This window comes from Dermacentor silvarum, chromosome 4 (assembly GCF_013339745.2).
Source record: "Dermacentor silvarum isolate Dsil-2018 chromosome 4, BIME_Dsil_1.4, whole genome shotgun sequence".
NCBI classification, from domain to species: domain Eukaryota; kingdom Metazoa; phylum Arthropoda; class Arachnida; order Ixodida; family Ixodidae; genus Dermacentor; species Dermacentor silvarum.
The window spans coordinates 68182149-68254237 of NC_051157.2; the positions used below are offsets into that span (position 1 = coordinate 68182149).

The window sequence follows — 72089 nt, forward strand, 5'->3', positions numbered from 1 at the left end:
AGACAGTACTAAGTTATTATTTTTAGTTATTTACAGTAATATTAACTACAAACTCTGCTTTTTAGCTGTCGTGAACACAAAATAATGTTCAGCGTCATCGATCTCTCACATTATTTGTGCCTACGACGTAGAAGTTCAGCTGTCCAGCGATCTGCGACGGCGACGTGCTCACGGCTTCTTTTTTGATGAGCTAAAAGAAGTCTTTCGCACTATGATATCTCGCGTTATTTATCGCATCGTTCTATATTGTTTTCTCGTTTTTTTTTGTTTTTGTTTTTCAATTCGCTTGGGCCGGATTAGCTGGGACACACACTACCTATATAGTGTCAGTTTACATCAACCTGGCCGCCATCTTAGGTCTCTAGCACGCCAAGAACATGCGTTAAGAAAAGGGACAGGCAACAGATACCACTCACTGTCTGAATCGGTGTAAGTGGAGTTTTAAAGGATTACTGCGCAAACAGAGACACTAGTGTAAGAAGCGCGCAGCCGTTTTCGGCGACGAGCACGTCCCGAACTAACTCGCTCGAAATGGTAAAAGCCGCGATGGCGCACAAAGAGCAATGGTAAACAACAAATTGATAACAGTGGTAATGCTGTGAAAAGCGGTTACTGTCAAAAAGCAAACCATGTTGATGGCTAATAAAGTTTTAGAATAGGGGCCCCTAAAGTTTGCGGCTCCAGAGCTTTGCGGGTGTTAGCGTTGGGGCATGCAGGAATGAAGAGTTTTGGAATAGGCGTTTTGCGTTTGCCGGTAGCGTGTTGCGTTTGCAGCGTCACTATGGCGTCAAAGAAAAGCTTTTATAAATATTAAAATAAAATATAGAATTTTATCAAAAGAAAGGTAATTTAGACTTTCGTGTTTTCGCCTTTAATTACAATTTAGAACTTATTCTATTAGCAGCATGCAACTTGTTGCCCTTAGTTTTGAGTAACCAACTTCACGCACGTTCACCCAGCCAAGTCAATCCGTGATAGGCCTACGAGCTATGAAATCGACAATTGAATTCGGAATCAGACAATCTTCATTACACATGTTAGTTGAGAGAAAGCGATAACCGCACTCACTTCTTCTAGCGTAGGAACTTCACGCATTACCACAAATCGAGCCCAGTTTTCCGCTAGGTTAGAGCCGTCGTTTTGATGGGCGCCGCCATGTTTGTTGACGAAAGCTTTTGGGGCAGCTTTTTGGGCTCCCACTAAATCGATGAAATAGCGTGCCCGACGCTTGACCCAAACACAGCTTCCGTCTTGCGCATGCGCAGTGGCTTCGACGTTATTTCTTTGGGGCCCCAATACGTTTGATGCCCCTAATCTAAAACTAATATATTGCGGGGGTTTTACGTGCCAAAACCACGATATGATTGGGAGGCATGACGCAGGGGGGACTCCGGATTAATTTTGGCCACCTTGGTTTCTTTAACGTACACCTAAGTACACGGGTGTTCCTGCATTTCGCCTTGATCGAAATGCGGCCGCCGTGGCCGGGAATCAAACCCGCGTCCTCGAGCCAGCAGCACGACACCTCACAAGCTAAGCTAACACGGTGGGTGAAGTTCATGTGACGTGGTGCGCTGATGTCTTCGCGGCAAACCATTTAGAAGTAAAAGCACCAGAACACACCTTTGGCTCGGGGTCTTGCTCCATTCTTTTTTATACGTTCTCGCATACTTGGCCCATTTCCCCATGTTTGGATTCTCCTCTCTGAGAAGGATCCGATCTTACGTCCAACCTATCGAAACGAATCTCGAATCTAAGCACGAAGAAAAATTCATCTAGCAGGAAAAGGAAAATAGCAGTAAATCTTCGCGCCAGAAACGTGGTCGAAAGCTGTGCCTGGTGCGATACTTCATCCGGAAGACATGGCCATGAACACACTGGAGCGTGTCGTCCGCCAGTGCTTCCGTTCTTTCATGTCGGCGCCACGATCGCCCGACGGCCCCGACCCTATGTTATTGCTCTCCCTTCCTGAGCATAGCCATGTTAGTAGAGTGTACTGTGAAAAACCCACTACTCCCAGGTTCATCCCGATGCCCGAGGATTGGGTCCTTAACAATCAAGCGGGGTGTAAGTTTAAGTGCATCAAAGATGAAAGCCACCGGCTCAGACAACGGCGCAGAGTGGGAAGGAAAGGCGGGGGGGGGGGGGGGGGGAAGGGGGTCATTTCGCGCACTCACACACGCACAGCCACGTGGCCGGCTCAGCTAGCTAAAACACAGCCTTCAAGATTTGCTCCTACCCGATCAGAGCCGCCTCTGGAGCGTGGATTAGGGCGCCACTTATAGCCCAAACACGGCCAAGTCGCAGATTTTCAGTAGCCCAAATGTAGCCACATAGCCAACTCGTCGAATTCGACGCCAAAAAATTTTTCCCATAGCCCAATTTGGCAACACTGCTCATTTATACATACATACAATACATACATACATACATACATACATACATACATACATATACATACATACATACATACATACATACATACATACATACATACATACATACATGTACTTACAGCTCTGTGTGCAGCAATGAAATTTATTGAACAGGAACCGCCCAGAAATGGTCTATCTTCTGCGATTCCAAGGCCGCCCTCCAGAGTTTGCTCTCTGCACTACGCCGTGGACCCCACGAACGCCTTGTCGCGGACACACGCGAAATTTACCATCAGGCAGTTGACAAAGGACATGACATTTTCTTTCAGTGGCTGCCAAGTCACTGTGGTATCTTTGGAAACGAGCAAGCGGACGCAGCCGCTCGATCTTCACATACCAGTACCGATTGCGTCGCTATCCCTATGTCCAGAACAGACGCAGCAAGAAAGCTCCGTGCGCTTGCTCGCGAGCTTACGTTAGCCCACTGGAATTTAACGGACTTTAAAAACCAGCGCCTCTGTTCCCTGGATCCTGATCTGAAGTTCCGCCTTCCACATGGCTTACCACGACGGGAGGTAACTCTCATTTGTCGCCTAAGACTTGGCGTAGCATTCACCAACGCGTACTCCTACCTGATGGGAATGGCCACAAGTCCAGATTGTGAAACTTGCGGGTGCAAAGAGACGATAGCACATCTTCTGTGTGATTGTCGTCGTTTTAGTGCACAAAGGAAAGTCCTCAGAGTCACGCTCGACAAGATAGACAGCCGTCCCCTTACGGAAGCCAGAATTCTTGGTCCATGGTCCCATCCGACGTCGGAACGAACTGCTTTAAAAGCGCTAGTACGCTTTTTGAAAGAAACAGGACTACATGAAAAACTATAGAATTGTGCGGACAGATGTGTTGTTTTTTTTTCTTTTTTTTTTCTTCTTTTTAATCTTCTGTGGTTTTCTCATCTTTTCTGCCCTTACCCCATCCCCCCGTGCAGAGTAGCCAACCGGACACTTAACCTGGTTAACCTCTCTGCCTTTCGCCTCTTATTTTCCTTCCTGCTCATTTATGTTAAATGTGCCGGCCGCTTCTTGATATAAACACCCGTATGTATGCATGTATGTATGTATGTATGTATGTATGTATGATGTGATGTATGTAGTATGTATGTATGTATGTTATGTATGTATGCATGTATGTATGTATGTACGTATGTATGTATGCAGTATGTATGTATGTGTATGTATGTATGCATGTGTGTATGTATGTATGTATGTATGTATGTAGCATGTATGTATGTATGTAGTATTATGTATGTGTATGGTATGTATGTATGTATGTATGTATGTATGTATGTATGTATGTATGGTATGTATGTATGTATGTATGTATGTATGTATGTATGTATGTATGTATGTATGTAATGTATGTATGTATGTATGTATGTATGTATGTATGTATGTATGTATGTATGTGATGTATGTATGTATGTATGTATGTATATGTATGGTATGTATGGTATGTATGTATGTATGTATGTATGTATGTATGTATGTAGTATGTAGTATGTATGTATGTATGTATGTATGTATGTATGTATGTATGTATTGTATGTATGTATGTATGTATGTATGTATGTATGTATGTATGTATGTATGTATGTATGTATGTATGTAGTATGTATGTATGTATGTATGTATGTATGTATGTATGTATGTATGTATGTATGTATGTATGTATGTATGTATGTATGTATGTATGTATGTATGTATGTAGTATGTATGTATGTATGTATGTATGTATGTATGTATGTGTATGTATGTATGTATGTATGTATGTATGTATGTATGTATGTATGTATGTATGTATGTATGTATGTCTGTATGTATGTATGTATGTAGTATGTATGTATGTTTATGTATGTATGTATGTATGATGTATGTATGTATGTATGTATGTATGTATGTATGTATGTATGTATGTATGTATGTATGTATGTATGTATGTATGTATTATGTATGTATGTATGTATGTATGTATGTGTATTGTATGTATGTATGTATGTATGATGTATTGTATGTAGTATGTATGTATGATGTATGTATGTATGTCTGTATGTATGTATGTATGTATGTATGTAGTATGTATGTATGTATGTATGTATGTATGTATGTATGTATGTATGTATGTATGTATGTATGTATGTATGTATGTATGTATGTATGTATGTATGTATGTATGTATGTATTGATGTATGTATGTATGTATGTATGATGAGTATGTATGTATGTATGTATGTATGTATGTATGTATGTATGTATGTATGTACTATCGACCAAAAAAGTTTACGGACCAAGGGATGTGACCAAAAAGCTGAATATCTCCGCAGCCTCAAAACGCAGCCTGGTATTCCCATTTCGAGCTTCTGCTGGTATATGCTAACAACATTTTGATGTATGATTTTCCTGGTTACTTTTAAAAACTGTTGGGTAATTTAGCGTTTTCTTGAGATCCCGTGCTCTGTAAACATTTGTGGTCGATAGTACGTATGTACGTATGTTTCAGTTTTCAGTTTATAATCCATTCAATAAAATGATTAGGTTACAGATAGTATACAGACGAGGGTGCCAAAGTCAAAGACTGTAACGAAACCCTCGATTGAAATTAAAAAAAAATGTATACAAGGCATGGTTTAAAGCAGGAAAATTAACAGCGTAGAAGGAAAACAAAAGAACGCGCGAAATGCAATGGTAAGAGACCATAAACAAAGAAATCCTATATCAAGAGGCGTAATTATACAGAACAACATATTATCGGGCATGAAACTACTTGCAAAAAATAAAACACAATAATTCATGTTTGAATGTATTCAATGATGATGTTTGTTTAAGAGAATGTAATAGGTCAATCTATATTTTAACACTGAAAACGAGGACTTGATTTTTCCATAGTTCGTGTTACATTTAGGTAGCAGAAAGTTGTGATGTATGTTCGTGTGTCAACGCCTAACCTCTTTTCTGCCAACTTGGGTCACTCGGTAGTCCATGGTGATCAAATGTGTAGAGAATGAGGCTGCTGTGCTGAGGCGACCGGGTTAAAAACCAACCAACTTGGGTCACAGGTTGTGTATGTGCAGCTCTTTAATGAACTTCTTTGATGCCAACTTTGACCAGTAGGTACGTGCCATGTGAATGCACCGCTCTTCAATTAGCCTTTTTGATGCCAACTTGGGTCACTGGGCATCTGTTACTCGGTATGTGCCGCCTTTCATAAAAGTATTATATAAAACATATTCTCGCTTCTGCTATAACTATACCGAAATTTTGCTCTTTGTTGCACTTCGTATTTATTTGTTTGGAAAATGGCTGCCCTTATGTAAATAATGCATTCGTTTTATGTCCTGTTCGTTTGGTTATTTATCCCCCCCCCCCTCCTTATGTAATGCCTTGTAAAGGACCCTTAAGGGTAAAATGAATGATAACGATGATACCATCAAGAATTATGCACCAACTTTCAGATCGACTGCTAATAGCATTAAAGTCGCCTATCGTCTCTAAAGGATGGATGCAACGTCAATTTTCTTAACTTGTGTAACTTGTGGAATTACGAACTCTCCAGGTCAGCAATATAATTGCATAGTCCATGCTTGTTCAGTTGTATGCATGGATAATGACAGTACTATGCAATAGAGTTATGGAATTATCAATCGTAAGGACAAACCTCGGCAGGAATAGGTTGAACCTTATGTTGTAACGTGGATGCTGGAAATTCAAAAACGACATGGGGGGTTCCTTGCTTGAGAATTACAGTGGCTTATTATTGTGATCCAAGTAATTATTTATTCTTTGGCCGAGTGAGACTTCCTGAGTTTGAGTTTTATTAAGTTTAGTAGGGGGGGGGGGGTGGAGGAGCGGATCTTACAGCATTAACTTAATCGCTTGAAAGCAGAACAAGAGGATAGCCATGTGTTTGTGAAGAGCTGAAATGTGTCGGTTAGTGTGATGATGAAGCCCTATTCTATAAAAAGGCCTGCTTATTAAGGCATACGTCCGCACACTGCCCGAATTCACCAACATCAATATAATTTCGTGGCGCATGAAGCCAGCCTCAAATTTTCAATGCTTGTAACGCAGAAGTTGCGTATTAGCATCTCCAGTCGATGCTAATACTCCTACAGCAGCTACTGCCACCAATTCTGCTGCTAGAAAGACGAATTTGATAGCCTTCTACCTTGAGTATGATCTTCCGAGGCATCAAAAGGCTCTAAATAAGACGCAAGGATGACATAAAAATGACAAGGATGACAAAAAAAAAATGTGCGTGGAACTCCATTATAAGTACAGACCTAAAATATGTCAAAATAGCATATATAAGAGGGCTAGACAGCACTACGAAATTAAAGATACCCGACAGGCGTACCAAAAATTGAACAATACCTAATTTGCAAGTTAGGTGTATAGGTCATTATCTTCTTCAAGACCAGTTGTATGTGTCGCTGGAATAAAATATATAGTGTATATTTAAGAAGAGCAGTTGTATCTTGAGTTATTTGATAACGTCAGGGAGAAATTTGAGAAAAGCCGCGTGTGACATTTTTTAGAGTGTTTCGTACGCCTAAGATTAAGAACAGCGAGCATTGAAAAGGTTCCACATGTGCCATCACAGAACGATCCCCGCAATATATTGAGATCGAAATGCCGGTCACCAGATGGCTTTGATGAACTTCAAATACCAATGTTTCTGTCTCAGTTTCAGTTCAAAAATATATTCAAAAATATTGTGCGAACAAATAGAGGCACAGAAGCCGTTGCTAGTGATAAAACCGACCTAATTGTTTGCTGCGTCTTAGCACCAGACATACCCAACAAGAACAAAGGAGGTATCTGGACCCGTATATACTTTTCAGACTTTTCTTTCGTGTTGTTATTTGCAGGTATTGTGCTCAAGCGTTTTATTTCAAGATGAAAGTGACAATTTTGCATGATGAGACGCAATAGTTATGTATATTACTTATGCCAGATTTACTTTATCGCTCAGCAGGATATCTAATTAGGCGAAGTGGCACAATACGGATTCAGGATACAGTGCGGTAGGGGACAATCAAGCTAAAGTAAACACTACACGTGAAGCTTTCTTTCTTGTTGCAGAGGCGATTCATGAAGGCAATTTATTTTTTCTCGATCTTGTTCGGTACAATGTGGAGAGCTTACTCTATCTTTTTCTCCCAGAAATCGGCAATGGAATGAATCATCATCACATTATCATGCGTAAATAAATATCTATGATGTACAATGTAATTAACGGCATTAATAAAGAAAAAACTAGTTATTGGAAGGTCTTATGTACAGTATGTTCCAGCTAACGTTGACCAAGCTGTTCAAAGACTGCTTCAATATACGATTATAAAACCTCATTAGTTAGGTCATTAGTCCTTTTCCGCCATCAGGATATTTTTGTCTAATAATTACATGACTAAGCGAGAAAGATAAATACACAGTGCGGTTACGAGCGTGTTACAAGTTGGGAGAGGAAAGAATACCTTGTATGCTTGTCCAGTTGTGTTGCCTTGTAATGGCTGATGGTCTTGTAATCGCTGAAGTGAGTAATTATACAGGTATGGTGGGTGGCGCCCACGGTGTGAAAACTGAACATCGCGGCGTCGCGTGCTCTCTGGCGCACCACCTCTTTCTCTGTCTAAATCTTGCAGCAAATGGTGCCAACAGCGCGAAACTTATTCAATTTTTTTTATTAACCATGGCTTCCGCCAGGGTATACGTGGGGAGCCGACAACCAACTGCAGCGAGTAGAACCGGTCGGCATGGATGCTGCTGTTTCCGGCAGCAGGAGCACCTTCGGGTCGATGTCTCTTCTGGGCGTGAAATCCGATGGGAAATACGTTATGTGACCTAAAACATTTCGTTGAGCCGTTTTAAGAGCACTGTGTCTTGCGTAAATAATTTTTACTGTTTTACCCGTACAGCGCGTAAAATACGAAAAGTGCTGCGAGCTATAGGCGTCCATGCAAAACGAAATGAGCGGTCCCAAAAGGGGTATAAAGGAACCGTGCTTATTGCCTGAATCGGCAGCCACCTAAATGTGGCAAGCAGTTGGTGTTGGTATTGACTTCCTCTGATCGCTATCTGTGTGTTCCACGTGGCAATCAGAGCCTACGCAATCACCAATCATGTTGCTGAGTCTTATAATTATGGAAGTTAGCTCCTTCGAATCACTTTTAGGTGAATTATTTTCTCGGCATGTGAGCTTGCAATTACGCGGCGCTTACCGCATTTCGTGCGTTGCGGTTAAAACGCTGGAAAAAATATTTATACACAATACAAGCCGAATGGGATGAGTTAGGATGCTTCACCATCTTTCCCATCGAAAGTCGCACGCCTAATCTAAATATAAGAACATGTTTAAATAACATTCTCTCATTAGCAAAGTGTTTAGTGCACAGAAATTACCCTTGTTGCCGAAGAAAAGTGAGGACCAAACACTGTCACTCCCATAATAACATATCGTAACAGTTTATTTAACAGTACCCGCCGTGGTTGCTCAGTGGCTATGGTGTTGGGCTGCTGAGCACGAGGTCGCGGGATCGAATCCCGGCCACGGCGGCCGCATTTCGATGGGGGCGAAATGCGAAAACACCCGTGTGCACGTTAAAGAACCCCAGGTGGTCCAAATTTCCGGAGTCCCCCACTACGGCGTGCCTCATAATCAGAACTGGTTTTGGCACGTAAAACCCCATAATTTATTATTATTATTTATTTATTATTTATTTAACAGCTTGGCTAGCTTAGGTGGGACCCCCTGCATAATGCAATTCCTCCTATTAGACGCGAACTCCAATACGTTTATATTTTTCTTATTCTGTTTGTTCATAAATATGTCTTGCACATTCGCAAATATAAATCAGTCTATAACAATTGATGCTGTACAGCATCTTGTCAGGAACTAGTACATGCCGAAAATTGTTACATGTTTTCAAGGTACTTAGTGTCGTAAGTGCCTAACAAAGCGGCATGTTATTGCAACTAGTAGGTTTCGAAGTAATCAAGAATCAGCTCGCATTACGCATAAAAACTTTTTTCATCTTTAAGTTAGTAAATCGTTCATGTTTTTCCATGCTCGTGAGCATTTGGTAATTCTTAACCTGCTATAAATTTATTCTTCAAGGCCACGGGCTTGAATATTGCATTACTACTTAATATAACTGAGTAGGGCAAAAGGATTTGCGCGTGAAATGCTGAACGCAAGATTTAGCTAAATAAACATAGCAACTTCCATGCACAAGTGATTCCAGTCAGCAGATTTCACTACCACAGCAATTTTACCCTTACAGTTATGCATGACCACTCGCGTCGGTGTAAGATGTGTAGCTGTGTAGGGTTAGGCAGGGCAAAATGGGACAGCTAGAAATTTACAAATAGTGAATATTTTTTAAAACTGCATTCAGTTCTATAAAACAACAACTTGGGAACATTCTTTTGGGTACAAGGTTTCAAAAAGTTCAAAAGTTTAAGAAAAAAAAATAAGACATGTCATCAATGTTTCATTTTGCCCCAACCTGCGGGGCAAAATGAAACGCTGCGTGGAGCAACACCAGGCCATCTAAAAAAATATAAGTAGTTCAGTTCTTGCAGGAGAAGCACTTGAAATTAACTACGTGAGCACGCACTCAGTCTTCATGAACCCACTCTTTACAATACACGCTCGGAATCCAAGCAGAGCCAGGCGCTGTGGTGCTCCACAGAGTGCTTGAAGATCAAGCACCGCCAGCATGGAGGAAGGAAACCTTGTTTCCTTCCTCCATGACCGCCAGTCTTTCTTTGTGCTATTGCACTTAATTTCTTGGACATTCGCGCTTTACTGGCTCATTCAACGAATGTAAGCTAAATCTATCCTCACGAGTCTTCTTCGCCTCTTCTTTTCCCCTAGATGTAGAGCTGCGCATGCGTTTGACGGCTTTCATCATGCTCAACTTGGCTTTGAGAAGCAATGAAGTTAGAACTGTGCTAGCTTCCATGCCTTGGTCTTTCCTAATTTTGGCACGGGTGAAATCTCATGCAAAGTAAAGCCTCTCAGAATAATTTTCTCGTTGTTCAGGGTGTTACTCGACGAGGCTATGTCAGTGTTAACGTCTTCATTGTTTTCCACATTCTCTCTTGTTATGCTGGTGGACGGCGGCCCCGTCAAACGCGGGGTCATTAGAACAGCGCGAGAAAATGGCCACACACCTCACTTTCAAAATCCAGATGATATTATTTTGTACGTCCGCACCATCCGAAACATAAAAATATAACATTTATTGTACGTAAATAAATGATTCGCTTAGTAAGAAATTATTTATGCCGATTCAACACCTTTTTGTCGCATTTTGCCTATTTGAAGTGCATGAATTTAAGACATGTCCCCTTTAATTCACGACACTAACAGAACTAAACTTTTGGCAGTATGTAGCTAGTGGTACAAAGCAATAATATAAATACTAACGTTGCTGAACTGACGCGGGAGTACCTTCATGCACGGCTCCGAAAATTTCAGCGAGCAGAATTCCACCCCTTTCTGGCGGGTCACGAGCTCACTGACAACAACTGTGCATTTTTTCCCGCATGAACTCTTCTAACAACCGCGAAGTTTTTTCTCAAAAGGAATGGACAACAAGCAGTACCTATTGGACAAAATAAAGAACCATAAACATTTTTTTGTCTTAGGTACACATGGCAGCAGATTCAGATTGTCGCGTTTGCCCCGTGTCTCATTTTGCCCCGCCTTACTTTACATAGAACAGTAAATACAATTTTTTCAAAGGCAAACGAACATATTATTTTTGTATTTACGATGACGCACAAAATAATGCCGGTCTCTTAATAAAGTAAAAATGGGATTTTTGCTGTTACCTCTTTAGTATCGGTACAGCGGCAGCTACTACAACGAACAACTGTCCCAGAAATTATGAAAGCATAATTTAGAGAACACGATGCCTCTTTCACTTCCTAGATATTTTAGTGAGAAACGCATACGTTCATAATTTTCTCTGCACGCAGCCCTACATCCATTACCTGCTAAATAACTCGAACCGGTTTATTAGGGTGCCGAGAAAGATGCACTAAACTGCTGCTGTGATGTTTCGGTAACCGAAAAAATAAGGCTATCTATATTGCACACGACGTAAACTTATCACCCATACGTATACTTTGAATATTCGTACTACATTAGAATGGCGCAGTTTACTTATTAGCGTGTTTGTGTGGCATGAGGGTTTTGCAAGAAAATACATTGCTTTTGCAGTTTCCCACATTATTAAACATGCGTAGACAGCCTGCCATCAAGATCCTTTTTTTGCTGGTAAGTATGCTTGCATCTGAACGTTGCGGACATGGCTTAAAAACTCTACAAATTTTAGACGTAATGTTTGCAGAAAAAACGAGATTTCAAGATTGTCAAAAAAAAAGGCTTTTGTTTGGGAAAACCTTATTCTTTCTCAGATGGTCCTCCCTCCATGAAAACGAGGGGTGACTACTTCAGGACATCAATAAAGTTTACTACCTACCTACCCACTGTTCCTCCATTATGTTTTAGATGCACGCTTTACAGCAACGCACCTTTGTATTCGAGTTTTGAACACATGTTTTTTCAATAACATATTTGTTAAATATATTTGTGGGAAGGTGTGAGGCGAACTGAGCTCCACGTGCTTATTAAATCGCTGCACGAACGAACGGCGGCGACCACCAGCCGGTGTACTGCTGCCTAGATGCGTAGATCTTCTCACGCGTGCCATACTTTCTCGAGTGTGGGGAGTAGGCAGAGGCGCGAATTCGTCGTGGTAGACCTCGCGGCAAAGGCTCGTCATATTGTCACGTTGTAGCGACGGTGAAGCACGACAGTGACACAACGCAAGTGGCAATATTACCTGTTTATTGAGCGAACCTGTGCCCAACAAAAGCAAGTAACACTGAGCACAATGATAGTGGCCAGCCTATACTTGTAAGTCGTATAAATCTGATATCTTATCTGCTGGCGAGATGCGTCGGCTATTTATACTTGATTAATCGAACTTGCATTGTAATTGCTGGTGCTCGCACAACTTCTAGAATGTAGGGCATTATTTGCGTCGCGCATGTAATCTGATTAGAAACGGTTCGGTGACAATACCGACAACAATAGAATCGGATACAACAATGGATAATCATTCTGATACATTCAGGTGTGTCTCGCGCCGAGTGATAACGTTTACCATTTTTTAGCTGGTGATACCGTTTACCATTTATTAGCTGGTGAAAAGTAGTCATTGGAAGACGATAAAACAAGTACACGTGTCAATATATTAAATGATACAAGTTGAAATACAATCTTTGTCAGAACAATGTCAGTACCGCTGTGGTAAAATATAACTCATTCAACTTGCAAACCAATGGCTCTATATATCTTGTTAAAATTGTCGCCTCGGCTATAAACACGTTGCTGCCACCATTTATAGAGGAAATGAAAAGCAAGTACAGATAGTTTATTAATACATGGTGCCCTTCAGCACATTAGTTACTGCAGATTGGATTGCTACCAGATCTTCATAACGCTTCCTTTCTAGCGGCATTTTCCCACGCGGAAACAAAACGAAATAACACGGTGACAAGTCGGGCGAGTGTGGGGAATGTGGAATAAGGAAAGTTCGGTCATTTATTTTTGGCCTAATATATCACTGTAGGTTCTTAAAGTATTGTGAAGCAAGAACCAATGTGTAGGTGACAAGAAATCAGGGCGGTGTAGCCAAATTACTTGACGAAAACGTTAGAGCACGTCAGTTGTTTGTCCTTCAGACAAATGTTCATAGTACACGAGCCTTTAACAAAAAAGTCCCAGGTGTCCTTAGCTATCGCCTAAGTGACGCGAAGGCTCAAGCCTTGTAAAACCTACTGGAATCCACCTTAATCCTCGTTATTCAACTTTAATCTACCCTAATCGACCTTAATCCACCTGAACCGACCTTAATCCACACTAATCTACTTTAATTCATCTTAATCGACGTTTATCGACCTTAATCCACCTTAACCACTCTAATCAACCTTAATCGACATTAATCCATCTTAATCCGCCGTAATCCTTCTCCACCTTAATCGACCCTAATCCGCCCTAATCCATTAACTAATCAATCATTAATTAACCTTGGTAATCATTAACAATTTCTCATTCACGGCTGGAGATGCTTCGGTTCGCTTCTGGCCTTCTGACCTGGTTTCGCTTCTGGCCAATGCCCTCCCGCGACACCGCTGACCTGCCGCGCTTTGTCTTAACGCGAAAGCGTTTCTTGGCTAGGTTGGCGAAAGCGCGCACCGGGCTGGCGTCCTCAAAAGGCGTCCACAAAACACGTGCCCGGAAAGCACGGGACCTCTCCCACCGGAATTGACGCCGGCGCCAACGCTTTCCGCAGCAACACACAACACGAGCTCCACTCCGCCGCAGTAACCACCCGTAGCCACGGCGTAGCAGAGGGGAATCCCCGCAGCAGAAAGGGAAGCCCCAACTCGAAGGGGAGAAGGACAGCGGATTGGAATAGTCGGCGCGGTCAACATGTGGTCACCGACGTAGCATCTACAAAAGAAGCGCTCGCCTGCAGGCTCAGTTTTCCTTCAGTTTCCGTGGAGGTATTGTCGCAGCAGCATGGATAGTGACTCTGTAACAAGTAGCGGCAGTTAGTCTGATGTCGAGGTTTAGGCTTAGTGTCGACATCGGCAGAAGACTCGTTGGCGACGAAGCGCTCCCTAGACGAGGAGGACTCGGGGGACGAGTGTGAATTAAAACGTGTACACTATACACCCAATTCACCAACTAAGAAGAAAAAAAAAAAAGATGAAGGATCCCTAAGCATGTTCTTATGAGATAAGAACACAAAGAATGAGGCAACCACCACATTGCAACACCCTTCCGTAACAACAATCTAGCCAAAAGAACCGCTTTCGCGTTCTCATCTCATTAGAATATGCTTAGGGATCCTCCAAACTTTTATTGCGATAAGAATTATATGGACACTCCAGGTGCATTTCTACCACCGCCATCGCCCTCGCCGTGAGGTTCCGTATAACGTCCACGGGCGATAAAATCCTCGCCTTGCGCCGTATGCTGTATGTGCAAGTGAAAGCGTGTGACGGTGAGCCGGCAATGGCGGATCGCGCACGCAAGGGCGGGAAGCGGGAAGGAAGCGCGCAGTATTCCAGTCGCGCACAACGTACCGGAGCTAGGGAGGGTAGGGAGGTGGAGGTGCCTCGCTTTACTGCGGCCGCGCGTTCTTGCCGGGCCGGAAGGCTCCAGGGGGAGGTGGGCAGGTGGAAGGGCCGCGCGTTACTGCGGCCGTGCGGTTCCGGGGGGAGGTTAAAGGGGGGGCGTACTACGCCACGCGCTTCCTCCCGGGCGGCTGTACTTTGAAAGGCATCTACGACGAGAGCAGAGTCCGCCTTCTCTGTGTTTTCGCGGCTACGATCGCTTTGATGCGAGCGCCGGCAGGAAGCTCAATTCGCTCGCTGATCCTGCCGCACTGACTCACTCCAGCACTCCAGCGTTTTGACAGCGAGATTCCGCGATCATTGAGTGAGATGCGTCCATATTTGCTTGTATAGACCCACGAAGTATGGAACCACCACTTGTTAATTTAGTTAGTGTGTCTATGTTTACAAGTTTATACGGCCGATAATAGTACTGTCCTTACTTTGTATAGCTGTACACTAACTTTGCTATCGTAATCGATGCTTCGCCTTACGGGCGAAACTGCTGTAATGAAGCGGTCGCGCCTCACGCCTCGAAGTTTCTTAGGCCTCAATTTTCACCGCAGAATGTCATTGACGTCCATGTGGAGGGAGGATCTGCACAAGCGCTTGTCGATACCGGGGCCACCGTTCCCGTCATGCACGAAAATCTTTGTCGCAAGCTGACAAAAGTCACGACATCTGATCTGACATGACACTCTGCACAGCTAGCGCGCAACGCATTCATACTACTGCTGTATCCTCTGCCCGTGTGGTTATACGGGCGGAGGATACATACGGGCCGAGGAGGAGATGGAACGGATGGATAGGGCTAGACTTTTCTCATTCAGTGACATTACCCAATTCTACAGAAAGTCGAGGTGTATATATCCACCTCCTAACCTAAAATTAAACAGGTCTCAGGTGGTTGACTGGAGGCGACTTCAAACTAGAACTTACACGAACCCGGTACATCTTAACCGCATGTTTCCAGATTTATACCCTGTGCCAAATGTAAGTTATGTAATGATAGAGTAGCCACCCTAGAACATATACTCTGGGATTGTAGTTCAGAGGAGAATTGCAGTCCCCCCGGATGAACTAAGGGCGCGGTGGAGAACCGCACTGACTAGCTCTGATCTTCAGGACCAACTTTGGGCCATCCAGCAAGCCCGGGAAGCTACCGAGAGACAGGGTCTCTGCTGCCCCCGGCGCGGCCTAGACCCAGGCCATCAATTTGCCGGATATTTATTAAAGTTGACTCACTAACTCACTATATTTCGCCAAAGTTGAATAACAATAAAAAATTTGTAACTTTATTGCACCGTCTGCAGCTTGGGACAGCATCCACACGTCACTTTTTACACAGGATTCGACGCGTTGCTAGAGAGCAGTACCATTCTACCAGTACCATTCAGCAGTAGCATTCTTTTCGAGTGCCCGTGACACGATACCACGAGGCGAAGATTACAGACCGATTTAATTTTGTTAAACAGCAGACGTTTCAGTATGAAAAAAAAATACTTGGACCACGGCTAACAGTAGGGCTACAAAAAAAAAATGTGTGGCTTTTAAAACTTACTGAAAAAAAAAAACATACTATTACGTTCTTAGTAAATGTATCATGGTTGACCCAACTATTACATTTTCTTTGAATAACGGACATCGTATAGTATGCTTTATGTGTGTAGCTCACGTCTGGCGTTGTTTAAGTTGTTACGTGTCTTTTTGTGCCGATATGAACTTACCTAACGTAATGCGTGATAATTTTTGTTGCTGCAACATTGTAATACTATACATTTAAATTTCAGGCCTTTGCGGGAAATGGTAAGCGGACTGAACCGGACGCCCTTTTTCCTCCTTCGACCATACATCATGTGACTATGAACTACTGCACACCTTCGAAGTTTTTTTGCAGCATAATGCTGTGCAAATCAGAAATCCAGGCGTACATATATTTTCCGGATAAAGCACTGACTCGTTCGTGCTCTAATGTCGCATAGGAATGTTAGATTATGAGGCGTATCGTTTATTAGTAATGTTTGAGCGCAGTACTATAACTGCGCTCAAACATTTAACTGTTTCGTTCAGAATAAATCTGAACTACACACTGTCGAGGCAGATGCTGGACAAAACTTGCATGCTTTGCATTACAGCAAGAAGGTGGCGAAGCCGCATAGCACTATTATGGTGAACTGTGCTTGTCATGCTTTATGATAACGTAACCTTTTTTTTATAAAGAATTCAGATAAGCGGACACATGCAGAGAACTCCGAGTTGTATTTTCAAGTATACGTTCACTCACGCAACACATGATATATATTATAACTATATATGTCCTTACTTGTTACGAAGAAAAAAAAAACCAAACTGTCATCCTCGCAAATATAATCGTGTGACCTCTGGCAATATAGTCTCATAAAAAAAGGTGAAGAGGAAAGTAGGTAATTACGTCAGGTATTTATTGAAATGATAACAGTTTATAGAGGCAGACGTCGTCAGCTTGTTTAATGTATCTTGCATTGAACTGGACAAAAGCTGTGGATTTATACCAATTAGACTAATAGCGAGGCATGCTAGGTTTCATAGTTATTGTTACAGAGGAGACGATCATTGATATTAAACATTTGCTTTTGTCGTGCTGCATCATTGGAGACGATAAGGGTTCTGATTAATTCTGGGCACTGCAGTATCTCTATTCGTTTGTTTATACATCATTGTCCCAAACCGCATACTGCATCAGCCGTAAGTGTTTAGAGGGATTCATACCCATAGAACCATACGGTTGTGCATATAGCACATCAAATATGATCGATTTTTAAAGCTTTTGTGCTATTATGCTGTAGCAGAAAAATGACGGTAAAAAAGTGACAGAAGTGACAAAAGGGACAAAAGTGACAGTCAAATGACAGTACTATATCAATTCTATATAAATTCTATATAAATACTATGAAATCCTATATAAAGTTCAGAAAAGACACCTTCAGCACCTCTGGACGCTCAGCGTGTCTTTTGAGTGACCTGCGCTGGTTTTACTGCTCCCACAGCATGACAGTTCAAGCTGTATTTATCTTGATATCACCCGGATTTTCAGTAGTTTAAGCGCACCAGTGCATGTACAGCCTCCCGCATTTTTAACTATATCACGCAAGAACACTATAATATGGTCGTGCGTCTTCCTGAAAAGAACATCGCATTAGACGACTCTGCACATGAGAGTGCTTAGTGCGCCTGAGAGTACTTCTTCCGGTCTCGCTGATTATCGCCGCTTAAAGGCGCTAAAATGACGCGGGATAGACGCTCGTGCGCTATAGTTAAAATGCGGGAGGCTGTGCATACTTGTAAAAGAAACAGGATAAGAGGTCTTGCTCAATGCAGGTTGAGAGCTGACTGGATATATGCTGGCTTTAACTTGTGGTCTCATTAACAGCGACTCAGCTGGTATAAAGTAAGCAATCGCTACTATGGTCATTGCGTTAACAAACGTCGTACATCAGTGCAGTGACTGGTGTACTGGGCAGTGACTGTAAGCTGTGAAATGACTATTTCTTATTTTTGGTGACGCTATCCGTTACCCGTCAATTTCAAAATAAGTTATTTCTCCAGGTATTTGCGTGGAGCTGGACCTAAATGAAGTGGTTAAATTTTATATCAACAAGATGGGTGCTGAGAACGTTGAGTCGTACAGCCTCGGCTCTGATTATCCCTATTGGACCAAGGAACGGCATCCTAAGTATGAATGAGTTGCCTTCAGTATCACAAAACGTTTTTCGCCACTGAAGTTAATATTATATGTGGAATCAATTTGAATTCGTAAATGACACGTGATTTTCTTCCACATTACTATACCTTTCTTTGTTCTTCAGTTGGAAATATAATGTCGATGGGGATTGCCAACATGTTGCCGCACACAGAAGACCTTCTACTGTACATACATTTCGAAGTAGAATTACCTTGCTTGATACCGGTTTCTGTTCGCCAATCTCGATATAACATGTATCTATTTTGCGGGTTGTTTGGTGCAATGTAGAAGCAGGAATTTCAATCGTCCCGTTTCGAAATATTGCACTGAATCGAAGTAACACTCGGTAAAAATATTGTTTACTATGTATATCCACGTTGCATAGGTTTTTTGATTGAATCTTGTATGCTTTTTGTTAGGTGAGTTTGTTTTGTCATGGAACAAATATTATGTGGCATTGAACATGACCGCCTTAAAGTACACATATGTGAACGGACTCTGCGTTTTATTCTGTTCAGGGGCATTAGCATTAGTTTTTATTATTTTAAAAGCGGAGCTGTTTACGCCGGGCGTACTGTGTCTGCTGAATCAAAAAAGAAAAAAATTCCTCGCTGAGCGAGAGGGTTGCCCTAGCAACCACCTCGTGGAGTAGCGCGTGCTTCGCCTCCTCTCCGTGCCGTGCAAATGTTGCCTTGACATGGGACAGGGAAGGAAAGCTACCTGTCTGCCCGACGGCAGACCGATCCCGACGGCAGACCGTCGTGGCTCGGTCTGCCGACTGAGCCCGACGTTCTAGTGGCCGCGGCGTTACAGGCCAGGCGTTACGGGCCAGTTACAGCAGTGGCCTAGTGTTCTGCCGGCCTGCTGTTTCGCCTGCTTCCAGGTCGCGAGAAGGTGCGGCGTGGTGGTGATGGCGTAAGACGTGGCCGTCGCAAGCAACACACCAGCTGTCTTCAAGTGTCAGACGACGCAAAGACGCACTACGCAACGACAACCGTAATGGTCATCGCAACGACGACACACCCCGGCGAGTCGTGATGCATGAGTGTTAGGCACATCCTTATATAGAAGGACAAACCACTTCCGAACTCTAGTCCGCGTGCATGTAAATCTTCTGTATCGTGTTAGCGTATAAAGTCTGTGTTGCATGTAAAAATCTCCCGTCTGTCGTGTCATTACTAAAAGGATCCTGGGCCCAACGGAAACAGCAAGTCGTTTCCATCGAAGTGATGCTTACGAGGGAGATGTGAGGTTGAGTCTCAGTTAGTTTGAGTAGGTACGAGTCTGAGTGCATACAAGGAGATTTGATCTTTTAAGTTTCTGACGGAATAGAGGTACGTGTAAATTATATTCGATCCCACTCGCTTCGGCTTTCATGAAATTGGATGCAAGTGTTATTCCACACAATATCGAAGTAACCAGACTTTGTATCCTTGAGCATTGTTCGTTTCAACGAGTGTGCCGAAATAAGCACATGTAAATATGTGAGATACAAACAGGTTTTGCAAAGTGGAGTTACCAGTGTAGGCATACACAATAAAGCATGCCTTTCGGAATTTCGCCAGAGAGATGTCAAGGCTAGCAGTGTCCCAATTTAATGTGGGTTTAATTTCTTTGATGCTTTGTGCATACATGACACTATATTTAGTGCAGTGCTCTTATTTATCGCTAGGTATAGACCAGATTTTTTATGGCCTTGTAGTGAGTGTCCACCACGTCGCTATTCTCGACACCAGGTAGTGCCTTTTGACGGGGACTGTGGCAGACGGGAGAAAATGGCTGTACCTGCGTTACGTGTATGCTTGGGCTTTTAGACGTGTTTACTGGCACCTGCTGAGCTGCTTATTTTTTGAATATTTTGAGAAATGGTATGTGCAAAAGGTTACTCGTCTGGCAGCATTCTGCAATCTTTGGTTGCGCCAACAACCAGCGAAAGAGAAGGCGGCTCATGCAACAGTCCTGCGGGACACGAGAAGCATGCGTTTGTGATATGTGTATTCACCACACGAGTCTTACCGCGATGCCCGAGAAACATCATTTGGAGTTGCTTTATACCAAAAAAGACTTCGTTCCCAGTATGTTTGCTTGGATAGGTATTCCTCTTGCTGCCGTAAATTACAAGTTAGTGTGCGTCCTGCCTTCCTACGCGGCGAGCTTGGGATAACAGTGCAGGTTATGGTTATTTGGGCTATTTATTTTGGTACTTCGCAGTTAGCTTTTTGTGTGGAAAGCCCACGGAGGGCCACCCGTACCCGAGTCGACGTTCCAGATACGAAATAAATGTGAGCAGAAATCGATAAGATGTGCCTGTAGTCATCGTAACTTGTGCAGTAATTGTTCCGTTGAAGGCAAGTATACCAAGATTACACGGAACTTGACGGTGTCTATGTTTTTCACGTATGTACATGAATGAGTCGCCTTCGAGCCCTCGTGACCGCGAAAACAGAATGCAGCATATAAATAGTGTGCAGAGAAATGGCTGCGGACGCGTCAATGCCTAACATTTATTTTCTTTCGATGAATGTTGGGGTGCTTGAGCTGCTATATTAGTTGGATGATCACACTGAGCATCCCACAAGAAAGAAAATGCTTTTAGAAAAACACTGTTTTATACATTGAAGCACAAAAGTAACTAAATAAGGCTAGTAATAGTAGATTATATAAGCATTCGAAAATTTCGCTATTGTGTTTTTTGTCGCTTTTACAGATACCCCATAACTGCACGGGTCACAAACTTCAGCTATTCGAAGGCAGAGTACCTAGACCTAAATTTCAGATCGACAGTTTGCCGAGACAAATTCGTTTGGAAGTTCAATAGTGTCTTATGGAGCCCTTGCGTAATCCCAGTTGACCAGGTCATTTATGGTATGCACGAGGGTAAACCGACGCTTCTGCCTGTTCAATTGCACCTGGACAATCGACCATCAATAGAGTGGGAGCCTCAGAAATGGAACATAACAGATGGTCCAGTAACGATAAGTTTAGTTAAGGTAAGACCCGTAAATGTTTGAGTCGCATGCAATCGCTGCTTTCACAGATCAAACCTGAAAATACCCAGCACCTTTTTTCGCAAAGAATTTGAGTAATTGTCATGAGCAACAAAATAGATTGAGCTATTACTATGTTGACTACACATTATTCGTAGAGGTGGACGCAATAAAAAATGTTGAAATGGCTGAATAATTTTCTTCAGAGAAGAAGACTTTGTCAAATCACGTTCCAGTTATTAAAGACAATAGTCTTTCTTGGGCTACCTCAACGCGAAAAACTTCGTCGGTTAGCAATTCAACTGCCCGGCCAAAACCAAGCATGAGGAGAGGAGGTGCAGGGAGAGAAAGAAAGAGATACAGGCAGAGAGTGAGAGTAATAAATAAATAAATAAATAAATAAATAAATAAATAAATAAATAAATAAATAAATAAAATACACTTTCTTGACGAAGCGGGATTTGAGCCCGGGTACTCACGGTCCAAAGGCGAGCGTCATAACCACTAGGCTATACACCCACTTTTTTTCTTATTGCATGCAATTATTAGTAGTTATATGCGAAAATTAGTTGCGTTACATTTATACACACATGAAAAACAATTTCACACACGCTAGGTAGGCCAATGAAAGTGCCTCTTCTCGAAAGACACCCACGCTTGTAGAACATGCATGTATGGGAACCATATGATTGCGTTGTTAACAGAACTTGCTATGGGCGAGAGAAAGAGGAAATGAGAGCGAGAGAGAGAGAGACATTTAAAGAAAGAGAGAGAGAAAGAAAGAGACACACAGATAGAGAGAAAGAGAGAGACAGAAAGAAATGAAAAATGAAACGCTGCAAATTAAAAAAAATCTACGCGTTAGAAACGGTGTCGAAGAGACGCTACGCGTTAAAAACAAGCTGACTGAAGCCGCGGCTCTGTAGATGGCTTTAAGCCAACAGTAATAAAATATTCTAACAGATGGCGCGAGAGCAGGGAGAACGCTGGAAATTTGAATTGAATTCAGCAAAACCTCCATTGCATTCACCATGGAAGGAGTGAGAGGGGACGTGAAGAGCATGAGGGGTGGGTGAGGGGTGAAGAGAGGGTGTTACGTATCAGGGGCGGAAGACTATCGTCTTGTGACGTCATTTGCAGCGAAGCAAGCAGATAGGCGAACAATTCTTTACTCTAATAAAGAATACGGCAATTGAAGTGAAGGAGGTCAGTGCTTTTGAAATGTGCAATTAGTAAATAATCCGAAACTAGGGCCAGTTTCTCAATATTCGTTTGGAAAGTAGATTAGATTCTTCAGCATTCTGTTTATTTGTTCCGGAAAGGAGTTTCTTAGTAATGCGAGGGATATAGTATATTTTGATCGGCAAAGCTTTCGTGACAGACATTGTGGACAAATACTAATTTGTACAGAAATTATTACATAGAAAACCCCAGGTTTTCTAAGGTGACCTACTATGCGAAATAGTGCCTGTCGTTCCATTTCATAAAATTACGTGGCACCTAGCCTCAATTGCGATGTAACGGCATAAAATTGAAAGCTCTATCTAGTTTGTGTTAACCAATTTGGTGTTCCCTAACGCCATTATGCTCGGTGGACTAGGAACCTGAACTTGCATAACGGTAATGTCTACAGTTCTTGAGATTCTTTTTCGGGCTAGAAAACCACATGGTGTAGAAAGACATTGTGTTGTGTTGTTATGCTCTGTGGAAAATGTTCTATAATAAACGCTGGACCACCGTATAGACATTCATGGAGTAAGCATTAAATGTGGTCGGCCCTGCCATAACGCTTTTAAATACGGATGACCGGCCCTTAAAATAATGTCAGCGAGCAAAATTTTCATTATGCATTGCGCAAATTGCACATGGTTATGATGTGTATTGGTAATCATTGTTGTGGTGTAATGTTCTCTCCAACTGACAGATACATGGTGCAGTTACAAACAACGGATGTACCCTGCATCGCAATCATTTGCAAACGTTGCATGCAATGTTACAGTGGTACACTCTAAACGCTGTTGCACACCTATTTCGTTAGAGAACGAGCGTTTTATATAGGAATTTTACCGAGCAACAAGGCGTCAAATATTTAAACTAAAGGTCCATTATTGCAGGCCTGCCGCTGAAGATTTCAAGAAATATTTTGTCCGGATGAAACCGGGAGACCTCTCAGTCGGCACTAACAAAATTGCATTTGTGGGGATGTAGCAGAGTGAAAGGTACCTTAAAATTGGTGTTTTGTAATACCTATTCTTGGTGTACCTGCCCTTTGCCTATTGTTTTTTACTGCGTCTCAAAATTTTAGGTCCGGTGAGGTGCCAGACAATTTATTTCACAGAAAATTATTTTACGTGTATACAATCACACAAACTACCTGCCAGAACCTCGAATACAATTCTTTCATGGCTCGCGCGTATTTATCGCATCGCGTTCCTTAAGCTACGATAGGTCGAGGTTTCTCTGACGTAGCTCCTGATTTTGGAGTGGTAGGCAAATCATTCCCGCAAAGTTTACATGCGAAGCTGTTGGCACTTCTTTGTTTACGCTCTTCACACGTGTCGGAGGTACAATGGTTGATGATTAACAATTGAATGAATGGTTGACAAGCGGACTGACGTAAAAAACATAGCCCGACATAGTGAAATTTTCGGTTCTCGGTACTGAACGCCTACACACGAATTCCAGCCGACAGAAAACCCAGAACCTGACCATGAAATCTGGGGATGTATTCTGTAGGAGTCCACCTAGTGGACTGCCAATTTCGGCTGTCGCCGATTGGCTGCAGCTGTACGAGTGAGAAGGAGACTGGCTGGGGGCACGTGTATCCTCCACACTCGTGCAGCACCATCCAATCAGCTGCGGCCGGTATGGACAGTTCACTAGGTGGACTATTACAGAATACACCCCCTGGTAACATGAAGGTCTCAGTATGCGGCAAGCCTGGATGACAATACATAATTGAATGATGTACTTTATTGTACCAAAGCAATGCAGGGGCTGCGATTAACGCCATATTTGAGGGTTCGTGAATGATTTATACCGGCGGGTTTCTTCAATTAGCACCCATTGCTCAGCACAGAAATGTTTTATACATTCTACTCAACCGCTTCTAGTGGCCATGGCAGAGCTGTATCGAAAGTGCAGCTTCAGAATTGGAAAATAGCTTCTCATAGTTACTATACTTTGGGTAGTTACATGTTTACCAAAACATTTATTTGCAAAATTCCAGTGCGAAAATCAATATTACTGTCCTATATTCAAAAACAACTTTAATATTCTATCACTACTACCAATTCTTCAAAAAACTTACATTGTTTCTTGGTATTTTTACTTTTTCCTTAGCATTCATGCGAATTCAGAGCAGAGGTGCTCTTCGATGGCTGGTTTGTGTATAAAATGAAGCAACAAGTGGGAATACAAGACAACCTTGGGTACGTTGCAGAAGGTGTTGACAAGCTTGCCAACGAGTCCTTAGGGCTCGTCGAGAAAGGTGATCACCTGTTAGAATACACGATGACTGGAATGTATACACACACTATGATTTGTAGCCCAACCAGAAATATAAAAGAAGTGGTGGAGTGCATTGATCCAGAATATAAACGCATTATTGATGGGCGTTAACGAAGTAGGCTCCAAATGAATTGCGTATAATCTGATGTGAATAATAATAAATAATTGCACATATTCTTGACAAGTTTCTTTAATAAATTGGGACAGATACAATTCATACATATGTTGTTTTGATTCTTCTTATGATCAGTACCCGCTAATGTAGTTGAATATAAAGCACTGGCGGAAACTGTTCCCGCCTGGACAGTTTGCCGTAGCTGCTCTATATTGTCTCAAAAATTAAATTGCGGGGTTTTACGTGCCAAAACCACCAGCTGATTATGAGGCACGCCGTAGTGGGGGACTTCGGATTATAATTTGGACCTCCTGGGGCTTTTTAACGTGCAGATAAATATAAGTACACGGGTGTTTATTGCATTTCGCCTCCATCTAAATGCGGCCGCCGTGGCCGGGATTAGATCCCGCGAACTCGTGCTCAGCAGTCCAACACTATAACCCCTGAGCAACCACGGCGAGTTATGTCTCAACATGTAGGCATTACGTATTATTGCTTAATGCGGTAAGACAGCACAAACAGAAACAAGGACTAGAATTAAAACTCTGTTTTTGTGGTGTTACTAATGATCACTTAATACAAGCTAGCCCAAATGTAACTTCTGTCAGAATGTTCCATAAAAGCTTGTGAACTATTTACTTTGGATGATTCTCTTGTCATCCTGTGCAACGGACGAAGGAAATATTCAGCGTTGTTGTCACAGCTTGTACTCATTTTGCTCCCCGGAAGGTGAGTATTGTTATTAAGGAATATTGTTTAGCAATAGTGAAACAAATATCTAGGGAAGGCATAGCTGCCTACTCAGTTGAATACAGAACGTGCAGAAAAAAGTAAGAACGGACTACACGCCAGTAACAAAATATTCGTAACAGAGCCAATCTTCACAAGTGCTCTGTTGCTTTTGTCCAGCTGAAATTTATCTAAAAAAAGTGCAGATGAAAAGATGTTTCTACGATTACGACTCTGCATCTACTCATTATTCAGGCTGTTCTTAATTTGTCGATTAGTAATTGCAGGATTAATTTTAATCCAAGGCAACATACTATGTGAGCTTCACACGTGTTCGCAATGTGCACTTAGAAGTTTTTCAAATTACTCCTTATTAAGGAATTCATGATTACGTTTATTACCAAGGACAGCCATATATACATGATGTTAGAAACCCACTTAACGGTATCCACATACTCATATTGATGACTGGTAATGACAAACAAACTTCGCAGCTTCGTAACTATGTAACAGAGAACTGCGATGTTTATTATTACTATTACTTTAGTACCATAAGCATACATTGATGATTACGCGTTTTTGTATCACACAGCTCACATCTGCGAGTTGTGTGAGCGATATGAGCAATACGTCATAAGAAATTTTACTTGCTAAATTTGCAGGCTTTCAGACAAAATTGTTTTTTCCACAAACTTTATAGACAGGCGCGGCGCACCTGAGCATTACAAAACTAGTTGACCCTTCAACTTTACATGACTTGCGATATCCAAGCCAAGAATTTGCATGGGTCACGAAGTTTCAAAAGTGAAACAGCAGGCTAAGTCTGACAGCAGAAAGAAGCCGAAACATGTCGTGCTTCAGAAAGCACGACATCCGAGCTAACCGGAGCGAGTTGGCGTCCTGGCCGTTACGTCACTCTCGAGAGAGCGCCACTCCAACTTCTCGCTGCTAATAGGTATTCTGACTTCCAGAGTTATACGCCTACGATCGCATAACTCCTGCATGAAAGCGAGGCATTTTTTTACATCCTCCACGGATTCTGGTGCGTTTGCTGGGTCGGCATCTAAGCGACTAAATTGGGTGGATCCCGGAGCCGCTGTAATATTAAACCAGGCCAATCCTGCAGTTGGTGTAATGAAAATTTGGCCAATCCCGTGTGAAGGAATGAATGAAAATGTGGTGAGAGGTGTTCTGGAGGAGTAAAGGAAGACTCCAGCGAGGGAATGTTGCTTGCTGAAGACGCAACTCAACTAAGTTCCACTGGTTTTCAGAGAAGGTTGCACTCTCTTCGACAATCATGGTCGATCGTTCCTAACAACATATTTGTGCTTTCGCTCATAACGTAAAGTTTGTTGAGCGCCACTGAAACATTAAATACCCGCAGGTGGCCAAAATTATTCCGCAGTCTTCCACTATGGCGTGCCTGATAATCATATAGTGGTTTTGTCACATAAAACTCCAGAATGTAGCTTTTAATTTTCGCCACTGAAACTGAATCGTTATATACCTGCCAAGAACTCCTAAATCACCCGCACAGTTGAATGTCTTTCTAAAACATCTGCATATATCATTACGATGCCTTGCTTACAACAGTTGACTCAGCTGCCAAATAGGAATATATAGAATGAGTTTATAATAATTTTAAAAGGCCAGTCGGTACAAAACATTTATTGCATATTACACCGCTACTTTTCTAGGACAACTTGAGTAATGGTTTATTTCTGTGTAAGTTGGTACTGCTCAAAGGGCTGTTACTGGAGCGTTTTGAAGCAGTTTATTTCTGAAGAAAGTATGTGATCCATATTTATCACCTAATAATCGATGGCAGCGGGTTTCTATCCACAACCTTCCGCAGCCTAGGTGGACAGTTGGCTGTGACGTGAAAGCTATATGGGTAAAACCTACGAGTGTGTTGTCTAGTGTGTTGGAATGACGGTACAAATAAGTGCAGTTTCCAATTTGTGCATATTGTATTCAACAGACTAAGTAAAAAAAAATATTGCGTTACTGATAACGTATAATGGGTGTTTACCTTTGTTCACAATGAAAATAGTTCATCCATGGGTATCTATCGCGTGTTGCTTTGTGACCAAAGTAGTTCGCAAGAGGACGACGTCAACAACTGCAAATTTTTTCGTGTGGTGTTTATTGTAACCAGACATCCCTGCATGATATCCCAGGCCTTAGTGTGACATTTCAATAACGTTCACAACATAGTAGTCTTGCCAGCAAGCCACGCTTCTTACGGGGGGTTCCATGGTTTATTGGTGGCATCGGCCGTATTGGGGGTAACGGCCGTGCTGGCTGTACAGGTTGTACTGGCCGTGTGCGCTTTTTGTTCCTGTAAGTACAGCACGTACTAAGAGAAAACCAAGTGGAACAACAAATGGAGACATCTTTATTGCACTCACTCCTCTTTGAATGGACTGATGCCGTATTCTTCCTTGAGGTTCTGCAGCAGTTCTTTCTTCTCGGCTGCCGGTAGAAAACATGATCTAGCCGCATTTATATTCTAAGCAGGAGACAAGAAGGTGCTCATTAGTAATGTCCAAAAAAAAGAAGTACAATATAATTTATTGTTTTATTCGGTTACTCATAAATAGTATTTTTTTAAAGCTAATAAAATAAAAACAAAACCGCTGGCTAGCAAATCGCATACGTCATTTCCGCTGACCTGTCCGAAAAATTCTTCGGTGATGGCTATAAGCTCATTATGTCAAGTCTTCTTGAAAGCTTCTTTAAATGTTTGGTTTTATAAATTAGACGGTGTTTCTTTATTTCACAATAATTTGTAATCTTTTCCTGGTCTCGCATACCGAGGAATTCCCCTTTCACGTTTGCTCTTTTCACGACCATGCTTAATGAATAACAAGGTAAAATTTGTATATCTAATTCTTATTGTATGTATATAAGCTGCTGCAACACCTAATGATAGTGAGTAGATAGAAGTCCAAGGATGAGCAATCGCAAAAACTTACCGCCCTAATGATGTGTGCTTCAGTTAAGCCAAGTTCTCTCAGAAAGTCATTTTCATCATCCAAAGTACTACCGGTGATAGTGCTGTCGTCCTTGCTTATTGAAAAGTTGGCGTTTTCCTCTGCAAACCTGCAAAACAAAACAAAAGTGTTGCCGAAGCCGAGAAGAAAGCAAATGCCGAAGAAGTTGCTGGTTACTCTGCACGCCACAAAAAAAAAAAAAAAATACTTTCATGTAATAATATGCACGAAGTGAGCTTTGAACTGATGGCTCATGGAATAGCCTTGTTTCTAACACTGAAAACCCCGCACTATAAGTCCCAGCGTCTTCTCCAAGTCCCAACAACCATGAAGCGCTGCAATTCACAGAGGACCCGGATGCTGAGTAACCACAATATTGCGCACAAGATCCGTATGAGTTACAACACAGCCCTTCCCCTAGCGCGCACATCGAGCTAACTGGCTAACCTTCCGCTATTTTCCTCTATTATTCCTCCTAGAGAAAGTTCTCAGTGTCGTTTCTGATGTCTTCACAACAAAAACAAGGAACGATGACCAACGAATGTTTTTAGAAGCAATTATTAGTGCAGATAAGCAATATAAGGGCCAGGGCAAGGAAGTAACGTAGAAGAGTAACCTAGAAGTAATGATTACTATTGAATAATTCCTCAATTAGTTTCGTGGGGCAGTAATTGGTAACTGTAACCAATTACATTTTTGAATGAAGTACTTGTAATTGTAATCGGTATTTTTTTTCTGTAAAGTGTACAAGTCGGATTTTTCCACGCCTACTTGAACGCACGGCCAACTGTGCAGCCAACTGTACAGCCTACTTGCCTGGCAAGGTAAAGTGAAGGGAAAGGCAACGCAAAAGCAAAGGCAAGGCAAGGCGCCTCCTGCGCAGCACTACATGCAGAGTTCTAACCCCGAAGCTATGGGGGAAACAAGTGCAGACGTAGCTTCTTTCGGTTTAAAAGAAAATTGCTGTTATGCAAAGTCACGAAGGTGCCAGTTCTCACACAAACATCATTACCACAAGAGATGGAGTGCGGTAAGGTTGATACATACTCAAACTCATGCCATTGTCGGCATCTGTAGCGCAAAGAGTAGAGCATCCGGATATTCCGCTAGAGGACCCTGATCTGAATCCAACCACCTGAGACAACCTCTTTCTACTGAATACGCTCAAAAAAAAAAAAAAGGCGAGACAGAAAAGTTATCACAAACCGGCAGTAGGATTACTACACTGTTTATACTTTTCGCAGGTATGGTGCATGCACACATTGGAGGTAGAACTACTACACGACGACGCTTGTTTTAAAGGAAGGCGGCTTTCCATGACTACTCCGAACGACCGAATGCACATTACATTTTCGGTAATAGCCTGTCACAGGGTGTTGTGCTGAGCCCTTTGTTGTCGTAGGTTACCATTGCTTGCATGAAGCAAAAGGTGCCACGTTGTTTTCGCGTCACGCCCTGCACGTTCCACACAGACAGCATCTTTGCTTGGAGCGCATCACCTTCATGTTACACCACTTAGCAGTGGTTCCAAAATCGGTGGTAAACATCGCCGCCTAACTGGCTGCATTTAATTGTTGGGATGTCGACCTTATTGAGAGAAACATCGAGACTTACCATTTTTGCGAATAAACAAAGTTTTCCAAGAATCAACAGAACTAGTAAGAATGCTAGTTCCTATTACTGATCTTTCATAGCAAAATCAAGCTTCAGATTTCCGATTCTCATTCATCTGAGGCGGACATCGGTTTGATCAATACACTGTAGGATATCTTGATCCCCACTGTCTCCTCTATATGTCTGTACATGGTGTGATCATAGCTTTTTCTCTCGCCCATAGTTATGTTCTGTTTGTCGCCTTCCTCCTTCTCCTAGAGCTTTCCTCTACCCGTTGTACCTCCTTACGCTGGTTAACGTGTATGGCAGTCCAGCAAGATTATTTTCAGTAATATAATTTTTCTATCTCTCTACCTTCTCAGGGTTGTTTAATTAACACGATACGTTGGCAATTTTGGCGTTCACAATGTTACCGGCAACACACTGTCGATTTCGGCACATGTGCAAGCGGGGTATGGTGTTGGAGACTAGAATGCAATATAGAAAAAAAAAGCCCATTTTGTGCATATAGAAAGATCACGAGCATGAAGCTTCATGAAAGAGCAGCAGCTAGCGTTTTTGACATATAAGTGCCCACCTGACAATCGAGTGTTTTTGTGAGCTCAGAGGGCAGCCACCAGTAAGAACGCTAGAGTAAGGGCAGGTCTCGAAGTGGAGGTCCCTCTCTTGTGCCATCTTGAAAGTTTGGCCGCTGGTGTCTTGGAAGACTCGGTATCCATGACCCACCCTTTCGCAGTGCAGTTTCACCATTGCGTCCATGACGGATTTGTAAGTGCCACTTTCGCCGGCGTGTGCTGTACGGCCTATGCCTAGATCTTTTGCTCTCTGCAGTGAAACAAGAAAGACGAACAACAGCATTCAAACCTAGCCGCACTAGATAATTACTTCAGAAAAAAAAAGGTTCCGCGACAATGAACGGATGCCCTAACGATTCAATCGCCTGACTAGGTGCCTCAAAGGTTTCTGAAAGTTCTTTGGAGAAGTATGCTAAGACATTTACGTTGAGGTCGATGGTGAACGGCGTATACATGGTAATGTGACACAGTTTTGTAGCATTTCGTGCTTTCTGCAGTGCCCGTAAAATACACTTCATATCGTTTCACTTCGCGTTTGTTCTTCTCAGTATTGCCTTCCTCTTTAGATCAATGCAAGAATGCGTTGACATCGCTCCTCACGTTATAAAATAAAAATAAAAATACTCCTTCCTCTGTATTAACGTATTGCTTTCCTCGTGCCTCACATGGCGTATGCTTGTACAGTCCTCCTGATATACTTGCGTTTGTGCTACGTCCTTGCCATTATTTAATGCAATACTGCATTATTCCCTTATTGAACCATATCGCGGAGTAAACAAATGTGGGGCAAGCTTATCCCCTTATTAATAATTGAAACTAAAGAGTAAACCCCGCGCTATTAAAAAAACAACAAACAAACATTTTAATCTTCGATAACAGTGAACTGCAATAAAGCTTCGGACAAAATTATCTTCGCAATCTTCTCGTTCGACAGTGCTCTACTTCAATGCTCTCATGCTGGACATGCGGTTTTGCACTGGACATACAAAACAACGTAGCCGTACCTGGTAAACCTTCATTTCTCCGCTGGTAAATTCGGGTATTTTCGCTTCGTCCTTCGCTATGTCGATGCCAACCACGCCTTTATTCTCGTACTCTTCGCAAAATTTCAAACATTCCATAGACCAATCTGCAAATGAATAAAATTTATTTTCTAAATATATGTTGACACCATCTTTATTTTCAGTTTCAAACATTAGACATCAGAGTGGGCTTTTCCTAATTTGACTTTAGCTTGACGCGTGCAGCCTGTGATATTTATGGCATGTTAAACTACGTTGCGATAGAATGTGAGGGTTGTTCGCAGTCGAAAGCGGCATGATAGGATGTGGTTCCAGAGTTACACGTTCTTATTGCATTAATTGCTAGAAAAAGAGTGCAATAAGGAGTTCACTGAGTTCTTAAATTTTTGTTCATCGTGTTCTCAAGAATGAGATTGAGTGGAGCACTATGACAGTTGTCGCGGCATTAGCTCAGCAGAGATGTAAACGTTGAGAGAGAGAGAGATAGAAAATAAAGAAAACGTGAAGTTGCTGACATAATGCAAGCAGATATGTTGCTTCTGCACTCGGTGTCTCAAGAAATTACAGAGATCATATAGTCCAATCAAAGCTTGTCGCACCATAACTGTCATCACATTGTAGCTATTGAAGAAATGTATCACTGGATAGGCTCCTAACGAATATTACAATTTAATGTGTTCTGCCTCTAATAATTGATTTATGCAAACTTGCCACGTCGGATACTATGAGATAGAATTATAGAGGTCATTTCTTATTCTCATTCTAAAACTTGTGATCTAAGCAGGTAACTTCAAATTTAGGTTTCTTGCCATCCCTACCACGGGCTAAACTTTCTCACGTATCCTTTCAGTTCTAACTCAACCATATCGAAAATTGAAACATTGCTTGTTAATATATAAAGATTAACAGAAAGCATGTACTACAATTAAATACACCATAACTAACAAAAAACCTCGGGAAAGGACATTTTTAAGAACAGTAATTGCTTTAATTCAATTATTTGGGTATTGTAACCGACATGCAAAAAAAAAAGATAATGTAACGGACAAAAAAAGAAGCAACAAGAAAAAACACCCGCCGTGATGCTCAGTGGCTATGGTGTTGGACTGCTGAGCACGAGGTCGCGGGATCGAATCCCGGCCACGGCGGCCGCATTTCGATGGAGGCGAAATGCCGGAAACACCCGTGTACCTAGAAGCACGTTAAAGAACCCCAGGTGGTACACATTTCCGGAGGTGTTGGACTGCTGAGCACGAGGTCGCGGGATCGAATCCCGGCCACGGCGGCCGCATTTCGATGGAGGCGAAATGCCGGAAACACCCGTGTACCTAGAAGCACGTTAAAGAACCCCAGGTGGTACACATTTCCGGAGTCCCCCACTACGGCGTGCCTCATAATCAGATCATGGTTTTGGCACGTAAAACCCCATAATTAATTTTTTAAGCAATAAGAAAACTCACAAAATTGTACCTTTTCATTTTTCCCTTAATTAAGGCAAGAGAAAAATATAGTGATTTCGTACAAATATTGTTATGTGTAATGGTAGTCTCTATATATTCGGAATGAAGAGGTGAGCTAAAAGACTAACGTTGAAAGTTAGTGAATTGTTGACAGGGGCCTGCGGATGCGTAACAAAACTCTCGTCAGAAACTTGTGGCCACCAGACTGCTAAAAATGTGTATTCATAGATTTTGTGGAACAGTTCGCGTACCATCTTTGCCGAGAACGCAGCAAATAATCGATCGAGCCTTTATCTGGAAGTCGCATTGTCCTCTTCTCAAGCCGCAGTTGACCGCTTCGACCACTTGCTTCGGCGTCACGTTCTTCTCTTTCGAAGCTAGAAAATGAGGAGAATATCGAGCCTCGAAGTACGCAACGCCCTCTCTTGCCTGGTCTTCGCACAGCTCGTATGAAATTCTTTCTACAGCTGCCAAATCGCCACTGAAAAAAATATATAGATAAATAAAAACCGTAAGGAATCAAGCAAATTTAAATAAGAATTTAACAATTAAAACGAAAAATAAAGAAAACGAAATGCAACCAAAAAACTTTACGACGCTGTGTGACTTGTGCTATATTTCTGTTTATCACGTGAAAATGTGTCGCTGGTACCATCTCTTAGTTTAAGCTCAATTTATTTGGTTATTCTGATAACGCCAATAAAACCCCCTCCGCCCTTAAAAAAATGTGCCCTCATGAACCTTCGAAATACTACAGCCAACTTCAAGACAAGGCGAATATATAAAAAAGATACGTGAAGTGAAATTTAACTATAGCGAATAGTAAATACGAGAAGCCTCGTATGCAGAAAAGATTCAGTAAAGAAGAAGGCTAACATGTATTAAGGTAAAAGGGAAGGGGTTTAGGAGCTAGAAGGGTGGGGCCCCAAGTCCAGGGCTCCACTGGCTTCTGCCGCCAGCCGAACGTGGCCCAGAAGCGCTAGTTGCACTTCCTGGCTCCGAGCTAGCGATGAGTGCTTCCCATTGCTCCGGAGAACTTTCTAGTCTATACCTATCCTGTAAGGAATTTAGTTTATTCTGTAAAGGTCTTGTAATATATGGTCAAATTCTTGGGAAGAGTACTTGGTCATTGGCTGATCGCCCTTGTTTAAGATATGTGCGCGACAACGTTTGGCCGGTACCACTTTTTACAAACTGATCTAACGTACAAACTGCTTTGTGAATTTATTCAAGTAATAAATAAAAATAAAATGAAATCGAAATAATAATGATTTCATTGAAATAATGGTAAGCCAGGTGCTGTTTTATGGTAAAAGTCAAGTTATGAACAATACGGACTCGGCGACTGTGTCGCTTTTTTGAGGATCACAACCTGTCACTTGTAGCTATTAAAGATAAACAAACGGAGAGTATATCAACCGTCAGTGCTAAGTGCGTGTTCATCGCACGTCTCATTGTCCTTTGTAAAGCACCCGCCGTTCCCTCTGTCATCATCAAAGAACATTTCCATCGCTCTTTTTTTTTTACACTTGTTCGTGTTTCGATTCAAAGTTAAAGGTTCCCTGCTAAATTTTACCCCTGAAAGTAGATGATTTAGTTGCTTCGGGCGTACTTACTTGATACTAGAAGCAGGGCGAGTATAAAGTTTTGAAGTACGAGGCTACGTAATATGCCTATTTGACTCAAGTTATTTTGTTTACATCACAATAATTCAGGAGGGGCTCGATTAAGAGTGAAGAGATTTAAGTGAAAATTCGTTAACGCTTCGTAAAAAATATTTAAAAATATTTTAAAAACTTATAAATTACCGCGAAAATAAATTTGCCTAAAGCTGCGTATTTCATTCCAAAAGCCCATGATCACTGACCCATAATACTATTAAGCAACTCCTTAGGTTCGAGGCATGCTACCTGCAGAATTAAATATATGTACCAGCAGAGGGGCATAGGCAATATTCTCATCCCACTCGTTAGTATAGCAACACAGTCGAGAGCCCTGGTAAAGATTCGGACTGGAATTCGCAAAACTCGTCATCGCGAACGCGAACGTCAGCGCCGTTCGCGTTTGGCAGTCGCCATGGGAATGTATTCAGTGCAATGCAATAGTTGTCATGAGTGCCGGGTGTGTCGGCGCCGACTAAGGAAGAGACGTTGTGACGTGATATAATTTTTGCGAATTGAAAGAGTGTAATTGTAAAATGATTAGTTTTAGTGACGAAAGCATATACCGATAGCGAATGGAGAGAGAATTTTGAGCTATAAAATTATTTTGAGTCAGATCGGAAATTTCGTTGTTGGATAAGCTGGTGAGAACGGGGCTGACGAACACGAAGCTATCGTTGCTATGAAAGAGATTTTTGACTACATCAGCAAAAATGGCTGACTTACTTCAATAGCAAACTGCGCAGAAAACGAGTACCGAGGAAAAGAACGCACCACCAGTATCAATACAGGACAAAGCGCTTTGTTTTCAGCGGTGTTTGCCACCATGTGCCATATTCTACGAGCTCGCTATGAACCACTAGACGGTGTAGCCAGTGCAAAGAAAGCCACTTGTACTCGCGCGCTCATTTAATGCCTTCGAGATAGTACCAGCCATACATAAAAAAAGCACACACACGCATTTCCAACGCAGATGTTGCGATCTGTGCGAAGCGAAGATGAAGTAAAATGGTCGTTTAAGTGCTTTACAGGAACGGCGAGCGGGAGTACAATTTGGTGAGCGGGAGTTCAATTTGGCGATGAAAAGTGTATGCGCAGAAAAGTACGACATGTATTAAGCAACATTTAGGAATTTTGTACCTGTTAGTCCCAATGAGACAACTATTCTGGAGGACTGGACAAGAAGGCGTAAAGCCCTAGTGGCATATGCCGAATGGCTAAATCAAAGAAAGTGAGGTAAATCAAGGGATTCCTGAAATATAATTAATAATTCTATTAAAAGATCGGTGTCCTTGAGAGATATCTGTTAGCCGATAGTTTATGTTTTATGTAAAAATTGCACATATTTGGACATGCCCATTCGGGAGGATTGGCCACCAACCAAGTTGCACCTACAGAGTGGTCTAATCAAAGAAATAAAGTAAACGCAAAGAAGCCATGAAATATAATTGGCCATTTCATTAACAGATCGGTGTGCATTAGAGATGTCTGCGAGGCGACATTATATGTGCAGGTTTTGTTTATAAAGCTCGTTTTCGTTACGGCGAACAGGACCTACGGGATCAGCATACAAGGTTTATATGAGCCAGTTTATGGCTACGTTCATATAAACTTTGTATATATTTCCACAGATATATTCGGCAAGACAGCAGCCACGCTCAGGAAAGTATGGAAGGGTTCGCGAAGGAAGCTTTGTGTTAAGATAACACGGCCACTGTTCGGCTCACACAACCTAAGAAAAATGAAGCGTAATAAAGAACGATGCCTTAGATTGTCTGGCCTACAAGGAAATAATATCAGACTTGCGGCTCATATATACAAAGCATTCCTTGAGCTGTACTACCAGTTTTTAGTTTTGTGGACGCTGGCTCTCGTTCCTTCGGTCGGTGCATCCATAACAGATGTCTATCAGACGGAGCATCGCTCAGAGCGGATTAGTCCAGTGCACTCCCGTTATCAATGTCCCAGAGGCGTGTACCTTGAGTAGATTGATAAGTTCACACAAACTTAGCTGAGCTAGGTGCACAGCACTAATTTAAAACACTCTGGGAAACATAAAAAATGAAATAACAAGTGCTGCATGAGAGCATGAAATCCTGAGACCAATGGAACATTTAAACTGCAGTTAACAGAAGGTGCAAGAAAGATGAAACGTCAAACAGATGATACGCAGTGCTCCTAACTTTAGTAAAAAAAAAACAGAATTGTTTCGGTACTTACACAACTGTAGGCATAAATATCGAAAAGCGGTCGAGGAAATCTTTCAAGTTCGTCGAGTCTGCTTTAATGAGCTTCAAGCGAAGGTCAGCAAGAGATTTAACCCCGAGGTTAATGTTCTTTTTCCTAGAAGAAAAAAAGAACGACAAAAAGCATTCAGTTCAGAGATACGATTCAATAAAATAGTCAAATGAATTAGTCTTGAAAGTCGAACTGAAACACGTTTTTTTCCAAGGACGCGAACAGCAAAATAATACGAAAAGGAATCGTTACTTTAAGCACAGTGTGCCTATGGAGTGTCTTGAAAGTCAAAGTATCAGTAATGTTAACAAAAACGTTTTCGCAATTTCACCCGAAAGGCGAAGCATCAATTGCGATACCAAATTAGTAGAGAGCTATACGGAGTTAGGATAGTAGTTTTATCAGCTGTATAAACTTGGATATGCAGCAGCACCAGCAATGCGCAGAACTGTTGTCGACGCCGTCGGCGTTTTGCCCGCGTTCGCACCGAACGCGCGCGGCGTTGGTGATTGTTGCCGGTGCCTCTGGGGGCGGCTCGGAGGTTTTCGACGAGATCAGAACGGGACACTCGTCGAGCAGCGTCGGAAGTCTTTACCACCTTCTCGCCTCACAAGGTTTTTATACATATAAATAGGGATTTGGTGCCGCAGCTAAACGTCGCCTCCCCTTCCTCCCGTCCCCCCACGGCCCTTCCCGCGACGGAAGAAGTCGCGTTTGCTCTCTATCTATGGTGATTGTAAAGGAGGAAAGAGACGCTTAATTCTGCAGCCCTTCATGGAGCACGGCGCAGAACGCGCGTTTGCTCTCCGCCGTGTGTTCGCTCCCCGTGCAAGCGCGCGTCCCTCGCGCCCTTTCACTCGCACATACAGCATACGGCGCGCGGCGTTTCATCGCCGTTGACGTCCGGGCCTGATTGGATGGCTCTGCCGCTGCTCCCTCTTAAGGAATCTTAGCGCCAACCTTTCTTCACAGAAGTAGTGTAATGTTTATTGCCTGATATATAATGTCTATTGTGCCGCCTTAGGCGTTGATGCACCCACGACGCCTGGTGGCACCTCCTCCACACGACTACCAACGTCGACCATGAGCCGGTTTTGCATATGGAAGCTTACGCTGCGCCCTGAGCACACTAATACAACGCGCAAGACAAAGCACGTGAATCGCACCGAGTCAAATCAGCTACAGCGCGTCGTAATTGCTCCGCGATCAACTTCAGAAACATTTTCAGAGCTGCAGAAGTACGGTGAACGCCACCTAGGTGGCCCGTTGGCGCGCCAACCTTTAGAGACCACCGATTCACTGTCGGTGCGCGTTAGTGTCATAATGCAGTTTCCCTTTCCCTCAAGAACCACTTATATATCGGCGACGATTTCATCGCCATTGACGTCATTCGGAAGCTCACGGCGACGGCAATGGCAGAAATCCGCTTTGGAATGTCCATATAATTGCTATCACAAAAAAACAGGCCTGCGCGGCACACGCAGCACAGTCACAGCGTAAGCTGGTGGAGCGGCTCAAGAGTAGCTCCAATTTGGGCAACATGCACAACAGGGTCTTCGCAGCAGTCTGTTCGCCTCGTTTTGACGAGAACGATCTGAACTGTCCGGACGGCGTCGACGGTGAGCTGAGGCTTTTAATGCTCTCTGCACAGCAGTCTGCTGAGCCCGGTCAAGCCTTACAACTACAACTTACAAGTCGGGCACACCGCGTTTGCAGGCACCTTAACTAGATGGCGCCACCACACTGGCCGAGGCTCTGCAGCTCAGGAGCACATTGATTGCGTGCCTCGTCTGAATCGCATATCGTCGTCTGTGCCTGCGGACGCTGCGTTTGCAGGTATCTTTCCTAGATGGCGCCACCATACTGGCGGAGGCTCGAGTCGTCTCCCCCTGCGTGCTTGCGAGCGTTTTAAGACATGTTTCCGCTGCCCGTTAGCCAGCGCTTGCGTGGCTCAGTGGTATATAGAGTATCCGGCTCCCACGCTGCGGGCGCGTGTTCGATGCCGGCGGGAATCGGGTACTTTTTTCGCGTTTCCGGCGATAGCGGTTACGCGGCGGGAGCCACCAGTGACGGTATCATCGCGTCCCGAAACGGCTATTGGAATGAGCCCATAGCAGCTTACGCTGTAAAAAGCCGGCAGATCCCACGCCCTGTGGGAATCGATGTTATGCGAAGCAGTGTGGGGAGCCTACCAAGTTAACGAATCGACCATGAGAGCACCAAGACGTACGTGGCGGCTGTTTCATGACCTACATGACACGCATGTAATAACATTCATGTCATGAGTTCCTTTAGCTATACCTAAGAGACCTTAAGGCGAAAGCCACAGTCATGTTCATGATTATGACTTCGACGAACCTTTTCCTTCACTTAGTACCACATCCGAACACATTCCATTGGTTTTTGAGTCTTAATCTTTTTTCGCTGAGCCATTATTGTTTTATGCTGAGTTATGGTCGTGACTATGACTTCTACCACCATCCTTTAGTGTTCACTTAGTACCCACGTCCAAACCCATTTCAGTGGGTTTTGAGTGTTAATCTTTTTTCGCTGAGTCATTGACGTTTTTGCTGAGTCATGGTCTTGACTATGACTTCAACCATCATCCTTTAGTGTTTCCTTGAGTTAGTACCCACGTCCGAAAACATTTCAGTGGTTGTTGAGTGTTATTCTTTTTTGCTGGATCATTGTCATGACCTACATGACACGCATGTCATGGCATTTATGTCATGACCTATCACTCATGTTCGTCATACACTCCTGTCATGCTACGTAAATTTTGGTACCTACCAAGTTAACGAAACGACCATGAGAGCTCGAGGACGTAGGCAGCTGTTTCTTGACCTACATGACACGAATGTCATGACATATCATTTATGTTCGTCATAAACTCTTGTCATAATATGCCAATTTTGGTACATACCAAGTTAACGGAACGACCATGAGAGCACAAAGACGTAGGTGGCTAGATAGATAGATAGATCGATACTGTAAAAGTAGCAAATGTTGGCCAACAAATGCTTCGCATTTAAAACACTATGCTAGCTACGTAAATGTTACTGCCGTAGGTGGTTTACACGCATAGACACCGACAAGTTTCGCGAACAAGAGTTTATATAATTAAAAAACTGCTTAATAGGACTTTCAAATTTATCGACTATGATATGTCTCTTAGAAACTTTAATGTAATCGCAATCAAACTTCGCTTTGTTTCATTCTTGTAGAGGGCTTTTTTTCCGAAACATTCACTATCGAATTCACTAGCGCAAATATCGTACGCACAGGCGGGAGTCCGGACATGACGATAAGCCCTCCTTGTAACGTAACTCATTGCGTATAACACGCCGGTATTGAAGCAAGGCGGATCTAATAGCAGCGGCGGTCATGCTTGCGGCTTTGGCAAAAAAAGAAAGGAAGAAAAAAGAAAGAGAACTGTTTCTTCTCTTTCCCGACACCTGGTGGAGCGTGAAAGCTTTGAATTGATCGTGTAATGCGATTATACATTCCACAGCGAAGCTGTATGTGGCTAGCCGATCCGTCCGTCTGTCACCTGTACACCGAAAACTATCATCATTAGCAAGGGCTCGAGAGTCGTCATCTTCTTCCACAGGTGGCTCTTTGGCGCCCCTCGGCGCAACCACGTGTACGTACTCGTGCCACTGCTCCCGCGTTGGTGGTCGTCGTCGTCGCCTTCCCCAGTAGCTCCTTTGCCGCTATCATTCAAGCTTAGAATTTCACTTCTCTTCTGTCGTCGTAATGGGGAGGCCGCGTTTGCGGGGTATGAGCCGTTGCTTAAGGGGGTATAAGCCGTTCATTGTCTTACCAGTGACGGACAGATTTAATTTTGAAGCAATTTAATTTTGAAGAAGCGTAAGCAGCAATGCGACAACGGCAAACGGCGGGCATGTGCCGTCAGTGACGTCGTCCTCTCCATCGCAGCCGAACGTGTGTGTAACCTCATTAAGAAACACAAAGACGTAACTAATAATTGAGAAATACCGTAATGTACCGTCGGGATTAACCCAGTGATAAACACAGGGGCCGCAAGTCTCAGCTTCGCTGGTTAACCAGCTGTACGGAGTGCTTGGGCGGTAATTTTTTTCAAGTAGTGTTACGCGACGAGGAACTGTTACAGAAGAACACAACGTTTGCTGTGAACAAAGGCGGTTCATGCAGTTGCAGCTGCTTAGCGGAGGCAAGCGCTGTAAAATGGCAGAGCATTGAAACGTAACTTGTGCTTTTTGGCGTCCGAAAGTCACATTCACCCATTGTTATGAGAATCCCGCCGCGGTGCCTTAGCGGCTATGGTGTTCGGCACGAGGTCGCGGGATCAATTTCTGGCCGCAGCGGCCGCATTTCGATGGGGGCAAAATTCAAAAGCGCCCATGTCCCATGTATTCAAGATCGCCGGTCCATGAAAAGTAATCAGGAGTACGGCGTGCCTCATGATCAAATTGTGTGAAACCCCAGAATTCATTCATGATTATAAGATATAATTTCGACCTACCTGGGGGTTTTCAGTATAAATACAAGAAACGTTGCATGAGTGTTCTTGCCTCCCGCCCCCATCAAGATGCATACGTCGAGGCCGGAAATCGAACCGTCGACCTCATGCTCAGCAGCAAAAAAGGGCTGCGATCCTAGCGATCTGCAAGAATAAAAGGGTCCTTAAGTTGGGATTATTCGCTTGAAGCTCTTAAGGTTATGAATGGTGTGGTACGTATTCCTGTTACTAATTAGCTCGATTATGCCATTTCCCCTCAGAGACGTGCATTATTATTTTTTCCTTTTTATGGGTGGTGATGAATAGGCAAAATGCCTGATTGTTTCTATGGAAAGTCACCTTTTTAATGTGATGTTCAAAGCACTTGCCTTTCACTGCAACACAATGATTCGAGCGCTCGCGAATTGAGTCTACAACTCTGCCTAGCCCGTCCTGAGGGATACCGCTGCAGGCGGCCGTGATGCCGTGCTTCATAACGGGGATGTTAACCGGTTCTCTGGCATAAACTTTGTCTTTAAATGTAACCTAAAGAAGAAATAAATTTGAGTTGGGTCAGTTGAGGTGATCTTGGCGGCTAAAACATAAGTCCTCCTCTGGCCAATCCGCTGGTTGGGGAAACATCTGCTGAGCCTGTCCTTCGAACTTGAAGGGAAAAAAAAGCAGCAGCGCCTTATCGTGTTTAAACAAACAGTGCAAATGTCTCAGTGAAGGCAATAAAAGAAATCATCGACGACACCGGAACTAATAACAGCGAAGCTGTTTAAGCTAGATGTAGTCCGGTGGTGCACGACCAAAATGTGGGCCGATCCTGGAGGTAGTGCAGAAAGGGTCCAAGCGCAATGGTACCTACCCCTGTGAACTAGCGAAGCTGTTTAGGCTCGAGGATGGTCCGTCGAGCGTACGCCGCAAAACCTCCGCCTGGCGATGCGTCACCATGCGTCGCCTATTAACTCTTCGCCCCAGCTGCACCGACCATGCCGAGCCTCGCCACAGCTGCATGAGCCGTGAAGTCATCGCGCGCGCCGCATCGCTTAGCCTTAGCTTTGCCGAGCCTTGACGTCACCGCGCCGTGCGGAGTGGTTGCCGCGGCTGCGCAGAGGCGGAGCTAAGCCGTGACGTCACTGCGCTGATCCACGGGATATATAGCTCCGCGTCGCCGCCGCGGCCACACAAAAGCCCCGCCGTTTCTCCACAGAGCACATCGCCGCGAAGTAATTTTGCAAAGTAATGTATACTTACTGTCCGAGTTCCCATATTGTCTCATGTCGAATTGAGCCATCTAAGTGAAGATGAAGTTCTACCTGCAGCAAACATTTTATAAAAAGTTGTAACCGACTGGCGACAGCCCTTTATCACATAGTTTAGAGATAGTTTCCGGCCGTACGTCATCATCCCTCAATACATTTTACCACTGTGAAAGCAAACATACTTATAAACAAGAACACCACGACAATGGTCAAACTACGCTAGCACAGTTATGAGACAGCAAATGAGTCATGTTACCGTTCAAATAGCCGCCATGTCAAAGCGTTTGCGAGAGTCCACCAGCCTCTCCACGCTGCGTGCGGTGCGGGTGACGTTCTTTGGTGCGCGTTTAAAGCTGCACGTCGTATGACTTTTTAGTGTCACAATATCCAAGTTAGCACTAATTGTTCTGCTAAACACTTCTACATCCTAAAAGCCATCAGCAAAAAGCTGTCTTTCGCGGTGTAGTACGCGGCGTAGTACGGGTGGAGGCCACGTACTACGCCGCGTGGTCCCGCCCGGTCGGCTGTATCTTGAAAGCCAGCTGCGGCAGGGGCAGGGTCCTTCCTCCCTGCTCTGTTTTCGAGGCAGAGTTCGTGTTCATGCGAGTTGCTGGACGAAGGTAAATTCGCTCGCTGCTGCTACCGCGCTTACTCACTACAGGCGTTTTGACGGCCAGTTTCCGAGGTCATCGACGGAGATGCGTTTGCTTGTGCGCGCGTGATACCATTCTTGTTAATTTAGTTAGTATGCCTATGTTTACAAGTATATACGGCTGATAAAACTACTATCCTTTACTTCGTATAGCTGTCCACTAGTTTGCTATCGCAATCAAAGCGCTTTTCGGGTGAAACTGCGACTATTTTGCGAGTTCCAGAGTTCAATTTCTCACTTTTGAATCAGCTGTTGCTACAGTGGAGTGCTGTCGGCCCCGAGAGTGAAGCTCCTTTTACGCTGCTATATGAAAGCATAATTATTTTTTTCAAAATCAGTTAAAGTGCAGTGCGTTTTTGTTGTTTAGTCCTTGGGTCAAATGTATGAAGCGTTCGTACGTAATAACTGCCATTGCCGCCCACACCACCCGCTTGAAGGCAGTAAAATGAAATTGGAACGAGGCAAGGAAATATAAAATTCCGACATCAAACAATCAAATTATGGCAGAACTCATCTCACGCTGACTGTCATCATGCGGATAGCATTCGAGCAATGGAGCGACAAACTGTGTCCCTGAAGTGACCATTATTTTACATGTGGAGTGGTAATTCTCAGACTTTCGTAGCTTCGGCTGTATGCCACATACTCCGATATCGTACCACTTGGCTATGGCACTCGCTTGCCAAGCCCACCCATGAAGTTGGCGGCATAATCACGACAGGATGACGTGACGATGGAATGGAGAAGGTGCAATGGTACTAATGGGATGACAAAGGTGGTATAACGACGACAGCATGACGACAATGAGATGATGTTACTGATGAGACAACAATGGTTAAACGGCAACGTGATGACGATGGAGTAATGGCAATGGTAAGACGACGACTGTATGGCGATGATGGCTCACAACGAAGGCATGCCGAGGGTCGGATGTCGAAGTTGCAATGACGACGATGTTACAACGACCGCGACGGCATCACATGAACGGTATGAGAACAAATGCATGACGATGACGCAATGACTATGATGACGTGACAACGGCACGAAGACAATGGGATGATGACAATGGCGTAGCGAGGACTGTATCATGAAACTTGTTTGACGACGTTGACGGGATGACGGCGTGACTAGAGTCGGATGACGAAGTTGGTGTGGCGACGATGGTATGATCAGGACGGCATGACTAGGGCGGTTTGACAACGGATACTTGATAGCAACTGCCTGATGATGACAACATGACAAGGGCGGCATAATCACGATTGAATGATGGCGGTATGATTACAATAGAATGGCGAAGAAAGATTGACGTTGATGTAGTGACGAATGCCATCATGACGACGACGGCAGGAGGATAATAGGTTGACCTTAATGAAGTGACGGCAATGATAAAACGACAGCGTGATGACGATGCTATGACGACGACGACTGTGTGATGCCGATGGCACGGGGAAAGTTTGGCTCTAATAACGACGATGCAACGACCCCGACGGCATTACGTGCCTGAGCATATTGTAAGTGGTCCAAGTAATTAAACAACTTCGACCGAAATGGCTGAAGGCTCAAAATGGTTGAAGTAGGCAAACAATGCTATTCGCATTAAAATACAGCAGAATCCGACCCACTATGCATACGGCGTTCATGCGCTTAGCATTGAGTCAATGTATCGAAACACCGTATTGCGTCCACTGAGACGCATCACGTATGAGGAATTATGAGGCGTGTATATGACGTAAGGCTGCTTTCTCGCGTATTTTACAGCGTAAGCTGTTATGGGCTCATTCCAATAGCCGTTTCGGTTCGCGATGATGCCGGCGCCGCCGGTTTACGCCGCCGTAACCGCCATTGCCGGAAATGTGAAAAAAAGTACCGAATTTCCGCCAGGATCGAACCCGCGCGCGCTGCGTGGGAGCCAGATACTCTACCACTGAGCCACGCAAGCACTTGCTATCGGGCAGCGAAAAAATGCCCTATAAAGCAAGCGCGCAGGGCAGACGACCCGAGCCTCCACCAGTATGGTGGCGCCATCTAGGTAAGGCGCCTGCAAACACAGCGTGCCGACATGTAAGTTGCAGTTGTAAGGCTTGATCTGGCTCAGCAGACTGCTGTGCAGAGAGCATTACAAGCCGCTGCTCGCCGTCGACGCCGGGCGGGCAGTTCAGATCGTTTTCGTCAAAACGAGGTGAACAGACTGCCGCGAAGACCCTGTTGTGCTTGGTGCCCAAATTGGAGCTACTCTTGAGCCACTCCACCAGCTTACGCTGTGACTGTGCTGCGTGTGCCGCGCAGGCCTGTGACTTTTTCTGGACACGCTGCGCATTTCTAGCGCCAGCGCAGCAAGATCTCCTCGTTGTGCGCGTGGGGATATATATTGAGAAAAGATAGTGTGAATTGAGGTTTCAGTACTCCCAACACCTGTGAAATTTAAACAATTCTCATTATTTGTTTGTCAGGTGAGAGAGGCAACTACCCAGTGGCACGCACCCAGTGACCCAACTGAAGTAAAAAACTTTAATTGAAGAGCAGCGCCTACCCAGGGACACATAGCCGCGCGGCCCATCTTGTTATCGTGCACGACGCGCCCATAACGGCAGGCGTTACTAGAGTAAAGGAAGCCTCGAGCTCGCTCGTTCCCGCCGTTGCCCCGGCTGCTGGGGCAGCCTGGGACCTTCGTTGTGAAGAGTTCTTTTGTGAAAAGGGACCTTCTTTGCGGCCGTGAAAAGTTCGGAGCTGGAAGACCAGCTCTGGGCCGTCCGGCAAGCCGAAGATGCCGCCTGAGTCCAAGGACTTCGAGCCGACACCTGAGGCTACTAAAAGCAAAGTGCCGGCTCTTTAAATAAAGTTTATTCCTTCTTCTTCTTCAAATGAAGAACGGCACATATCCAGTGACCCAAGTTAAAGAGGCTCATTGAAGTCTGGCAATACCAAGTTTCCACACCCACTGATGCAAGTTGTGGTGAAAGAAGGTTGTTGTACAGCGACACATAAGCAGTTACACATACAAGCTGGGGCGACGATGGTGACCCAGTTTGGCGCGACAATTGGTTTTGAACCCGGCTCCATCATTACAGCAGCCCGATGCTCTAACCATTAGACCATGGATAACAAAAAGCCCCAAGTTAGCGGAAAAACTGTTAGAGACAGCGCTGACAGATAGACAGCCCCCGGATAGGTGCGTGAAGTATACCCAAAAATGTTGATGGCATTAAAATTGCGGCAGAACTCAAGTCACCATGAATGTCGACGTTAGTGCGATTAGCTTTGAAACTATGTAGCGACACACCGTATTGCCGCCGCAGAGGCGCCTTATGTGTAAGGCGTGTATGTATCCGGGTTCATGTCTCGCATTCCCTACTGAACACGCTACGCCGTATGGCACCACCGCAGCAAGGTCCACGCATGGCGCGCGTGTGTATACACATATATGTTCAGACAGGATTATCTGAGCATAAACGACGCGGGTTCAATTGGGCCCAGCACCGGGGAAATGTTTAAAGATTTATCAGTGTGTAAGCATTATTAGGGTACTTCACGCGTTTTCCGGGGGCCAAGTATCTATGTTTGTATCTATGTTGGCATCTATGTGTATATTTATCTAACCGTCTACCCGGCTATACCTGGATCACTGGTTATTCCGTGGTCGAATGGGTAGCCTATCGGGCTGCTGCACTCAGGCACCAGGGTTCGAACCCAACCATCGGAACAACTTGAGTCACTGAGTATGTGGCAGTGTGTACACGGTGGTCCTTTATGAAAGGGAACGCGCGAACACGTGGCCTGCGCTCTGTGGCGGCTGCTTGGAGCGCCAGCAAGTGCCAGCAAGACGAAGTACGTTCGCTTTTGACCTCATCTATTGGCGGCCAGAATAACCAGGCATGGCCGATGACCATACGTAACGTACACCTTCCAGAGGCTCTTGGGTTTAAAGTGGACGGAAGCATCAATCGGTCGGCACTCGAGATAAGCAAGAGACGTCTAGAGTATTGTTGGAGAAAAAGCAGGGAAACGATTGATACCATTGGATCTCTTACAGTCACAGGTAGCGGTACAAGGCAAATTTTGAAGGAAAAAAAAAACATTAAGACGAGGTACACAAAAACGCTCGCTAAAAACATGTATAGCATATTGTGGCTGGCATTGTGGAGGCCACGCGCAGGCTTCGCGGCGGCAGCGCTAGATGGCGCCGAATGTTCTTTGGGAAGCGCGAAATAGGAATCCCAATGCAATACACGCCTCATACATTCCTAGTTTCGACGGTGGCAATACGCTGCGTCGCTATATTGATTCAATGTTGAACACATTACTGTCGTCAGTCGTCGTGAGATGGATTCCGCCGAATTTTTTTATGATTGAAGACGGTCACATACTTAGACATACCCCGTGAACCAAGTTGGCTACAAAGAGGCGGACACCACGGCCGGATTTACGAACATCACATAACCAGTGACCCAGGTTTATCTCAAAGAGGTTCATACCTCTTTGTGGCCCATACCCATATTGAACAAACAGCGCAGACAAACGGGACGATCGGAAGAGGACAACACGGGTGCTGACTACCAACTTGACAAAGAAGATCAATAAAAAGCAGCAAAAGTTGCTTCCCGCCTTTTCGTCTGCCCTGTTCGTTCAACATGTGGATGTTGAACCAATTAGCTCTAATCTGCACTCTTCTACTCACCCAGTAGTCCAAGGTAGCACGTAAGAGGTTCATTGAAGAGTGGCATGTACCCCGTAACCCAAGCTGGTACAATGGTTGGTTTTGAACCATGTTCCCTCAGCACAACAACCCGATGCTGTACCCACTAGACCATGTAGTACACAGTGACCAAAGTTGGTGGGAAAACGATTCGATAGACAGACATATAGTCCTTTGAAAGCGCCTGAAGTTCCCAAAGAATGGTGTTTTATAAGAGTGCACGGTCCTCACCGTGTTCGCAGCGTCATTCTCCTGACATAAATACTCTGTCAAAGCAGCCGGTTATATCAACTTGTGGAGGAGTAGATGCTTTATTGTAATACGAAGGTGTGTTGCACGTCCAGTGCATTTTGAAGCGCAGGATTCAGATATCCGATATGCTATACGAGAGATTGGAGCGACGAATTGTACTCGCTAGTGGTCAAAATAAAAGCGGTTAGATGAATTCACAGTAAATTTTTTCTTGAAGTTAGAAAAACGAAGTTACAGAATTGAGTTAATTTATCGTGGTAAAATGATGGCAAAGGGGACTAAGACAAAAATGTAGGAATACAAAGAAATGTAGTCCACTAAGCATAAGTATAGAACATGGGTTAACGATACTTTGCACAATGACCGAGCTGGAGGTGCTCAAAATGTCCATGAATGCGCAGAACTTCTAAGATCTTTTGGCGCCAGTACTACAAGTACGTTGAAAATATAACAGCGTACATTAAAAATGCACAGTTCTATATACGTTTGCTGCGATAAAAATTTAATTATAGGGTTTTTACGTGCCAAATTCCCGATCTGATTATGAGGCACACCGTATAGTGGGGAGACTGGGGTAATTTTGACCACTTGGGGTTCTTTAACGTGCAACTCAATCTAATAACCAGAGATTTTCTCCTTCATTTCACCCCTTTTGTGATGCGGACACCACGGTCGGGATTTAATCCGTGACCGAAAACTCGTTTGCAGCATCAGGCTCTGTATGCTATTAGCGTGACAATTTGCAGAAAAAAACGTAGCTTTCGCTCTACCAAGGTTCCGCATTAATTACCAGCACAAAAAGCTATTTCGCAAGTTAACAAAACTCAGGTATTTACCCTCGTCCGAGGTATCATAGACCGATCGAAATGCTTGAGAAAGCTCATTGCCTTGTAGCGACCGTGACTACCAGGTTCAGCTTAGAAAACTATTATGCGTACACTGCGTTTTCGTGCACAGTAATGTAAGTGAACTGGAGCTCAGCTAATTGCTCCACATTTCTTGCAACCGCGCTTTCACAACTGTCGAAACATAGCGATGAAGGTTTTCAAACGGCACATATTTTGTTACCTTTATTGTCTATTTCTCCCGCCTCTCATATCTTAGGAAAAAAAAAAGCATTGTTTTTTTTTTCGATCTAAATTTAACTTTTTTGTGCGCACTTTTTGCTGAAATTTCCCTTGCTGATACTTTAAAGTCTGCATGCGCTCGAACAATGGGTCCGATCATGACAACATGCAGCGAGCACCTGCTGAGCTGGCCTCGCGGTAGGACTCCATCCTGTTGCTTTTGTGTTGTAAAGCTGTCAACATTGAACCTATGGCGAGTTAGGAAGGCACAAGTTTAAAATAAACGCCGAGAGGGATTTCGGAAAATGCAGAACGAAGAATAAATGTATATACGTTAGGTGCATTCGAGAATTATTCAGGAGTTACTAGTTTTCTATTACCAGAATGCTAGTCCATACTAAATATTCAATTGTAGAGGAGTACTGAAAGAGAACGCTTGTTTTATACGAGTTTGTGTATATACAGAATTTGACACACCTGCTCACGGAACTTAGTGTTTTGTTTGAACAGCTGGCGCTTTATAATCATTGATGACAAGGCACAAACACAAATGTTGCTCTTAGTCATCGCTTTGTTCCTGTACATAACCTTCGCGATACCCTTGGAATTAAAGGTCCTGAAGTGTTTCTTAAAGTGGACTTCACTGTTTTAAAACAAATCTCGTTTTCCATGCTGCCGCAACATGGCAACCTTGATAACGGGTCGCAGGGACCTCGTTTATGCGTCGGCAGACCAGCACGAAGAAAACGTTGTCTTTAAGTGATCAGTGTTGATACGCAATTATAAGTCGTAATAGGTAGCTTTATAACTGTAGTAATATAAATGCGGAACTGAAGTAAGCATTCGTGCTGATCTCACACTTTAACTCGCTAGCGATACGGCTAACACCTGAACGGCGGTCAGCAGAGGGGGGTAGGGGAATAGGGGTGTGAAAGTCAGTAAGGATGGGAGAGAAGATATATAGTAGAACAACCGGTGATTTTTTCTTTCTTTCTTTGATATAGTACATCATTACCAAGATAACATCCAGTTGAGTTAGATGACATATGTCCGCGTATATCGAGCAGGAAGTTATAGTCATATTATTATTATTATTATTATTATTATTATTATTATTATTATTATTATTATTATTATTATTATTATTATTATTATTATTATTATTATTATTATTATTGCAATGTTAGCATTTTCTGATTCCAGAACATACGTGGGTACATGTACACAAATGATCATCAACCCAGAATTGCATAAAAATACACCTCACGAAACATTACAATACACATTGCTTAAGCGCTCTTTTGGTTGCTCTCTGCGCGTCATTGGTTCTCCTCTGTAATTGTTCAAGAGTGTGCCAGGCCCCGGATACTGACGCACCTAAAGTTGTTCATGTTCATGCTTTTGTTCACCTTACGAAATGCTACAAGACGCGTTTCAAATCTGAGAACGTAACAAACACGCACGAACTCTCAACAAAGTATGAGGATAACTTTTGACAAAGATGCTTTGCCCAATCTCAAGAAAGCAGTTTCTGGCCATTTGAAGAAAAATTGAAACACCATGTTCCGAACACGGGCAGCTCGACACCCACCATACAATACACAATTGTGCTCGGAAAAATTGACACATTGACACAAAAGCTCAAGAAGTTCTTGTATAAAGGAGAATGTTGAAAGTTACATAAAACCTGCAAATAAATGAAGAAAACCATCTGCCCCTATGCATGGCCCTTGTATGTATAATGCCGTAGTAACCTCATTACAGCCCCATGTGCAGATACACCAAATAAATTGTTCCGAGCGTGAAAGTTGCCCACGAATTCACGCAAAGTGCCTCGAGCGGCCAGTCGCGCGGCAATTTCGCGTGTATTCGCGGGCTTCTTTCACTCCCGGTAAAGCACTTTTATGTAGCACTTATTGAGCAACAGAAATTTGTATCAGGAGTTTTTAAGGTTGCTGTACAATTTTCTCATTGAGACTTTTCATCTAATTATAATAATTGAGAAGTTGAATAGTAATTAGGACAAATTATCTAATTAGGTGGAATGCAAAAACAAAATATTCAGATTATCCCCAAGCGACGGCAAACAACATTACATTGGTTCTGTCCAGCTACGTAGCATCTGCATATTTTAAAAGTTTGGCCCAAGTTAAGTGAAACACCCTGTATATGGGTTATGACCACACACTGAAACCATTCATTCGCCCTGAACCGTTCGCCCTGAAACGAAAACTTCGCCCATTGCACGTACTTGTCCCCTTTATATTTTCCTTAGAAAATATGAAGGTTTGTATTCTAGGCTTATATTAAATGTTGTTGATTATTTGATACATAAGAAGTCGCAGTTTCGCCCCGAAAGGCGAAGCATCGATTGCGATAGCAAATTAGTAGACAGCTATACGAAATAAGGATAGTAGTTTTATCGGCCATATAAAGTTGTAAATATTCGCTTGCTAACTAAATAAACAAGCACAGTGTCACGCGCGCACAGGTAGACATGAACACATCTCGCTCAGTGACCGCGGGAGCTCGTCAAAACGCTGGAGTGAGAAATCGCGCCTGCGGCAGCGAGCAAACTGACCTTCGCACTGGCTCTCGCTTCAACGCGCACTAAACGTCGAAAGCGCAGTGCATATATACGAAGCTACCGGCACTCGGCGAATGCCCTTTCGCCCATCGCAGATCGCTTTGAAGATGAGGCCGCCGCGGGCGCACGCTTCAGCCGCGTCGCAGATCGCTTTCAAGATAGCTCCGTGAGCAGCAGCCACGGAAGCAGAAAGAACCCTCCCCCCCTCTACCGTCTTCGTCGCCTCCTCCCCGTGCCTCGCGCGTGAACGATGACCGTGCGCTTCCGGCCGCCTTCCTTTCTCGCGTGCGCGAGATAAAGCTGCGGTTGCCGGCTCACCCTCGCACGATTTCACTCGCACACACAACGCACGGCGACGATTTTATCATCGTTGGACTTTATACGGAACATCACGGCGACAATGACGGTGACGGCAAAAATGCGCTTGGACTCCTTGGAGTGTCCATATAATTCCTATCGCAATAAAATTATAATGCTCTACAGTTGCTATTGGTGTCGTGTATATGCCGGGTGTTTCAGCCAGGGGCGTAGCCAGAATTTTTTTTCGGGGGGGGGGGGGGGGGGCAAGCTTCGGCTTTCCTCTAGGTCCCGTGATCGATAATAAATTTCGGTAGTTTAAGCACACTCTATACATGTATATCAAAAACATGGGACCCCCCCCCCCCCCCCCCACACACACACACACACACACACTCGCGTGTGCGTGTGCTTGTGAAGAAATTAAGTAAAAAGTAAAGTAAGCTCAGTAAATACAGCAAGTACGACAGGTGCAGTGGGCGTTTGGAGCAACGGTCTCTCATCGCACCACTGAATGGACCAGTCTTCGAAAGCGCATCATTGAGACGACCCGCCCGATCGGAGAAGACATCATTAATTGTTAATTTTCGTTAAGCGTAGATGGCGTCGTCCTCGTCGGGACGAAGTGCGTTTCACAAGTCAAGGACGGCTATACGCGTGAAAATGCACGTGTGACCAGGCTATAACTACTCCCATAGCAATAGCTTGTTCGCTGCGTCTTTGCGCTAGAAAACTTAAATACGCGCAAAAACGCGTAAGGCCTTTTTTTTTTTTTCGAAGCTTTCGTCGCCCTGCTCCCTCATACGAGAGGGTTGCATTTCCTGCGGCAAGTGCATGGGCCGCTGTGTCTTCCGCTGTGTGCGAGCGTGCAACCGTCATTTGCCTTTACGTAAACAGATTCAGAATTGTACAGAATATTTCACCGCACAGCATAGATATGGCATGTGTATGCATTTTAAGTAGTGCGTGCAACTCATTTCTGCTTCACTTACGCCGGTGCAAACAGGAAGCGGCTTTGTACCTCACAGAATCTCGACTTATTGGTGTACTAGTGATGCAGGAATGAACTCCGGTATTGTTCAGCACATAGTGCACATAATCAATTTCTCAGGACGCGTGAACTCCGACGAGAACTGTCAGCGCCTGCAACAAGAGTTTACTTACGCTGTACTGCGCACAGCAGTAATTCATGCTTGTCGGCTGTCTGTTTCGTGCATTCTATTGCGAGTCGGTGGAATTTCACTGCTGTCATCAACCCCTACTTGTGTACATTGCTGGTTTGGGATTCCACAACTGAAACAGCAACTACCAGCCTTTCGTAATTGCTGGTTTGTGATTCATTAACACAACAGTAATTACCAGCCTTCCGTAGGGGCGCAATCGCAAACAAGAGACGTTTCTCGCGCAGACTAAGCCTACGTTCACACTTGGGAAGCGGCAAACCGGCGGAAAGGCCAAAGCGACCGGAAAATTTTTTCCGCGCCTGTCCAAGTTGTTCACATTTGTTTTGCTACCGCCGCGGCCGCCGCTGCCGTTTTCGTCCAGGTCCATCTCGTCTGCGTACGTTTGTCGGCGTGGTGGCGCTCATTATCGCATTATGTCGAGCGGTATGTTCATTCTTTGACCGACGTACCGTCATCAAAAGTGATCATTTTACGCAACTTCGCGTGTCATCTGCGACCTTCGGTAAATTCCTCGTTGGCGTTCCGTAATTCTCCACACACGGGCGCGGTAGCGCTGAGTCACAGGTTGGTGCCTAGGCGTGAGAATATTTCTTTAATAGCTTTTATTTACAAGTTGTAATAACATTTCATCATTTCGTATTGCCGGCGCCTCCAGGACACTAAAGGGGCAACGGGAACACCACAGCTAAAACGCGGTCTGGCCCTTGTGTTGGGGCTCGCCAAAGCCTGCGCGTCCTACGTGAGACCTACGCTCCCAATCTATCGTCGCGACGAGAAAAGCACCCCGCGACTTCTGCAACATACCGTACACGTGCGAGGAGAATTATGGAGCGCCAACGAGGAATCTGCCTAACTATTGTCTGCCGTGGAAGTGGAAGAAGAAATGGCTTTTATACTTCTACCTACTTGTTTTCTAGAAATGGACAATGAATAAACGGAAGACGCGGATACCTCGGAAACGGCGGTGGTGGGTTCGCCTGGCTTTGCAAAAGCGCGAGAAGTTGGGTCACGCCAAGGCTTCGTTGCCGCACCTCCGGTCACGCGACGTTAAATACTATCGCGAGTATTGCTGACAGTACGTTTTAGTGCCACTCTTGTCGTAGAGCAAGGGCTGGTTCTTGATCGCGTCGATCAGCATTACAGCCTACACTTCTGGTGCCATGTTCAATTTTACGACCGGTTGTTTACATGCTAGTGTAGCTTGCAGTGAAGCAGAACGACTTTCCACCGCGTTTCCGCTTCGCCATGGCGAAAAAATCGGCCCGAGACTGATTTGGCTCTCAGCCTGTTTTTCTGTATGTTTTGCCGCCTAGGCGGGCGGATTTTTGCAAGATTTTGCCGCTTCCTACAGCTTCGAGACCAAGTGTGAACGTAGCCTAAGATCCTGCGCGAGCGCGGCCTAACCGGCACCTGAAGGGAAGCGGCGGAAATGTATACCGGAGATTTCGACCACCTGGGGTCTTTAACGTCCACCCAAATCTAAGTAAACGGGCCTCGAGCGTTTTCGCCATCATCTAAAATGCGGCTGGCGCATTTGTTGCTTCATTTGTTGCACATTTGTTGCTTCAGAATGCGGCCGCCACATTCTCGCCCAAAACTGAAGTTTTGACCGAGAATGTTGACAGACACCGTGACAGTTTTTTCCATATGCAGACATGATTCGCTGTAAAATACCAACCCAAATGGAAGCGCCCAGGAAGGAAATTGTGATATTAGCACCGGTTTCTTGAATTATGTCAGCGCGAAGCGACGAGAACAAAGGGTGGGTAAGTGGGGGGGTTGCGGAAAAAATTTCGGGGGGGGGGGGGGGTTGAACCCCCCCCCCCCCCCCTGGCTACGCCACTGGTTTCAGCGAACCCTCTCACAAAGTTTTAAAGGTTGTCTTTGGCATATAGCACAATGCTAGGCCATGAGCTGGTGTACTCGAAGGGGCGGACGTTGCTTGCACAAAAAAGCCGCAGTTTCGCCAGAAATCGGCTCCCCTCGCACGCTTTCACTCCGACACACAGCGTAGGACGCCCGGCGACGGTGTTAAGGCCCAACCACAAGGAACAGATTTCCGACGGATTTTCGGCGTCTGCGCCGGCCGGCGGCACGCGGCACGCGGCATGGACGCTCAACGAGGTTTATTGACGGCTCTCAACCACAAGAGACCCTCAGCTTCGACGTATTTCAAGCGTGGCGCAATGTGGCCAGATCCTTGACCCCGAATTCAGCTGGTCAGTTTCGCAAAATGTTGCGCTAACAGAACAATTGTTTTTGCTTCGTAAGGTCGTCTTGTAGTTTTAAAACTTCATACAAATTCTCCGTAGCTCTAGTGCAAATCTTTTACAGTGTTTTGCTGGTTGTCTGTACTGAAAAACGTAGCACCAGTCACATAGCAAGGATAGAATCACCAGCAGCTTCTCTTCCTAGCCAAACACTTTCCGCTAGATAACGTGACGCGTAAATTCTACATTGTATGAAAAACGATATCCACTGTCGAACGTTAAACACGAACGAGATCTCCGATAATTGTCGAGCTCAGCTGCAGTGCACGGCTACCGACGGCAGACGACCGGCTTGGTTGTGCCCGCATCGCAGCCGACGGCGCCGCTAATATCAGCGCATTTTATTCTTTGCGTATAATTATAGCGAAGAGCGACAACAACGGTGAGAAAATATCGCGGCTTGTGAGCGTCGGTGATTCATTCCGAAGCGCCGTCAGCTTTAGCTTTCGAGTGAGCCGGACAAGGCCAAGCGACGATATAGGCGCCGCCGAACAATCAGCGGCGGTGAGGCTGCCGTCGGGGCCAGAGTGACCACTCCTCGGTCACTGATTGGCCACTTCGCTGTACGGCTGCCGCACAAATGGGTCCCGGTCCCATCCTGTCTACGGCAAGGAAATCTCGCCGCTCGCGAGGGAAACCGCCGTCAAACGGCGACCCACGAATGGCAAACGGCGTACGCGTCGAGTTGCCGTGCCGGTAACGTGGACGGGCCTTAAATGTGCACTTCGGCCTTTCTTGCACGTCCCTGTCTGGAAAGAGTACATCATTATCAATGATACCGTACAAAGCTGCACCATTTGCAGTGGCTGGAGCACGCGTGAGCTATCGGCTGCTTAGGACTTGGACGAGTCACTCGCGGATGGCAACTCAGGTAAGCTCGCTTTGTAAATTGCCTCCCAGCTCGCTCACATTGCGCATCGTGCCGTCTCGGAGGCCATAGCTTTTTTGCCTCTTGCGTCTACCGTCAATTCTGCCGTCGGTACTTAAGTCTGGCATGCTCGGTCTTGTGGCGCCGAGCGAGCATGAACCGGCGGCGCATTGTTCTCTATGCCGCCGGCCACTGCCATGTGCCGCCGGTTGGCGCCGACGCCGAAAATTCATCGGAATATTTCTCCCTTGTGGTTGCGCCTTTAACACCTGGGACTTTATACTTACCGTCATGGCGACGGTGACAGAATAAATGCGCTTGGAGTGTACATATAATTGCTATCGCTGCAAAATTGAAATGCATAATCGACCAATTTACAAAAGTTCACTAATTACGTTTGAACTAATTACCTTATGGCCCATATTGCAATTTACGAATTCTAGCCGTGGAGGTCGCAAGGCGGATTCACATGGAACGAATTCTCAGGATTACATCAGTTTCGAGATCATCATCGTAATCATCATCATCAGCCTATATCTATGTCCACTGCAGGACGAAGGCCTCTCCCTGCGATCTCCAGTTACCCCTGTCTTGCGCTAGCTGATTCCGAAGTGCGCCTGCAAATTTTGAGATATTATTTCCCAAACTGAGAAATGCATTGTTGTTCCTGTTACTTTTATGCTTCAATGCAAAAAACGACGTTTTGGTAAGATCGTAACTGGAACGCCAATGCATTTCTCCGCAAACTTCCTCAATTAATATCGCTTTGCTGTGCTTCCAAGTGCACTGGACGTGCAACACACTATCGTATTCCACTAAGGTATCTACTCCTCCGCAATTTGAATACAACCGGCTGTTTTGACAGAGTATTTAGGTCAACGGAATGACGCCGTGAACACGGTGATGACAGTGCCCTCTTATAAAATACCATTCTTGCGGAACTTCACGCGCTTTCAAGGGACTATTTCTCCGTGGTACTAATCGTTTCCCCACCAAATCTGGTCACTCTCACAGTCCTCACCGTGTTCACAGCGTCATTATCCTGACGTAAATACTCTGTCAGAACCGCCGATTGTAGTCAACCTTAGGAGGAGTCAACCTTAGTGGAACACGAAAGTGTGTTGCACGTGCAGTGCACTGCAAAGCCCAACCATGCAATATTAACTTCCAAACTTTGCGGATAAATCCATTGGCGTTCCAGTTACTTTCTTAACAAGACGTCGTTCTTGCATTGAAGCAAGAAAATGGAACGAAAATGCATTTCTCCGCAAAGTGCGGGAAATAATATGTCGACAGTGGTGTAGTTTCCAGTGCATTGGAGCTACAACCGTGCAAACGCTTTGCGAACTCCACGGCTAGAATTTGTTAATTGCAATATGAGCCATAAGGTAATTAGTTAAAGCTTAATCAGGAATTTTTATGAATTTGTCGATTATGCATTTAACTTTTTGTGCAAGTAATGTCCGCCTCTTCGAGTAGACCAGCTTATGAACTAGATAGAATTGTGCTATATGCCACAGGCAACCTTTAAAAACTTTTGAAAGTGTTCGCTAAAACACCCTGTATGTTGTTCATCATTTGTGCGGCATGCTATGTAGATATATAAGAACTTGCCTTCTTCCAGTGACCTGTAAATATAGGAACTGTGAACTGTGAGTGTTCTACTATTTAATTACATTTATTTATTTAACCAATGCTCACTTCTGTACATGTTTGATAGTGGTTATGTACTATCTTTTTGGCTTTGAGTCGGGAGCAGAACATTATGTTCATGCTCTTCGACTGAATTCAATGTTTTTGGACACATTTGATGATTTAATTCGCTTTTCCACGCGACGAAGAGTATCCAGTGCCCTCGAAACGCTCCAATCACTCCTTTAAACTTATGTCAATTTACTAGTTTTGTTTAGGAATTTATTTAGGGTCAGCACAATGATCATAGCTTGCTTTAAACTGCCTAGTCACGCAAAGAAGTATGCTTGTGCTTATGCGAGCTGACTTATGTTGTAGGGATCGTTTTTCGAAATGATTGATTGATTGATTGATTCATTCATTCATTAAAATAAAACTTTTAGTTCAACTACAAATCGTATTCCCCCTTCGGGCTTCAGACATATATGCTAGCTTGCAGACGGGCAAATAGTCGTAATAGTAAACTTTATTTAGAAACAAAAATTGTGCCATAAACGGCAATTCTCGCGTTTCCTCATGCTAGGTGCCGAAAAAAAACTAGCCAATACAATAAGTCAGACTTAATAGGCGTATAATTCTGAGAGATTTAAGGAGCGATGTGTTTATAAGGGACTTCATACCTCTAATTGCTTCATGTATGTTGTAATGTGAAGAGGAAATAATCAAAATGCAGGATATAAACCATCTGGCACCAATTTGTTGTCTCTTGTCTTCTTACCATTCGCATCAGTGGCGAGCAATTTGCACCTTTATAGCAGCATAACGCAATCTACAATACAGTGCCATGTCACAGGGCTGCTCAGCATCCTCGGTATCGGCCGTCTGGGCATCAAGGGGATCGGCAACCAACATCGGCTGAGCTGAACCCAGTGTTCATGTTTCTCAAAGGCAATATTTGTGCAGCCCATCGAGGTTTATATCCAATGCTAAGATTTCCAATGACATGCTCACATATGAAAGTAATAGTGCGAATGGGTTGTTTATCTTAAGTAAAATGAAGAAAATAAACCTAAAGAAATTACTGATGACTGATATTATGATCAACCTGGAATTGAGCGTCGTAAGTACGCTCCAGCTTACCTTGCTTTGTCGAGCTAAATGCCCTTCTCTACGAGAAACCTTCATCACTTTTGACCCTAGTCCCTCCCGGAGATGACAATCTTCCGGTCTGTCTGGCACCGGCCATAGGTCGCACCCATGGCCACACACTGAGATGACTTGGACAAATAGCGACAAACCACGGGAGGGGAATCAACCTTCCTCGGAGTTCTCCGCCCGCCTATGCGCGCGATGTTACTTAAGGCCAACCAGGCCCCACTGTTAGCAGAACCACTCGTGACACTGATATGGTCACTATGCCTGTACACGTGATGGAAATACATTTATTCTCTTTATTATCGCGTCCGTCATCATGATGCCCGCCTTCGTCGTCGTCTCCTGATTCCTGTGCTGAGGCTTACCTCGCCCGGTCGTAGTCGTTTCACCGCGCTGAAACTGTCAAGCTATAGCTGCTGATTTTTGAATGGCTGTCAGCAGTGGAGGTTATGGTTAAGGGCGAGAAGCAAGGAATATATAGAGATTTTAGATTTGCCCGAAGTAAAATATTTATTTTAATATATTTTTATTTATACATACTGCGAACCACTACTGTGATCCAAGCAAGAGGGACCGTCAATTGCAAAGATGAGAAAAAAGGAACAAACGACAACTAAAATAATAATAAATACAGAATGTAAATAACACATACAAGATATGGTATGGCTAACAGCCGCAAAAATGGTACTCCAGTTCATGCACTTTTATATTATGGACAACGTGGTAATAAATAAATAAATAAATAAATAAATAAATAAATAAATAAATAAATAAATAAATAAATAAATAAATAAATAAATAAATAAATAAATAAATAAAAAATGACTATGTCGACGTTAAAAACCATTGTTCTGTGGATACTTTGTTAAACCGGCTCCGCACACCGACACTCAAGTTCATGCACAACAGCTGGGAGGCGAGGCCTGCCTTTTCTAGAAAGTAATGGAGTGTTTGTTTTTTTTTTTTACCTCCCTCCTACTGGCGAGATGGGCCTTGTTTCAATAGGAGCGCACCGGCGCGGTCGGCCGGTAGCCCGTGTGCGTCGCCGCAGCTCAAGTGTTCCGCGCGCTGCCTCCAATGCACAGCTTCACAGAAGCTATTGTTCACGGGTCTTCACAGGACCACAGTTGCAAGGGTCCGCAGCGGCGTGACCGGGGCGCAAAATGCGCGCTTGCCTCCACACGTACACGAAACGTAAGCGCGCCACCGCCGCTTCATGCTGCAGCGAAATATTACGCGTGGTGATCACGGCAAGGCGGGGTCGGGTGGTGAGCAGCAGGTCCTCGCGACTCAGGGGAGTAGGAACCCTACAGAGGAACGTCGCCAGGCGGTAGATGGGGGACGCTGTTTTCGTTGACATGCCACGCCGCAGTAGCTCGGGACCCCAGAAAACGTACCCTGACCGCAAGTGCGGCGAGTTTCTTGCGGATATCACGCACTATAGAGGAGAACCGAGGCCTTGCCCGCCTGGATGCGGCTGAGCGCCGTCCGCGCCCTTCGGAGGCGCTGTCGTCACCACCTTTGTCGTCGACGGCCTTTGGTGCGTCGCACAAGCACTGTCTTGGAGGGACATTGACCAAAATAACGCATTACGCGCGTCACGCAATGCATTCCTGGCCGTCACCATGGTTAGGCCACGGGTGCAGCGCACGGCAGAAGAGGCTGCCGTACGCGAACGTAAGCGCGAGCGCGATCGTGTCCCGTGTATCGGCAATGGCAGAGCCTCTGACCGTCTACCACAGCGATCACAAGGCAATACTGTGCAAGTGTACACTCGGCCGTGAAAGTGTGAGTGTGTGTGTGTGTAATGAACGGCTACATAATCTAAAATAAAGGCTATGCAACTTAACGAAACGTGTCTTCATTCAACTTCAACGCTCACAAAATACAATCCTAAACAAGCAAGCAAATCACATATGCATCGCATCGGGTCGTTCATCATTTCTTGGGTTCGTTGCGTGGTCGTTCGCTTTGGACTTTGACTTCGATTCTGTTTACATGGGAGAAAGCTTCACGTTCAACCATCTTTCTTTAAAAAAGGGGCTTTGATTTTTGATAATAGAAACCAATAAATTATATTGCGTTATATCTCTCTGATGCAATAAGATAGTAGCCTTGGGATTTTTTCTTTATTCATTATTTCGTGGTAAGTTCATTTTGTAAGTTAACAACTGAAATATTTTAACAGCGGAGCTGGTTAAGCCGGCCGTTAGTCCATGGCGCGTCGGAAAATATGTAAGCCGATCCTGGCGGTAGTGCAGAATGGGTCCAAGCGCAATGGCCGGCACATACTCCTGTGAACTAGCGAAGGTGAGCCTGGCTAAGTCTAGCTAAGCATGGTTGGGACTACTTAAGCTTAGTCAGTGATCAATAGCCAATCAATAGCTAATTGATATTCGACAAATATTCAATAAATTCCCGGAAATGCTGGGGATGACTGGGTAGTGCTTAGAATAGCCCAAATACGTGGCAATACCTTGTGATAGCCAATCGATAGCTGATTAATAGCTAATTGATAATCAATCAATAATCAATAAATTCTGGATAATACTGGGAATGACTTGGTAGTGCTTAGCCTAGCCCAAAATCCAGGACTAGATAGGTGCCCATCAGCTCTGCTGTCTCTTCAGGATTGCGCCTCCAGTGCAAGCTACGCAATGTTTTTTACTTACTGGCACTTACAGGTTGCAAACATGCTGAATAATCATGCCGTCTTTAAGGTAAAACTCAGAAATCTTGCATTACTCCCTCCATGTATACTCATGCGCTCCTTGAACGAAAGCTCCTGGTGTTTCTGCAGTTATAAATGTTGAGCTTCGGAGCCCTTCCACACGCCACTATTTTCAAAAAAGTCGCAGTTTCGCCCGGAAGGCGAAGCATCAATTGCGATAGCAAATTAGTAGAGAGCTATACGGAGTAAGGATAGTAGTTTTATCGGCTGTATAAACTTGAACACATTCGCTTATTAACTGAATTAACAAGCATGGTGGCAGCGCGCACAAGGAAACATGAATAGATCCCACTCAATGACCACAGACAACAGCTGTCAAAATTAACGCTGGCGTGAGCAAGCGCGGCCGCAGCAGTGAGCCAAGGTTCCTGCGGTCTATCGCTTCAACGGAAACTGAGCGGCGAAAGCACAGCGCACACAAAGGTAGGAGCCGTGTGCAGATCGCTTTCAAGATACGGTGCGCGCGACCAACCGCAGCCGCGCAAAGTACAAGTACGCAGTTAATTGCTCGCAGAGCAAAAACCGCACTCCCTCCCTCCCGTACTGCCTTCCCGCTTTCCTCCTTTTGTGTGGGAGATTGAGTCGCCAGTTCCCCTTGGGCCCGGTCGCAAGATACGCATTTAGCGCCGCAGCACAGCGTCGCCCCCCTCCCTCCCTCCCATCCCCTCACGGCCTTTCGCGCGACGGAAGAAGTCGCGTTTGCTCTCCACCGTGCGATCGCTCTCCGTAAAAGCACGCGTCCATCGCGCGCTTTCACTCGCACACACAGTATACAGCGCGTGGCGACAATTTTATCACCCGTGGACTTTATACGGAACCTCACGGCGACGACGACGACGGCAGAAATCCGCTCGGAGTGTCCATATAATTGATGTCGCAATAAAATGAAAAAGGAATCTTGTTTGCGCATAACAGAATTCTTTATAGGTCTTGAAATAATGAAACAATATACGTTACACATCTTCGGCAAAATTAATAATTTCGAAAAACATGCGAGACAGGCGTAAGTGGGTATAAATCACTAATAATTGGAAACATCAACATCGAAGATCAAACGCTCCATAATACCAAGTTCAAAAGAATATAAGAACTGAATATAAGCTTAAACAAATCAGTAATCACAATCACAATTACTTTATTTTTCTTTAAGACACCTGTTGGGGTGTTACATAAGGGGTGGGTTTTACATAATGCTGGCATTCACAGTAGTTGCAAACGTTGACGGGCAGGTTATAGGGGCAATATGGTGGGTGGAGGTGTTCCAGTCAGTTGCTGCTCGTAAAGATGAATTGGTAAAGACAGTGGTACGGGCACGTCGACGTGAAATTTGAAGCAGATGACTGATGCGAGGGGACCTGCGTGGTGGGAGTGCGCAGATGTATAGTTCCTGTCTAAGTGGTGAATAGAAGAGCTTGTGAAACAAGGCAAGGCTGGCGATGCTTCCTTCTGGGACTTTACGTGCCAAAACCAGCTCTGATTATGAGGCACACCGTAGTGGAGGTCTTCGACGTAGCGACGAGTTCGCTGCCATCCGTATTCTTTCACTAGATGAACTGTGCATGCACCCACCAGCACACGATCTCACCGGGTCACTTCAACTTCTCGTGGGCTTCTTTACAATTCAATTGTATTTGGTATCTTACTGCATTAGGTACAAAACAATGGCGACGTCACAGATCACATGCAAATATTGCGACCAGCTCCTCAATGCCGGCGTGCTCGGGTCTAGGTCCTCTAGGACCTAGACCTGACATAGACATAGAGCTATAGAGCTATGAAACACTGTGCTTCACTGTTGCTGGGGTTAAGGGAAGGTGCTCCCGATAAGGCCCGTGAGAAACAGAAAATTGAGCATTGGTGATTCTCTGGCATCTACGTCCGAAGTTGCCATCGCTATCGAGCTACGTAAGCGCCGTTTCAATTTGTCGGCCAACACCCGGTAGACCTTCACTCGGCGCCCTTCATTCGTAAGCTATTTAGACTTCGTAATCTAGACTAACTTAAAGAAACGAGAGCGAACATTCACGTTCCTTGAAAAAGATCGCCAAATCTGCTATGTAATTTCATAAGCTGTATATTATTCAGCCCTAATAAAGTTGTTTGTGTGTTACCATCTGAAAAAGGCCTACATGAATAACGTATATATAAAACAGATAGAAACATATGTGTTTAACGTACAAAAGCTTCCGTCTCTATCAGAGAGGTAATTGACTCCACCAATCGAAGAATACTTAAGTAGCCGCTCTTAGCACTTATGAAGGCCGCTTAAAAGCGCTGCCAGGAGAAATGCAGAGAGAGAGAGAGAGAGAGAGAGAGAGAGAGAGAAATTTAATGTAACACAAAAGCTAAAATGTCGGACTTCCAAGAAAAGTGTGCAAATGTGCAAGCCTGCCATGTTGCAGTACGCTGATTGGGAAGGAGGTAGCGCATGTACATGTTTTCATCCTTTGGACACCGTCGTTCCGTCAAAGTGAAGTGTACAAAGCTGCGTCGCCTGTTACAGCTTGTGTTGTCAAAAATGTAACTGGTTACATGTAATTGGTTATTAAAAAAGTAATTCAAAAACAGTGACGGTTACCGAGCAACCAAAGTAATCCCTGAATTACAACACTGGCAAAGAACGTAATGGAATACAAGTAAATAATTGCATGTAATTCCTTAAGTACAAGTCTTAGCACTCACAAAGAAACGGTAGCCTATTCCTTTGCTTTCTGTTGAAGAGCACCCAAGCTTCCTTCTTAGTGTAATTTATTCAATTTATCCCCTTTCCGCAGTGTTGGGTAGCAAACCGGAGGTGTGTCTGGTTAACCACCCTGCCTTTCCTCTCATGTTTCTCTCTCAATGTCTCACTTTGTGGTATAGGCGAACTAAAATTTACATGCTAGATACACTTCTAATCGCACCCGCCGCGGTGGCTTAGTCAGCTAAGGCGTTGCGCTGCTGAGCACGAGATCGCGGAATTGAATCACGGCCGCGGCGGCCGCATTTCGATGGAGGCGAAATGCAAAAACGCCCGTGTGCTTGCGTTGTAGTGCACGTTAAAGAACCACAGGTGGTCAAAATTAATCCAGAGCCCTCCACTACGGCGTGCCTCATAATCAGAACTGGTTTTGGCACGTAAAACCCCACAAAGAAGAACACTTCTAATCGCAGGTGGCACTAAGAGTGTCTTTAACGGTGTTGCGTTCCTTGAACAAGGCGCCCATACCTTCCTCCTCCCCCCTTTCTTAAGGCTTGAATTGTTTATTCTTGATAAGCTACTCGGCTCTGCACTGTGCTATTCTGTTTGAAAAGTAAGGACAGCTGGATCAGTACGGTTGCATTCTTGAAAACTGCACAAGAAAAAAGGGGGACAAGCAAAATTAGCTTGACAAGGGTGAGTGCAGTCTCAGCACCAAATTTATTCAAACGAAACACAAAATATATATGCTGCGAGCAAGAGACGAGTGCATCAGCCAGCCGCCATTATCACTAACAGACGAAGAATTTGCGCACCGCCGAAGTACGTGTCGCACGAATGATTAATTATCATGATGTTCGTTACTTTTTCGCATATTCATCCTTGACCAGGTGGTGTATGTAGGAGGGGCTGCCAGCATGCTTGCTCGGTCGTTTCCTGCGCAGTTTCCAAGAATGATATTATGTAAAAACGGTCATTCAGCTCGTACGTGCCAAATAGGGCTATACCACACGCCGTTATTCTTGCTACACATTCGACAGTTTATGCATTGGCGCTCTTGTTTGTTTGCTTGCAATAGGGTAAACTCACTGGTAGGCAAAGCTACTTTAAACGCGGTGAATATAAAGATACTGTCATCACAGAAAATTGAACATGGATTTTATTAGGAGATCTCTAACTCAAGAACCAAGCACGCAACACTGTCTTAGCAGTCATGTTTACGGCCTCTGTTTTGCCACTGCTCGTATGACACTAGCAGACAAGTATCATGAACTGTAACAAGCTTTTTGGGAATGTTGTTGGACAAGTCAGCCACGCTAATTTAATCTCTGTAAGCCCCGAGAAATGCGCCTTACGAAGATGTAACATCATCCTGGTTTCTGTCTCTGAAGAGAATGGTAGAGCCCTCTAGCGAGGATTTGAAATGGCATCGATTACTTCTTTCTCCTGCTCACGCCTAGGTGGCACTGCATTGCCGATGAAACGGGCCTCTAAGCTTGCGAAATAACGTCGGCTTTATATCTCGGAGGTCGCAGGGAAGTTCTGGGACTTTCTGCGAAACCGCCAGATGGAAACCTATGTAAAGGTCACTTAAGGAGGCAAATGTTGTATGGTGGGCTCCTGAAGGTCACTGAGAACCCATGCACGCAGTGCAACGACTCGTAAAGTGTCCAAACAAATATAGCCTTGCCTTCTAGACCACCACATTCGGGAGGCATTAGTAGTAGCAGTTTTGACCCTGTAAGCCACGTTGCTGCGTTATACGCACTGGGAGCCCGAGCACTTAGAATTTTTGCAATGGTAGGAAAAATAAAATTCTCATCTTTCTCATCTCCCTTGTTTGTGGGTAAGGCTATTCTTTTCAGCTCATAGTTTGGTTTCGAGGGAGGAAAACTGGAGCTTATTCAAGTGCAAAGAAGCATTTATTTCCGCCTGCTTATTTTATGTGTAGCTTTCTGTAGGTTCGTGGTGATGCAGGCGACAATGAAAGGGATAAATTGTCATCGATTCGAATATGGCAGGAAGCTACATTTCTTTGGTTTCATGAAACTTCCTTAACCTTGCGGGATTCTCCAGAAATGAATTTTCATATCCAGGCGACAATGTTCACCCCTGCCCTGAAGTGTAACTGGCAAGCTATAGTGCGCGTATCTGGCCTCACAACTTTTGCGTCTATTACTGTTCAGATAGCGCAAGAAATTAGCACCACATTCGCACCTAGTTTCGTAATCTGTAGAATTTATAGCTCACAGTAGTTTTACTTTGCTGGAAAGTGAAGAAATAAGAGGAACACATATTTCACACAACCGGAGCGAATAAAAAAATGTCACAGTTTCGCCCTAAGGGCGAAGCAATGAATGCGATAGCAACACAGCAATGTCATACGAAGTAAGGTGAGCGGCTTTGGTAGCAATATGAATTGTAGTAAACATGAGCTGATTAAGTAAGCAGGTGTGCTGCGGCGTAAGTAGACCGACATGAAGAGAGACTCGATGACCACGAGAAGGCGCGTGTGAAACGGTGGCGTTGATGAGAAGCGCTTCCCGTGGGCAGCGCGTGCGAAGGGACACACCTGTAGCGCTGCACTGCCGACCCGGGCAGCATTTCATGTGTAGCGTGCGTTGGAAAATGTGGCCCGACTATTACTAACTGATTGAACAAGGGTGGTGTGAGCGCGCACAAACAAACATGAATAGATCACACTGAATGACTGCAGACAACGACTGTCAAAACGCTGGCAGCAAGCGCATACGCTGCAGCAACGGGCGAAGGTACGTGCGGTCTATCGCTTCAACGTAAACTGAGCGGCGAATGCACGGCGCATAAAGGTCAGAGCCGTGTGGAGATAAGAGACGGTGCGGACGAGCGACGAGCGCGGTTGTTGGCAAAGTAGAAGTGCGCCCCCCCCCCCCCCCCCCGCTTCCTCCGGCGCTGGCTTCCCGCTTCCTTGCTCGCGCGTGGGAGATTGCGTGCGTTCGCTCTCCGTGATAGCGCGCGTCCCCGCACGCTTCCGCTCGGGCATACGGCGCGCGGCGAAGATTTTATCTATAGGGAACCTCACGGCGACGGCGACGGCGACGACGACGGCGACGCCTACGGCAGAAATCCGGTTGAAGTGTCCATATAATTGCTATCGCAATAAAAGGTTTCAGACCACACCAGTAGGCCGTTACGAACTAACAGAGCACACAACTGTTTTCTCCCTATTTTTCGTTTTGCTTGCTAACTGACGGCAGATTAAAATAAAGTTTAGGGGTTTTACGTGCCAAAACCATGATATGATTATGAGGCACGTGGAGTCTCCGGATTAATTTCGACCTCATGAGCTTCTATAACGTGCACGTTAAGTATACAAGCTTTAAGCTGCATTTCCCACCTTTCATAATGCAGCCGCCGTGGCGGGACCGAACGCGCGACCTCAAGCTTAGCCTTGCAACGTCATAGCCACCGGCCTACTGCGGCAATTAAATAAGTGACGGTAGATGACAATATCGGTTTTTACCATTGTGGGACGTGATACCCTACGTTTTTTTTTCTTTTCTTACTTAAAACCATAATGAAGAATAAATATACTGCGACACAATCCTTTCCATGCTTTATTCGCACGAGTGATCTCTCGTTGCTTCTGTGCTTCTGAATATTCTCTCCAGTCTTCTAAAATCTTACTTCGGCCCTCAAACTTAAGCTTCGAAACTACAGTTCATCGCATAGAAATACACTGCAACATAGAGTTTCTCACTGTAACACCTAGAGGGTAAACTGGCGCCACCATCTATGCGAGTTTCTTAAAGGGCGCAGTGCATTCATGGGAATGATGGGATATGTGTCGGCGAGGCTTGTGTTGGCTGGTGTTGAACGAGGCTTTGTCTAAAACGTGGATATGGCTACACAAATAATGCGTTTTTAAAGTAAAATCTACATAAAAGGCTTTCATTCACCTCTATAACATCTCTCAATAAGGTTTACTCACCTACAATGCAGAATCAAGCGAAGAAAAGCAAGAACAGACGACAAGCGATAATTTTGTCTGCCCTCCAACTTTAGCGGCCAGCTGATACATTTTACGTTTCATGTAATAGGCGACCCGTAAAATGAGCAATCGCAGGGAATTGTAGGGCGCACCGTCTGCTAGCAGCTTCCGGTTCGACGGACGACGCGGCGGCATGCCCGGCGCACGTGTTTTTCTATGCGATTTAACCTGTCATTCGTGCGAAGCTTTCGGTTCGCTTTGGCGATCAGCAATGTCGTACCATTCATGCACCTGATTTCTAGGTTTCAGTTCACTCTGGGCGCGACGACGACGAGCCAAGAAAGGCAAGGATACGCTTTTATTCATAAAGCAACTCTGGTTTTCGTTTCGGCGGCCTTTTTTGTGTCCGCCAGGTTTAGCTCTACATTTGCCGTTGCTTGGACGCACCGTCACTGACTGCTCTGCCTGCGGGTCAGTCCGACAGGTGAAAAAGTTATCGTTATCCGGTAATTTATCAAGCGTATATTGAAGCATTACTTAGAAAAATCGGGTGCTGAGGCAATGGCTACCGCAGTGCATGCTGTTCTGTGATCGTAGCTAGAAAACGATATCGTCGGTATAAAGGCGCAGCTAGCGCTGAAAATGATAAATTTGCGCGCTGTCAACGGAATTTCTCTGCAGAAATCTAGGTTCATTTGAAGTGGTACGTAGTTAGACGTTCTCGCTTTTTTTGTCAACAAATAATGGCCGTATCGCCGTCATATTACGGCTGCGCATAATCTCTATCTGTGCTGAAGGAGCTAAGGAAGTCTAGTGGATTACGAGTATTATGTATGCATCTCGCTGCGTCCCGCTTAAATTCGCGTCGCAAAACCTCGCTTCATAATACCTCTATATGTGCATGCGAGTACTGACATAGTTCTGGTTGCCTGAGTCAATGTTAGAGAAAGAAATATATCTTGGGGAATCATTCCGTGTCGGCCCTTGCACAGCTAATCGCCGCCTGATAAGTGGCACTGTGCGTTCATTTGCTTTTTGTTCACGGATGGTCTCTGCCTTGTTACAGTTTTGGAAGTGGCAGCCATTCCTCTGATATGCTTGTGCACAGCTGACTCAGCAAGGGTTGCTTGCTGCAAGGGAGTAGTTACATGCGTTCACCTTTAACGCTTGAATTTGAGCAGCCAATTAATGGCTGAACAGCCGACGATGGTTTTGCTAGGCACCTGCTACCGGGTAATCTTCGAGTGGGAAAAAGCCGGACTGCAAGCGCAAGTGACTCAGTCAGCTAAGGCGTTGCGTAGCTGAGCACGAGCTCACGGGATCGAATCCCGGCCGCGGGGGCCGCATTTCGATGGAGTTGAAATGCCAAAACGCCCGTGTGCTTGCGCTGTAGTGCATGTTAAAGAACCCCAGGTGGTCAAAATTAATCCGGAGCCCTCCACTACGGCGTGCGTCATAATCAGAACTGGCTTTGGCAAGTAAAACTCCAGAAAGAAGAACGGACTGCAAGCACATCAATGGAATTCAACGGCGAAGCGGTGGCGGCGGCTGCGCTGACTCGAACCGGAAGCAGCTAGCAGACGGCGCATCCCACAATCCCTCGCTATTTTACGGGTCACCTATTGTGCATCCAATTGTAAGTCCTCAAAATTAAACGAAACATGTTTTTGTGTAATAATAAAACTAAAGCAGTGTTTCCCGTGCTGTTTTAGCAGGAAATGAATCATTGTGACAGACGGAACGGTGCTAGCCAGGCGCGTCGTCAAGGCATTCTGGCTCTCCAAGAACGATGCCAATCCGAAGTCACAATATACCGGCATTCCCATGGATACCACGGCACAGCAGTGCCAGTTTACCCCTCTAGGTAATATAGTAAGAAACTCTATGCACTGCATCTAACCAGCTGAACCGAATTTTAATAGGGAAATAAACACAGGAAAGAGAACGCACCCTATTGGAGAAAAATTGCGGTTGTCGTTTTAAGGCTATGTACGCATCTAAATTGTGAGTCCTTTTAAACTTCTAGACCATGTCATTACACGCAAGGCGTGAGCTAACGGACGTTCGTCTACAAAATAACAAACCTTTTCGTCATCGCAAAATGCGTCGTCATTGCTTTCGAAGTCAAAAAGCTCACACTCTGCGATTAGGGACGACCTAGCGAGGGATCCGATTTTATTTAGTTGCTTATGAGAAAGCTTTTGCTCGGTCTCAACTCCCATTCTACTACTCATGTGAATAAAAGGCATGCACAAATGCTCTCGCATGCATTAGATAGCTGCTCATTGGCTTCGTAATATGCTTATCGCATTTAAAATTATAGTTTACACACCGTTCAAAGCCGAATTACGATCGAGTCAACTAAAGGCTTTTGCAAAAATGGCTACATTTGAATAATAAATTTTACTGTCAATTAGATGGCTCTTGGGCTTAACTGTAGATGTAGAGGTTTGTAGAATAGGAAAAAAGGTTTTCGGCGCTTCCCATTCGCCTGATTCCGCTGGCTTCCGGGCGGAATCCCGCCAGGCTCGAGGGATCGAAGAAATCGCCCGGCGTCCACCTGTGAAGGAGTCGTCAATCCTTAGAAAGTATAGCGCCTGTCAAGATGCTTTGTACTGTATATTTTTGAGCCATGGGCACTCCCGCAGGAAATGTCACACTGTCGGCGTTCGTACTGTATTGCATATTGCGCAATTGACAATGGTCGCTGTGATGGTGCATGCTGAATTTCCACCGCCTTCGCCTGCGAGATTCCGCCTTCCTCTCTTCGCAATAGGGATTCACCTCCAGACTAAATGTTCGGTTGAGTGGGGCCGTTGTGTAAGTAGCACCATTCAACGAAACACTATTTTAGCAGATTTACCGATGTGGCAATTCTTACTTTTTCTTCCGCGTTGATTTATGAGAACAAAGTAAGCAATGTCAGCAAATATTGAGTTATCAGCTTTTCTATAAACAACAAATTGTTCACTAACATAAAGATAATATCAGGGAATGCGATGTGTTCAGAAAATACGGTACTACTTGCAAACTTGCTTCCATG

At 44.5% G+C, this 72089-nt stretch overlaps 2 protein-coding genes across 3 annotated transcripts; one reads left to right on the forward strand and one right to left on the reverse strand.

Annotated features, from left to right (window-relative positions):
- Window positions 1-7163: 7163 nt before the first annotated feature.
- Window positions 7164-25019, forward strand: LOC125945186 (uncharacterized). Its single transcript, XM_049666804.1, has 6 exons — window positions 7164-7245; window positions 11661-11717; window positions 16420-16435; window positions 18215-18341; window positions 21058-21340; window positions 24680-25019. The coding sequence occupies exons 2-6, from the start codon at window positions 11679-11681 to the stop codon at window positions 24956-24958; spliced, it is 744 nt and encodes a 247-aa protein (XP_049522761.1). The 5' UTR covers window positions 7164-7245; window positions 11661-11678; the 3' UTR covers window positions 24959-25019.
- A 2807-nt stretch (window positions 25020-27826) lies between these two features.
- On the reverse strand, window positions 27827-49613 carry LOC119450193 (adenosine deaminase-like). 2 transcript variants are annotated; one of them, XM_037713571.2, is made up of 9 exons: window positions 49442-49613; window positions 43001-43062; window positions 37240-37362; window positions 33610-33839; window positions 31881-32005; window positions 30879-31126; window positions 28670-28796; window positions 28103-28203; window positions 27827-28032 (listed from the first exon to the last, which is right to left on the reverse strand). In XM_037713571.2, the coding sequence occupies exons 1-9, from the start codon at window positions 49487-49489 to the stop codon at window positions 27888-27890; spliced, it is 1209 nt and encodes a 402-aa protein (XP_037569499.1). In that variant the 5' UTR covers window positions 49490-49613; the 3' UTR covers window positions 27827-27887. The 2 variants fall into 2 exon arrangements, with proteins under 2 accessions (XP_037569499.1, XP_049521653.1); XM_049665696.1 differs by lacking the exon at window positions 27827-28032 and having other exon boundaries at window positions 28067-28203.
- Between the last annotated feature and the right edge of the window lie 22476 nt (window positions 49614-72089).

Bases quoted from the DNA above. Each gene is read 5' to 3' on its own strand.
- LOC125945186 (XM_049666804.1), top strand. From the start codon at position 11,679: ATGCGTAGACAGCCTGCCATCAAGATCCTTTTTTTGCTG. The intron at 18,342-21,057 runs GTATGAATGAGT...TCGCTTTTACAG, and splicing joins ACCAAGGAACGGCATCCTAA to ATACCCCATAACTGCACGGG. The intron at 21,341-24,679 runs GTAAGACCCGTA...CTTTTTCCTTAG, and splicing joins TAACGATAAGTTTAGTTAAG to CATTCATGCGAATTCAGAGC.
- LOC119450193 (XM_037713571.2), bottom strand. From the start codon at position 49,489: ATGAGCTTTCTCAAGCATTTCGATCGGTCTATGATACCTCGGACGAGG. The intron at 43,063-49,441 runs GTAAATACCTGA...TGTTTGCTGCAG, and splicing joins CTATGATACCTCGGACGAGG to GTAGAACTTCATCTTCACTT. The intron at 28,204-28,669 runs GTAAGTTTTTGC...TCTCCTGCTTAG, and splicing joins AAGCACACATCATTAGGGCG to AATATAAATGCGGCTAGATC.